The sequence below is a fragment of the Chelon labrosus genome (assembly GCF_963514085.1).
Source record: "Chelon labrosus genome assembly, chromosome: 16".
Lineage (NCBI taxonomy): Eukaryota > Metazoa > Chordata > Actinopteri > Mugiliformes > Mugilidae > Chelon > Chelon labrosus.
Window position 1 is genome coordinate 1,629,458 of NC_140349.1, and position 70,199 is coordinate 1,699,656.

General features: G+C 39.6%; 5 protein-coding genes across 6 annotated transcripts; all 5 read right to left on the reverse strand.

The window, feature by feature from the left end:
• Positions 1 to 1,158: 1,158 nt before the first annotated feature.
• Positions 1,159 to 17,821, reverse strand: LOC311501615 (uncharacterized protein). The gene is made up of 11 exons (XM_084563549.1): positions 17,144 to 17,821; positions 16,350 to 16,643; positions 8,247 to 8,300; positions 7,697 to 7,981; positions 7,026 to 7,148; positions 6,092 to 6,376; positions 4,560 to 4,595; positions 4,225 to 4,257; positions 3,829 to 3,861; positions 3,063 to 3,143; positions 1,159 to 2,912 (listed from the first exon to the last, which is right to left on the reverse strand). The coding sequence occupies exons 1-11, from the start codon at positions 17,196 to 17,198 to the stop codon at positions 2,854 to 2,856; spliced, it is 1,338 nt and encodes a 445-aa protein (XP_084419675.1). The 5' UTR covers positions 17,199 to 17,821; the 3' UTR covers positions 1,159 to 2,853.
• Positions 17,822 to 29,241: 11,420 nt separating this feature from the next.
• Positions 29,242 to 32,821, reverse strand: LOC311501952 (uncharacterized protein). The gene is made up of 3 exons (XM_084564025.1): positions 31,497 to 32,821; positions 30,895 to 30,948; positions 29,242 to 30,760 (listed from the first exon to the last, which is right to left on the reverse strand). The coding sequence occupies exons 1-3, from the start codon at positions 31,840 to 31,842 to the stop codon at positions 30,462 to 30,464; spliced, it is 699 nt and encodes a 232-aa protein (XP_084420151.1). The 5' UTR covers positions 31,843 to 32,821; the 3' UTR covers positions 29,242 to 30,461.
• Positions 32,822 to 35,692: 2,871 nt separating this feature from the next.
• LOC311501616 (uncharacterized protein) lies at positions 35,693 to 46,642 on the reverse strand. 2 transcript variants are annotated; one of them, XM_084563551.1, is made up of 11 exons: positions 46,250 to 46,642; positions 44,086 to 44,364; positions 41,891 to 41,944; positions 41,472 to 41,756; positions 40,613 to 40,897; positions 38,831 to 38,956; positions 38,551 to 38,586; positions 38,216 to 38,248; positions 37,776 to 37,808; positions 36,940 to 37,089; positions 35,693 to 36,763 (listed from the first exon to the last, which is right to left on the reverse strand). In XM_084563551.1, exons 1-11 carry the CDS (start codon positions 46,302 to 46,304, stop codon positions 36,720 to 36,722), a joined length of 1,380 nt encoding a protein of 459 aa, XP_084419677.1. In that variant the 5' UTR covers positions 46,305 to 46,642; the 3' UTR covers positions 35,693 to 36,719. The 2 variants fall into 2 exon arrangements, with proteins under 2 accessions (XP_084419677.1, XP_084419676.1); XM_084563550.1 differs by lacking the exon at positions 46,250 to 46,642 and adding an exon at positions 44,869 to 45,025.
• A 9,379-nt stretch (positions 46,643 to 56,021) lies between these two features.
• LOC311501677 (uncharacterized protein) lies at positions 56,022 to 59,616 on the reverse strand. Its single transcript, XM_084563638.1, has 7 exons — positions 58,890 to 59,616; positions 58,732 to 58,802; positions 58,368 to 58,541; positions 58,216 to 58,274; positions 58,079 to 58,144; positions 57,899 to 57,955; positions 56,022 to 57,811 (listed from the first exon to the last, which is right to left on the reverse strand). Exons 1-7 carry the CDS (start codon positions 59,054 to 59,056, stop codon positions 57,680 to 57,682), a joined length of 726 nt encoding a protein of 241 aa, XP_084419764.1. The 5' UTR covers positions 59,057 to 59,616; the 3' UTR covers positions 56,022 to 57,679.
• Positions 59,617 to 60,362: 746 nt separating this feature from the next.
• On the reverse strand, positions 60,363 to 64,285 carry LOC311501281 (uncharacterized protein). The gene is made up of 5 exons (XM_084563002.1): positions 64,273 to 64,285; positions 63,854 to 64,138; positions 62,999 to 63,283; positions 62,144 to 62,428; positions 60,363 to 60,961 (listed from the first exon to the last, which is right to left on the reverse strand). Exons 2-5 carry the CDS (start codon positions 64,119 to 64,121, stop codon positions 60,819 to 60,821), a joined length of 981 nt encoding a protein of 326 aa, XP_084419128.1. The 5' UTR covers positions 64,122 to 64,138; positions 64,273 to 64,285; the 3' UTR covers positions 60,363 to 60,818.
• Positions 64,286 to 70,199: the final 5,914 nt, after the last annotated feature.

Here is a 70,199-nt window from a genome sequence, read left to right on the forward strand (position 1 = left end):
TGGTTTCTATCTAGTTTAAAATCATCCAAGTCTTTTATTTCTGTTTTTAAATCCCGTATCTCCTTGCTGATAGTTTCTAGATCCAGGTGTGGTGTTTCATGGCTGACATCTCCTTCTTCATGTGACGGTTAACTAACGCTTCCTCCGTTTCGTCTGTCGTTGTGTTTTTAGTCTGAGTCGACTTTTCCTTCCCATTCCAACTTTGCTCCTTTCACGTTACAGACAACATGATTTCTAGCTCCAGTTATTTTACCTTAGACCATAGGGGTCCAACCAGATGACTACTAGAGCTGGTGTGCCGGTATTATACAGCGCATGTATCATTGACAAATCCCAGAATGCTCTGCTTGTGTTTTGGTGCATCAATCAGGACAGGACCTGTAAGTACCCTCTCCTCTGTTGACAGTAGTCACAGCGTCCTCATGCTACCCCTCCCAAAAAACAGAAAGGCAGAACCCAGGAGCTTTGTGGACAGGTGGGAGACAGAATATCTGTTTAAATCTATAAAAGACAGACCTGTTTGTCTTGTATGAGGAGCCAACGTGGCTCTAACCGAGGACAACATTAGACCACACTATGAAACCAAACACCACCACAAGTACAAGGAGCTGGACACGACTCAAAAACACCAGAAAGTAGAAGAGATGAAAAGAAGTTTGGTTTCACGACAGACTATGTTCAACAAATCCATCTGACAAAGTGAGGCAGCTGTAAAGGCTAGTTTTATGCTTGAATGGTTCAACGTTCATTGAAGGATATTATTAGTTCATTGGTTTATTTTTTTTATTTTAGTTTTCACTTCATTATTAACCTGTGGGAAAAAAGGTCACTGTCGAATTTTAAATCACACGGCTCAAATAAAAATAGAGGCATACGATTTTTATTTAAACTTTATTTAAGAAGTAAATGCCATTGATGTGTTTTTATTTGAAATTTGATTTTATATATGTGTTAAATATTAAATGATATATTGGATAGTATGAAGCTTTGCTTGTTCCATATTCAATGTTTCAGTAAAACTAGTTTAGGTCCATATGAAAAGGTTCATTGTTTTATCTGGAGGAAGAGTTTTTTCAGTAAATATCAACGTTGGCCCACGACTTTGTCCAGGTTTTAAATGTTGGCCCACTGTGTATTTGAGTTTGACCCCCTGCCTTAGACTATGCAGAGCTCTGACCCAGCCTACTGCTCCATGTCCAAACCAGAAGTCCCTCCTGATTGGTTTTTGTAGATTTCTGTGACAAGGAAACGTCCCATACGTGGATTCAATAAATAATGTCTTATGTCTGAGGAGACAGACTGTAAAAAGGACAACCGTCCACATCTATTAATTAATTTAATATTACTTCCCTCACTTAGTGACACAGTTATACACAGTATTATTTTATCTGTGTACATGTGATATATGAAACCAGAAGAAGAACAGACTCAGTTAAAACAGCTGTTTACTGCCAGAAGGTTCCCAACCTTACATCTGTGTTAGGAGATGAAGTGGACTGGACCAAGACCAGATTAGAACAGAAGGAAATACACTCTGGATCACTGATGGACATTTATTTTACAGCTTCATGTATATTTAAACACACACAAACACTTTAGACAGAACCCTCAAGTAGTTCATATATTTGTAACTTCTACCTCACAATCCATGTCATCACATAATATCTCACATAACGGGTACAAGACGTTTCTTTTTTGTTCCTTCATATGTCCTGAGAGAGACAGTTTAGTTTAACTGTAATAAAGTCACAGTCTGTGAACATAAGAATAACATTTAAATGAAAATAAAAATCCAGTGATCTGAAATTCAAGATTTCAACAATAAAGAAGGTCCCTTTCAACATGGAAAACAAAAGTTCACACCTTGGTTTCCAGATTTTCCATTAACTATATTTGATAGATTTCTGTAACAGTTTCAATGTTTCTGCTCCTGATTTGATCAGTTTGGTCAAAATTCATCAAGTCTTTATTTTTCATTGAGGCTAAATCTTTCTGAATATCATGGTGAGGACCAAAGAACATTGTCACATGACTTTGTGGATCAGATCTTTTCTGGACACTGGTTTGTTGAGGCTTTAAAGTTTCCCTGTGAAGTAGCACCAGTCGTCTGAACAACTGCTTCCAACTGATGAGCTAAAGGAACTTGACTTCAACACAGACTCTTATTGGATATTGGAGGTAGTGACCAGAACATGAAGCTCCTTTTGGCTAAAGCCATAGCTCAGTGTGTTCCAGACATAATGTGGCAGCAGTTGCAGTCAGTTCATTTAATAAATCTTAATAATAATCTTTGGCAGCGTAATGTTTTGTCTGAATCAGTGGAGCGCTACGAGGCTTCAACCCTGAGCTCCATAAATATTGATATTGCTTGTTGCTGGTCTCATAGTAATGCTGATTGTAGTTGCTCTTCTGATTCTATGACTGTAAACTCCTTAGTTTGTCAAAGACATGAGGCACAAGTCAACTCTTCCCACTGGAGCTGTGTGCATGGTGTAGATGTGCAGCTAACACACCACAGGCCGTCCTAGTACTAAGAGTTTAAATGGTTTCCTAGCAACACCACACATACTGTAGAAAGTCCTGAGTGCAGCTAAAAGCTTCTTTTAACATCAAACTGCTCAATAATCCACTTTAAACTCTTTCTGTTCACATTGTTCTTCTTTCAGTGCATCTACAATATTTCTCTAGATTTTAATTCAGTTAAAAGCTTCTGTGAAAATCCTTGATTACTGTTGATTCATCAGTTTTCTAAGCTACAAAGAGCTTTAGTTTTCATTTCCATTCCTCTTAGTTTCAGTCTCCTGCTCACTGATACATGGATCTGATGTTTCTGATGAAATATTTCTGTACACTTCAGACTTCAGACTCCACGAGATTCTCAGCCTCAGCGTTGTTGGTTGTGCCGTCATTGACTACAGGAATAAACATCAGAGTTATTTATATGTAGAGTTATAATAAAACATGGAGGTCAGATAGTTTTCTTGTGTCTTCTTCAGTAAATGTTCATTTATCTTTCATTAAAACAGATTCATTCAGATTATGAAACGAACACTGAGACTTACCAGAGACAGGGACATAAGACGAGGAGCGTCCTGAAGCAGAGGTGTTGTTTGTGATCAGAGACGACTGGGCCTCTGTTTTTCCTGTAAAGAAATTAAAATGAAGTTTGACTAAAATGTCTTTCCAGCTCATCTCTTCTTTCACTGAGGGTTCACCAGAAGCTAAAGACAACACAGGTCAGTCTGCCATGAGTCTGTCTGTCTGTCATGACACAGAAACTATCTATAGTTGAATGAAGTCACTTTCTACATTGATGTTTCACTGCACAGACTAAAACTGAAGCATGTAATAAAAACTACTGCATCACATGTGTAGACAGTAGATGACTTCATGTTGATTGGATCTCCAGTGTTATCATCTAAACACACACATCCAGGAACTATTAAGAACTAAATGCTACCATCTGTTTTCATCTCAATCTTCTGCCTCCAATCTTTTTCACTTCTTTTCATTTTTCTGACAGTTGGAACCAAAACAATGTCGTCAAACTCATGCAGATCTAGAGCTGGAAACTTGGAACAAGAAGGAGTCACGGCAGAGAAAGAACATGTCAGAAACTTGGCTTCATTTCATGAAGAAAGACGACAACAGCTCTGGTTGTAACGTCTGGAAAAAGCTGAAACATCTTCTCCAACATGAACGTAGAGTCCTGGACGACCATGAAAATGATCCTGGAGAAATATTCTCTCATTTCATCCATTTTAGATCAAGACACAATCAAATCAATCCTCCTCATCCTCATAGATCTTTACTGAGGAACACACTTACCATTCAGGAGAGGTGAGGTCAGGTTGTTACTGCCTACACACACACACACACACACACACACACACACACACACACACACACACACACACACACACACACACAAACTATTAGAGATTTCTATGTTTATTTTTTTCATTTATTTCATGTTTTGTAGTGATTACATAACAGAAATCAGATATTTTATTCAGTGCTTTACTGCCATTTTTATTCTTTATTTAATAAACTTAAAATCAATTCAGTCATTTTAAAGCAAAGATGGTAATTAGCTTGAAGCTAACTCTGGTTCTGAACATCACATGGTAACATTTACAGGACTGTAGATGGATTAATAAAATGTCAGTTATAAAATAATTCAGAACTTCAACAGAATATATAACAGGGAAATAAAACACTGACCTGGTGGACGAGCTGCCGTCTGCAGTGGTGCCCCTGTAAATAAAGATGAAGATGAAGCGTGTTATTTCCTCCAGTCTCATGTTTCTACAATAGTCTGTGAAGTTCATTGTAAAACGCTGCAGCCTGTGCAGGACTAACTTCAAGGATCAGGTCAGCATTCAGTATTTTATTGTCAGTAAATCTCAGAACACATTCAGTGTTGGATATCTGATGATAGAAACATCAACTTCAGAGCATTTCACTAAATGTCAATCCAGAATAACATCAGCCACATGTTTTAAATCAGTTATGAACAGACACCAACAGAAACACACTGAAGATAATAAAGGAGTTACCTGAGGCTTTGGTTGTTTTGTGTCTGTCAGCAGTTCCTGTAAATAAACACATAGTGAATGAAGTGATGATTGATGGTAGAAGTTATTGTATTAGAAGGACTTCTACTTGTCCACAGTCCAATAATAACAGAGCTCTGATAACAGACACACTCCATTGTTCTTCTGGCTGAACAGATACTGTGTAATCTTGGTGTAAATACACTACAGACAACTCTGGATTACAGGACCTACAATCATTGATGTTGTTGAACACACTGATGACACACAACACTCTACACTCTAAGAAGTGAAACATGGATGTTGTTCGCATTACATCATTTTTGTAAGGTGAAACTATTGAATAATTCCACTTTTGAAAAATAAATCAAGAGAGTTTCATTGCATTAATGTAATACAAAAAGGTTTTGGGATTACAAAATTGTGCTGAATTGAATCTACGTAATCAAGTTATTTAAAACACACTGCAGGCATTAAAATGTCCCAACGCGGTTTCCGTACTTTCTTGCACATGCGCAGTGTGGCTGAGGACGCCTTGGAAGACGCGCCCATACAGCGCCCATAGACATATATACGTAGTGATGGCCTCGACACGTGATTCAAAAAAAGGTTCATTACTCAAAGCTTCAGTGACGTAGTGCTCTGTTAGGACATAGTGGAGAATAAAATGCAGTATAATCGAGACGTGTCTTGGTTCATTCTTGTATGGGAGTTGATTTGCCATGCACATTCCTGTTCGACTACACCCCATGGATATGTGGTTTAAAGCTGATAATAAATAAATTATATACATATTACAATAAAAAACATAAAAAGCAATCACTGGGAATCGAACCCTTGCTTCACTAACGAAAGACTGTTGTTTTTCAATGTACCACTAACCCGCTCTACCTCCGGTAGTTTACACCATTGACTGTATATACTAGGTTTACACTTAATGTTTATGTTACAATCAACAAAACACTACAACATAAATACAACTCGTTTGTGTCGAGTAACTTCAACATAAGTGCGTTGAGTAAATTCAACATAACCGCGTTGAGTAGTATTTAATTAAGACGGTTTGGTGGGATTTGCTTAAAAGCATGTAGTAATAATTAGTTTTCTAGTATTCTTCCCATTTATTCAGCCTTGTTTCGTGGGACCGGTTGCCATAACTATATTAAGTAAATGTGATGTTTCACTTCTTTGAGTGTACCTACCAAGAATTCATCTTATCTACAAAAACACCACTAGCACCACAACCAGAACTAGAACCAGGACCAGGACTCCTACCACTACAGTTTCTTCACATTTCTTTAGATAACAACATAAATATTGTTCCACAGATAACACTGCTAGTAGCTCTAATACAAACTGACACTTAAATCCAACATTAGTCCAAACAACTAGAATGAACTAATGTTTCACATCTGAGGTTTGATAAGAAAACTAATAATGTAGAGATCTGAAGGACTAGCTGTAGACAAAGAACATTTAAAATGATTTTAAAGGAAAGACTGAGACAGATAATAAAAACTATTAAACTTTCTTACCCCAAACCTTCTCAACATGAAAATGTGATGCAGCATGACTGACTTCACAGCTGTAATCAGACATTTCTGACTTTAAAATCTCCACATAGTCTATTCTATGGAAGGTGTTGCCTCCATTTGGACGAACGCCTGAGGTCACCACCCCGTCCTCTCTGGTCAGAATAAGTCCGTTCCTCTTGATATTCACGATGATGTCTTTTGGGTAGAACCCTGAGGCCAGACACGTCAAAAAGACGTTGTTGTGATCTTTACAGTTCATTGTAAACGTCTCCACATCAGGTTTAGCTGTAAACAGAAAACATGAGGTGATGTTTGGAGGGAGGCTACGTAGCAGCATGATACAGACCAATGTCACCACACATATGATCAGTTTACAACACTGACATCCTCATGATAAACTGAATCAGTCTCAGACTCCTTGTTTTAGCTGAAGAGACATAATGAGGAGGTTTTCAGTTGATTGGTACAGAGAGAGTTGATCTGACTTAAAAAAAAAACAGTTTACACTTTCCTGTTTTTAGTGAAGTTTTTCTAGATGTAAATAAAATGAACACAGACAACATTTAATGGTGTCAGACACATTTCCTCCATATTCAGAATAACATCAGCCACATGTTTTAAATCAGTCCTGAACAGACACCAACAGAAACACACTGAAGAAAATAAAGGAGTTACCTGAGGTAATGATTGTTGTAAATAAACACATAGTGAATGAAGTGATGATTGATGGTAGAAGTTATTGTATTAGAAGGACTTCTACTTTTCCACAGTCCAATAATAACAGAGCTCTGATAACAGACACACTCCATTGTTCTTCTGGCTGAACAGATACTGTGTAATCTTGGTGTAAATACACTACAGACAACTCTGGATTACAGGACCTACAATCATTGATGTTGTTGAACACACTGAAGACACACAACACTCTACCTACCAGGAATGAATCTTCTGAACAAAACCATCAGCACCACAACCAGACCCAGGACTCCTACCACTGCACCAATGATGATGCCAGTGTTGTTTCCACTTTCATCAGAGTCAGGAGGAAGACGATGATCTAAAAGAAAGAAAACATTGACATCAGTTTGTGTGTGTTACTGAAATGTGGATGTAAAGTCTCAGCAAAGATTCAATTTAATGACTAAACAAAGTGAAATCAGTGGTTAGTGAAGGAGAGAAACATGTGATGTTAAAAACTAAACCAGTGTGTCAGAGTATTCTCAGATGAGACTATGTGAAGACAACTTCTACCTGTTCTCTTGGTTACAATCGTCTGACTGACTTCAATTCAACCACAACTATTTCAGATGAACTCAACTGAGTCTCAGAAACGTTTCAATCATTAGAGACCAGTCACTGCAGCCCTCTGAAATAATGTGGACATTTCAGCTCCAGTCTTCAGTCATTTTCTTCACATTTCTTTAGACAAACACTTGTAGAGACGACACTGTTAGCAGCTCTGATACAAATCAACTCTGAATCCAACCAGAGTCTAGAAAACTACACTAAATCATTTTGACATCTCTGTCATCAGAAAACTAAGAATGCAGAGATCTGTTGGACAAACATCAGAATAAAATGAATAAAACTATTAAACTTTCTTACCCCAAACCTTCTCAACACGTGAACCAGATGCATCATGAATGACTTCACAGCTGTAATCAGACTTGTCTGACTTTAAAATCTTCACATAGTCTCTTCTCTGGAAGGTGTCGCCTTCAATTGAACGAACACCTGAGGTCACCACTCCGTCCTCTCTGGTTAGAATACGTCCGTTCCTCCTGATATTCAGAGTGATGTTGTTTGGGTAGAAGCCTGAGGCCAGACACATCAAAATGACGTTGGTCTGAACTGTAGAGCTATCTGTAATCATCTCCACATCAGGAGGAGCTGGAAGCAGAAAACATGAGGTGATGTTTGGAGGGAGGCTACGTAGCAGCATGATACAGACCAATGTCACCACACATACAGTTGTCCCGCTATAACGCGGTTCACCTTTCGCGGCCTCGCAGTTTCGCAGATTTTTTTTAGTGCAATTTTGCATGCTTTTTTTTTTTTTTTTTTTTTTACAGCGCATTGTTTTCTGTGTCCTGATTGGCTAAGGGACTGTAGACCATTGTCAATCAATTCTATATATTATATTCTCATGTCTTACATGTGTCTATAAACTCAGATGAAATGATCCGTCCTCTTCCACCAGTTTTAGGATCTAAAACACAGAAAACATTCACATTAGTTTCATGTTCAGTCTTTCAACACAATCCCGATCTGTCACTGAAATAATGTGGATGGAAAGTCACAGAAAAGTCACTAAACAACATATTTAGTCATTTGTTCAGTGAGAAACATGTGACGTTAAAGAAAAAGTCTCATCTGAGAATAAACGATGTGAAACCTCAAAACAGATTCTGATTTTCTACCAGGTCAGAATCTGTAAATTCCTAAAACCAGTGTTTCCTTCTAACTAATGTTTCTCCTCGTTGAGTCTCTGAAGACACAGAGTTGTCACATGTAAATACCAACTATTCATCTTCAACAGAGTCACATGGTTTAGACGTAATCATCTCCTGGAGAGAAACTAAGTTCTTTAAACAATATGAAGCTGTAGAGAAGATTTACTGCAGCGCTCCATGAAACTAAAGCCTGATGTAGTCAGACTCAGTTTTAATCTGAATCAGAGTCTGGTGACATCTGGATTATCATCATGATGAGGTTTCAAAAAATCTCTCTGCATCACCTGGATAGTCCTCCAACCAATCAGAGACATTTAAACTAATTCATCTCCACCTCTATGACTACTGTTATTCTCATGTCCATCACCACATTAAGCCCCGCCCCCAAATGATCTGATTGGCCCAGCAGATCTTTGCAGGAATAGAATCAGTTCCCAACAGAGAGACTCCAGATAAACTTTACATTTTACAGCTTCCAGGTTAGCATGATCCAGAATATAAAGAATAATTTAAAATTCTGAATGAATTCTTGAATGAATGCGTTAAACTCCTCTTCCACAGATCAGCCCTGCTGTGTGGGTGGTCTTTTCCACATTTGGACTGAGACCAGATCAGTGTTCACACCTGAACCAGATGTTAATATGAGGTCTGAACTAGGGCTGCAACAACGAATCGATAAAATCGATAAAATCCGATTATTAAAAGAGTTGGCAACGAATTTCATTATCGATTCGTTGTGTCGCACGATTATTATGCCACGGAGATGTTTGTTGTATAAAAAAAAAAGAAAAGTTGAGTTGAGCGCGGAGCTGACGTAGAGGAAAGACCATCGGAGAGACCCTAACGTTGTTCTGAAACATGGCGGAGGTGGAGAAATCAGTACAACCAAGTCATCCAAGGTGCAGGACGCCGAAATTAAACTACAAATGAGACCTGGAAGTGGAATCAGCCCGGTTTGTTATAGGCGCGTTCGAATTCATGCAGATCTGTGCAGATCTGACTTGACGTGATGCATGCTGGGTAGAACAGCATGCATCACGTCAAGTCAGATCTGCACAGATGAAGTCAAACGCGCCTAATGTGTTGCTGCACCGGGTATGGTACGGTCGTACGGCGCAGGCCAAGCGGGGAGATTTTTTCGTCACGTAGCGTTTGTTAGCGATATGTATTTATGCCTTTTGGATTCCAGACTTCTCCTGTCACATGAACCTCGTTGTCAACTTGGGAAATGGACAAGATGTAAGTTTAATGATTGCTGGCTTTGTAAGGTGGAGTTGGAGAGAAGCTTAGCCACCCACTAAACATTAGACGTCTGATTGACGTGCAGATCAGGTCTATATTGCGTCCGTCGGTCCATGACCAATTCTGAACGTCTACACGACGTGCAAACTACGTCCGCTATTTGGACGTCTAACCATGACCCCATTTAGACGTCAATATGCCGTTCAACATTAGATCGTCAGACTAGATAACTTTTCTGGAGGTCATATGGACGTCTAAGACAGGTGCAGGAAATTGACAAATGTATTTTTTTTATTTAAGATAAATATCAAACTTGTTGTTATCAACATGATTAATCAATATAAATGATTAATAATTTATATTCATATTCATATTCATTGTTGATTGTTGATTTGAGATTAAAAATATTTATTATTTATTTATTGTACATGATAGCCTATTACATTTTCGTATTTTTCCTACTAGTTTGTTTAAGGGTCTCTGGACCGTAGTCTGGCTAAATTTAACTGAGTTCTGCGCCACAGTCATATCGGGCGAAATATGTGCGAATTCGCGACTCTAACTGGCTGAGGCATTGTGTCATCACATACACCGTAAGAGCCACTCTGATTGGCCCAGGTGTTCCTCTTCTGTGGAAGCAATGGCCGAGTCTGCACCGTAGGCTACGACCTCTACTACAGCTGATCATCGTTCACTAAATTGCAGGTAAGTTCGGTCAACCCATACTGCCTAGTTAACTTTATGTTCATTTATAGTGTTTGCAGTTTTAGCTTTGTCGTATTAATCTAAACAGTTGTTGCTACAGTTAGCATTGCATCTTTTCCCATCAGCTCGTTAGCTTTTGAACACAACCACCGTGCTAACGTTTACAGACGCTTTAACGTGAACAATTGTACACATTAAAGCGTTTATTAGACGTCGAAATGTTTGCAGGGAACACTGCAAACAACAGTTGTTCGGTCGCTATCATTATCAGAGCGATAGTAGTTATTCCTGTGTGAGACTTTGGCTGGCCGCCATTGTTGGGATAACTGTTCTTGTTGTTTTTTTTCCGGCAATATGCATTCTAAAAAAGCTGGCGGTGTTAACTGCCGTTTCGATCGCTAATCATTTGTCTTTTTCTACAAGATGGAGTCATCCTGTTTGATAATCGGGCAACTGAGGACTTCATAAGGGCACTTTTTTTTACTTTTATTTTTATTATTATACTGTATATATTGTTCTATTTGTATTATATTTGTATTGTTACATTTTTATTCACAGACCGAAGGCAATTTTATTTATTGTATTTTACCACTTTTTCACAAATTGTACTGCATTTTATGCTGCCTAAAACTGACGTTTGCAATAAAGATTGGGGAAAAAACTGTCGGGATTGGATTGTGATTTATTGTAGACCAGACTGTAGTCTAAAATGAGTTTAAGTTTAACGTAGAAATGACGTCTAGAAGACCACATTTGGACTACAACTGGCTCCTATACAGAGGTCCTGTGGACGTCAGTAACGGACGTTCACTCGATGTCGGGAAAAGACGTCGTCTGTTGTAACAGTCTGCACCTTCAGAGGACCAAACTTCGACGTGCAAAAACGACGTTGAAAAGACGTTATTTGAACGTGTCTTTGCGCAGTGGGCACGTCTGCTAGGAGTATGCTTCAACATGAAGTAGCAGGCAGGAGACGAAGTAGAGGGATTTCAGCTCAATACATTTATTAAATAGAACCATATAAAGCAGGTCTCACGGCTCATTACAGAACACTATAATAACAGATAATAAAACGTTGGTGGATTGGAGCCTTCACCAGCGTCCACATTACGGAGATGGAGGAAGTCAAAAAAAAAGAGACAGATGCAACAAGCGTGACACCTGCTGAACTAAGCGATGAAAACAAAGGAGGCGCCGCCGTGTGGCGTAAACTGGTACTGCTCCACGTAATACTCTGGCTGTTACAGTTTGAACGAAATGATTTTGTTGAATAGCTGAAACATGCTGAACAATACTTATCAGGCGAACTGCAGATTCTACCGATTCTGCTGCTTCATCATCATAAAGTCACGTGTGGGACCCCCCCACCGGCTGTTTCAATGCTCGAAAATAGGTGTGCTATAAATTTTTCCTCAGTTTTCCTGCCAATATGGCGGTGTCAACAAAAAAAAAAAACAGGTGACGCCTGGAGCTCTATAGTGGTCTACAGCGATGTGTTTCAAAGCCATTTAATTCCATTGAAATGCATTACAAGACTATACATGGCACATTGGATGGAGGAAGTTGGGGCATGTCTCAATGCATGTTAAAGGTTTCATTACCCAAACTTCACCAACGTGGACTTTCCAACCAGAGGAGTCAACACACTGGATCTAGTGTACACAATCTGCAAGGGGGCATACAAGGCATCCCCTCTCCCCCACCTAGGTCTCTCTGATCACATCTCCATCATGCTGAGACCAGCATACAGACCTAGAGTGAGAACCATCAGGCCTACACAAAAGGATGTACGGGTGTGGCCAGGGGAGGCCTCCTTCGCTCTCAGGGACTGCTTCAACACAACAGACTGGGATGTCTTCAAACAAGCAGCTTCCCACGATGACCACACAGACATAGAGGAGTACACAGAGACTGTCACAGCATACACTGGAAAATGTATAGATGATGTCACCCACAGAAAAACCATCACTGTTCATGCTAACCAGAAACCATGGCTGACAGGAGAGGTTCACAGGCTCCTGAGGGCTCGAGATGCAGCCTTTAGGGCTGGTGACACCACAGAGCTAGCAACAGCCAGAGCCAACCTGTCACGCGGAATCAGGGAAGCAAAACGACAGTACAGCAGTAAAATATCTGGACACTTCAGCGACACAAGAGACGCCCAGTCTCTCTGGCGTGGCATCCAAACCATCACAGACTATAAACCCCCACCACGGACCTGTGAGAGCGACATCACACTGCTGAACAGCCTCAATGACGTCTACGGCCGCTTTGACACACACAACAGGTCATGTGTCTGCCCCCAGCCACCGTGAAGAGGACTCTCTCCAGGATCAACCCACAGAAGGCAGCCGGACCAGACAACATTCCAGGCCGTGTCCTAAGGGACTGTCCCGAGGAGCTCAAAGATGTCCTCACTGACATCTTTAACATCTCCCTGAGCCAAGCTGTTGTCCCCAAGTGCTTCAAAGCCGCCACCATAATCCCAGTCCCAAAGACCCCTAACCCATCCAGCCACAGACTATCGGCCCATAGCCCTGACCTCCACCATCATGAAGTGCTTCGAGCGGCTGGTCATGCAGAACATCAAATCCATCCTCCCTCCCTCCCATGACCCGTACCAGTTCGCGTACAGGTCAAACAGGTCCACGGAGGACGCTATCTCCACTGCTCTCCACCCAGCACTCACCCACCTGGACTCAAAGAACTCACATGTAAGAATGCTGTTCTTAGACTTTAGTTCAGCATTTAACACAATCATTCCAGCAACTCATACCAAAACTGAGCCACCTCGGATTAAAAACCTCCGTCTGCAACTGGGTGCTGGACTTTCTCACAGAGAGGCCACAAACCATGCGGGTTGGCAGCAACACCTCAAAGACCATCACGCTGAGCACAGGAGCTCCACAAGGGTGTGTGCTCAGCGTGATGGTCTTCACTCTGCTAACCCACGACTGTGTTCCAACCTACAGCACCAACCACATCATCAAGTTTGCGGATGACACAACTGTGGTGGGTCTCATCACCAACAACGATGAAGCCAACTACAGAAGAGAGGTGAGCCTACTGGTGCAGTGGTGTAAGGACAACAATCTCATCCTCAATGTGGAGAAAACAAAAGAGATTGTTGTCGACTTCAGGAGAGGTCACCCCCAGCATCCCCCGCTGACCATCGAAGGTGCTGCTGTGGAGAGGGTGAGCAGCACCAAGTTCCTGGGGGTGCACATCTCAGAAGACCTTTCCTGGACCAATAACACAACATCACTGGCCAAGAGGGCTCAGAAACGCCTCTACTTTCTCCGGAATCTACGAAGAGCACAAGTTCCGCCCTCCAGCATGTGTTCTTTCTACCGGGGCACCATTGAGAGTGTCCTCACCGGCTGCATCACTGTGTGGTACGGAGGCTGCACTGCCTCCTGCCGAAACACCCTGCAACTCATAGTGAACACAGCCAGCAAGATCATCGGTGCCCCCCTGCCCTCCCTCACAGACATTTTCCACACCCGCCTCACTCGCAGAGCCACCAGCATTGCCAGCGACCCCTCCTACCCCCTACATCCCCTCTTCAGTCTCCTGCCTTCGGGGAAAAGGTACCGGAGCCTCCGGGCCCGCTCCACCAGTCTGCTGAACAGCTTCGTCCATCAGGCTGTCAGGGTGCTGAACTCTGCCCATCTCCCCCTCCCCCCCCCGCCTCATGCCCCCTGCCGGACCATAACCCACCCATCACACAGGGACTCTACCTCACCTGCCTTCTGACGGCAAACTGCACCATACTTACTTACTTACCGCACCTTTGCACATTTAAAAAAAAATTAAAAATTAAAATTAAAATCCAAGCTGTAACTATACATTGCACTGTTGTACATAGAAATTTCTATTTGCTATTTATTCATCATATTTATATTATATACAGATGTTTTACATAGCAACTGTTTCACTGCCAACCTCACCCACTCTAGGTCTATTTAGGTTTTTATTTAATTTTATTTATTATTATGTGAGAAAGAGAGAGAAACGTTTTTTCGATTTTTCTGTATGTTGCAAACGTATTGAGAAATTGACAATAAAGAAATATTGAATCTTGAATCTTAAATCACATCTGGAGGGTAGCTGATAGTTGAATGACCATACATACATGCTCACATCTTTTTGTGCACTTTATTTAAAGTGGAAATGAAGCAATGAGAACTGTGATCATTTTTTGGTTGCTTTTTCATTTTTGGAAATAGATGGATTTTCATTAAAGCTGAAATTCAAGTAGTTTCACTGGAAAATGACATGTAGATAACGACTTTCGCCACTAGGGCGCGGCCATGTTTTAAAAATTCAGGCGCTACGTCATCAGAATGGTTAGCGTTTGTTTTAGCCATTAGCTTCCTACTAGCTTTGTCGCTAACTGTCAAATAAACATGGCAGATCTTCGGGAAAAAAACAGGGGGGGTCATTTTGTATTGCCCCTGGCTGTTCAAACGAATTCTATCGGGTAAAAGAGAGCGGTAAATTAGTTCATTTTCACGTTATTCCAGTCAAAAAGCCTTAACTGCTCCAAAGATGGTTAGCTGCACTGAAACTGAAACGCCTCAGTTACGTTTATTTATATAGCACACTTAAACGCAATGTAATTGACCCAAGGTGTTCACAGAAATAAAATATATACAGTAATAAAAACAAAAATATAAATGACAAAAAATAAAATAAATAAAACATAAAAGGACAGAGAGTATGTAGCGACCACTTATAATAGAGTCTGATTACGTCGAAGAGGGAGCTTTTGATGAAGATGGGAGATTTGTTCACCGTCCCACCAATCGCCTGAAGCCAGATGCTGTGCCAACAATTTTTAATTTTAGTGGCTGTAGTGCTGGAGACACGGACAGACCTGTCAAATCGGACCCGTCAGGCGCTGCTATGCGCAGAGACAGAGCGCAGAAACGAGCTTGCTCGGCAGAGGAACGAGAGGCTCTGTGGGGGGCACTAAAACTCCCACTGCTCTAACAGGCTCAAAGGCATAGGCAATTGGATCCTGCCCTCATTGGTGGGTCTATCCCATTCGTCCATATCCATTTTGTTTTCCATTTGAGGCAGTAAGCTAACTGTGAGGCTACGACAGCCGCTATGTAAACAACATAGAACGTGGCACCAACCATTCTCGTGACGTCATCATTTTCGGAAAACAAAGATGGCGGCGCACAGGCTGAAAACATTAGAATTAATGCAACTTGTTTGTGCTTTTTTCTGAATAACGGGTCATATTTCTGACTTTATTTGTATTTATGGTATATTTAAATATTTAACTAGTGCTATAGACATCTGTTTTATTTGACTGCTTAATTTCCACTTTAATATATTTGGGAGATGTAAAGCATACATGTTCTTTGTGTTAGTCCATTTGCTTTTGTTTTTTAAATGATTACTTTAACAGCTCAGAGATGTTCAAGGAGCAACCTGTTTATGCACTTTCTGCTCTGTCAGCTCTGTTTTTGAATAAAGGGTTGGAAATTAATGCTTTTTTTGTCCGATTCATCGATTAATCGAAAAAATAATCGACAGATTAATCGATTATTAAAATAATTGTTAGTTGCAGCCCTAGTCTGAACCAACCACAGTCGGATTTACCTGGACTAAACAGCCCAGGTGTGACGGTCGTTTACTTCACATTCAGACAAGAACATGAACAACATCATTGCTCGCAGCTTTGACACGTTACTAACTCACTGTTCATTTAAAAATGAGTTTAACAACTAGAGAAAATACATCAGGACTAATAATGCAGAGATCTACTAACTACATGTAGAGAACTAGATTATAAAAGAAAGAAAAACTACAATAAATAATAAAAACTATTAAAACTTTCTTACCCCAAACCTTCTCAACACGAAAACTGGATGCAGCATGAATGACTTCACAGCTGTAATTAGACATGTCAGACTTAGAAATGATCACAAGGTCTCTTCTCCAGAAGATGTCTTCATGTGGTTTAACTCCTGAAGTCTTCACTCCGTCCTCTTTAGTCTGAACAAAGTGATTCTTCTTGATGTTCAGGATGATGTCTGTTGTGTTGAAGCCTTTAGCTGTGCATGTCACAATCATGTGTCTGTCAATCTCTGTACCAACATCAATGTCATCTGTAAACATCTCCACATCAGGTTGATCTGGAAGCAGAAAACATGAGGTGATGTTTGGAGGGAGGCTACGTAGCAGCATGATACAGACCAATGTCACCACACATATGATCAGTTTACAACACTGACATCCTGAATTAGTCCAGTTTACACATCACCACATGGATTAAACACACAACACATTTGATTTGATCAGACATGAATTAAAGATCAGTAAATGAATTAATATGACAATAAATGAAACAATAGTGATAGTAAACAATTGTAGGAATTAATTCATTTATAAAATATGGAATAAATTAGTTTAATAATCTAGTCTCTATTTCTTCTCCTTTATATTTAGTTTATTTACTGAATCATTTGTCTATTTCCATCACTAGTTTAATAAGTTTACATGACTAAAACTCTACAAAGGAATCACCTACAACAAGAAATTAAACTAAAATGACTTTAAAATCTTCAACAGTTCAAATGATTTAGTTTCGTTTTTACCTCGACTCTCATCAAAGGTTCATAAAACAGTGACTTACCGCTGTTTACCGTCACTACTGTCCCCAGAAGAAATAAAAAGACCAAGATGAACATTTTGAACACAAACTTGATTCTATTCTCATCTTAAACTTTGTTTTATCAAACTTTTTAACCGTGTTTATTTCTCTCCGTCTCAGTCTGATGAAGAACTGTTCACTTCCTGGTTTCATGTAACGTTTACGAACCCTCCGTTTCTTTTCAGCGTCTCCATGGTAACAACAAGAACCGACTCGTACTTTGTGAGAGACGTTATTTTTCTTTATCGTTGGGCCTGAATGTCACTGCAGTGTTTCTCACATGTTGAGAATTTACGACTGATCGATGTTCATGTAGAGACTCATGTAGTTTAGTGGACGACAGTAACCAGGTTATTTTAGTAATAAGATTTACATGGTCCCCTAAACGCCTCACACTGGAAAAGAAGAGCTTTGTCTCCCTCTGGTGGTGAAACGATGAACTGCATGATGTCAGTTTAATGGACACAGAGAAACTATGATGATCACTGCCCTCCAGTGGTCACTGTCAGTAACTACAACTGTCCACATCCCATAATACTCATGTTCACACTGAGACACATTGACTGCAGTATTTTAGCTCTGATGTTCATCAGGATCATGATGACGCTCTACATGTCAACACACATACACCCATCAGCCATAACATTATGACCACCTTCATAACATTGTGCTGACCCTTGGAGGCATGGACTCCTCTAGACCCTGAAGGTGTGCTGTGGTATCTGGTACCAAGACGTTAGCAGCAGATCCTGTGTGAAGGACATCTACCTGGAAATACACTGTAAAAAATGACCAAGGAGAAACTCCATTAAAACAACAACAACAGCTGACCTCAGCAGCTCCTTCAGCAGCAGACTGCTGCATCCACGCTGTAAGAAGGAACGCTACCACATGTCCTTCATCACAACTGACACCAGGCTGAGTCAACAACAACCCACATGTTAGACTTGGCCTGGTTTTATTGTTTTACACATATAAATGTGGTTTGTGCGCTGCCTCATGTTGCATGAACCACTACCTCAGCGTCTCATAGTATAGCTCCAAGGCTCACTAGTACTGCTCTCAGGCCCTGTCTGTGGATCTGCTCTATTATATGAAGGAGACGTCTAATGTGATCCTGAGTCTGTCTGCCTGTTATAAAACCTGACTGATCTTCATCTATCAGCTCAGACATAAAACTTTCAAATCTGTTAGAAATGATTGAAGTAAAGATCTTCTAGTCCACATTTAGAAGTGAATGGGTCTATAGGATTCACAGAGTTCCTGATTTCTCCTTCCTCTGGTATATCTGAAGTTCTAGCCTCTTTCCATGAGGGGGGCAGTTTGGCCTCAGTCAGAGTCAGACTGAAAGAATTCAGGAGTAGCGGGGTTAATTCCTCCCTAAATGTTTTCTACCACTGGCTGGGGAATCCGTCACTACCTGCTGTTTTGTTGGATTTTAATCTACTAATTGTGGCATCTAGTTCCTTTTTAGTGATGCTGGAAATTAGTTTTCTGTTGAGTTCCTCTCCTCTAGCCGCTAAGTCCACTGAGTCAAGGAAGTCCTTCATGTCTCCGTCTCCTTCTGCTGTGGGTTGGGTAGATAAGTTTTCATAGTCATCTTTAAAAAGCCTTTCTAGTTCTTCAGGTTCAATAGTAGTTGTTTGGTTAGGGGGTCTCTGATCTTATGTATTGTGTGAGAAGCTTGTTGGACCTTAAGTCTTCTCACCAAATAGATGCTTTAGAGGCTGATTCATAACAGGTCTGTTTAGTCAGTCTTAGTTTTCTCTCTACCTCTTGACTCAGGATGACATCTATCTGCCGTCTGACACTGATTATTTGTTGGAAAGCTGGTTCATCTTGATTATGTTTATGTTGCTCTTCCAGTCTTATTAATTGTTTAAGCAGCTTCTTCTAATCATCCTCTCTAGTCTTTTGTTGGTCAGCTGGCCTCACTATTAACCTCCCTCTCATCACAGCTTTAACCGTGTCCCATAGGACGCTAGAATCCACTGGGCTGTCCCTGTTCTGGTCTCATCCACTTATTCAGCATACCCACATTTAATCTCCACAGTGTGTTTTTGTTCCTCCTGTTTAGACGGATGCTCAGACAAATCAGTTAGTCCTATTTTACATTCCTCTGTTGTGTTGATAATCAAACAGTCTATTGTGGAGTACACTGAGTGTGGAGCAGAATAATGTGGAGTCCTCTCTAACGGATGGAGTTCTCTCCAAACATCAAACATCTCCAGTTCAGTCAGAGAGGTGCTGACTAGTTTCTACAGATGAGTCCTACTCCTCTTGGTCTTAGTTGTGTCTACGTCTCAGAATCATGTTGAAATCCCCTGCACACATTAGAGCTCCTTCATTCTCCAAGGCTATGATCTCAAACAGTCATTCCAAAAACGCTCCATCACAATTAGGTGGCACATAGACACTGACCAAAGTACAAACTACATATTTATCCAGTTTCCCTTTTACTATTACATATCTCCCTTCTTTGTCCTTTATTTCTTTAATGACATTAATATGGTGACTCCTATAAAAGGCATTTTTAAATCCAGATCTCCTCAGTTTATCGTCTTCTTGCTGAGGTAGATGTGTTTCCACTTGATTCTTTTCTTTTCTCATTTTTGCCTTCTCCTCTTTTCATTGGGTTCTTTAAGCCGTTCACATTTAAGGAGGCTGTTCTCACGTTGTTACGCTGCATCACTTATGAGAATAAAGACAAAAGAAAACATGGGTAGCCCCACTAACACTGCCAGAACAAACAGAGCAAATAAAACAGATGAACTTCCAAACAACTGAGGATCTTTGCGTCCTCCAACAGTCTGATCCCGTTGGTGGATCTAGAGGAAACCCTCTTCTATAAAGAGGGGCCTAACTTAGTAATGACACTAGGACCTACAGTGAGGGGCTTTGTCTTTCTAAATGAGTCCAACGTTAGAACTTTGAAGAAGAAAATGAAGTAACCCAGACCTCTGGTAGTCACTTTTCTTTTAGCGTAGGAACATCAGGTGAATCATTATTAACAGCTACAAACACAGGCCATAACAGGACGTTCCTACCAGTTCTTCTTCTTTTTATATTCTCTGTTCTTAAAGAACCTTCAGAACTCTTCCATCTTCTCCTTGGCTGGTGTCTCTGCTGATGTGTAGATCCTCAGGGATCCATCTCTGTGTGGAGCCGTGACTCCAGCCCGTCCACCGTCCAGGTCCTAGGTGACGGTGTCTTCTCTGTCAGTCCACGCCTCTCCACCTCCTCCTCCACCTCCGCCTCCTCCTCCTCCTCCTCCTCCACCTCCTCCTCCACCTCCTCTGTGGTGTTGGAGGTTCAGGTTCCCGTCTCCCAGTGGATCCTCTGAAACCGGACTCCGGTTGTACTCCTTTCTCTTCTGAACAACCTCTGTCACGTAGTCATGATCAACAGAGGCTCTTGTTCCTCAGGAAGCTGAAGAGGGCTGGACTCTCCTGACTCTACTGACAAACTTCTACAGGATAGAACACAATAGAACCCATCCTCTGTCTGGTGTGACAGTGTGGTATGAGAGCTGCACAGGACAGGACAGGACAGGAGGGACTTAACCTGAGTGATAAGAGCTGCACAGAGGATTGTAGGGGGGTCCTCTCCCAGATCTGGACTCAGTCCACCCAAACCGGGTCTGAAAGAGGTCCAGCTGGATCTCTGCAGATCCCACCCACCACAGAAACATCAGAACCACAACCAGCAGACTGAGAGACAGCTTCTTCTCCAGATCTGTGGAAGGTTTGCTGCTGACTACCCATATGTATATATCTGTACAGCTCTACTTTGATTTTACTCTGACACTGCTTATTCTACTGTTTATTTATTTGTTCTCACATGATGACAGTAAAGTCTTCTTGATTCTTGATGATCTAATGACAGGACTTTGTTCTCCATACCTCTCTCTGAACTCTCTCTCTCTCTCTAGGAGTAAATTCCTCTAAGTTCCTGATGATGGTCTCAGCTGGGCTCCGTTCACAGACTTTGAACCAGGAAGTTAAAATCCTCCGGTAGGTGAAGTTGAGGTCTGAGCAGGTCTTGAACAAACTTGTCCTCAGACTCACCCTCTTCTCCCTCATACGGACATTATTTCTCCAAATGGGTGAACTTGTCCTGCAGAGCTTTTTGTCCTCAGTCAGATCATCAGAGTCTTGTCAGCCTCCTGTGTCCAGTCTTCCAACTCTTCAATCCACTCAGCCTCATTGATCTTGCTGCTCTGTAGCTGCTGTTCACTGACTGTGACTTTAGCAGCTTGTTGGTTTCTATCTAGTTTAAAATCATCCAAGTCTTTTATTTCTGTTTTTAAATCCCGTATCTCCTTGCTGATAGTTTCTAGATCCAGGTGTGTTGTTTCATGGCTGACATCTCCTTCTTCATGTGACGGTTAACTAACGCTTCCTCCGTTTCGTCTGTCGTGGTGTTTTTAGTCTGAGTCGACTTTTCCTTCCCATTCCAACTTTGCTCCTTTCACGTTACAGACAACATGATTTCTAGCTCCAGTTATTTTACCTTAGACCATAGGGGTCCAACCAGATGACTACTAGAGCTGGTGTGCCGGTATTATACAGCACATGTATCCTTGATACTACAAATCCCAGAATGCTCTGCTTGTGTTTTGGTGCATCAATCAGGACAGGACCTGTAAGGACCCTCTCCTCTGTTGACAGTAGTCACAGCGTCCTCATGCTACCCCTCCCAAAAAACAGAAAGGCAGAACCCAGGAGCTTTGTGGACAGGTGGGAGACAGAATATCTGTTTAAATCTATGAAAGACAGACCTGATTTAGCATATGTGTTAAATATTAAATGATATATTGGATAGTATGAAGCTTTGCTTGTTCCATATTCAATGTTTAAGTAAAACTAGTTTAGGTCCATATGAAAAGGTTCATTGTTTTATCTGGAGGAAGAGTTTTTTCAGTAAATATCAACGTTGGCCCATGACTTTGTCCAGGTTTTAAATGTTGGCCCACTGTGTATTTGAGTTTGACCCCCCTGCCTTAGACTATGCAGAGCTCTGACCCAGCCTACTGCTCCATGTCCAAACCAGAAGTCCCTCCTGATTGGTTTTTGTAGATTTCTGTGACAAGGAAACGTCCCATACGTGGATTAAATAAATAATGTCTTATGTCTTAGGAGACAGACTGTAAAAAGGACAACCGTCCACATCTATTAATTCATTTAATATTCCTTCCCTCATTTAGTGACACAGTTATACACAGTATTATTTTATCTGTGTACATGTGATATATGAAACCAGAAGAAGAACAGACTCAGTTAAAACAGCTGTTTACTGCCAGAAGGTTCCCAACCTAACATCTGTGTTAGGAGATGAAGTGGACTGGACCAAGACCAGATTAGAACAGATGGAAATACACTCTGGATCACTGATGGACATTTATTTTACAGCTTCATGTATATTTAAACATATAAAAACACTTTAGACAGAACCCTCAAATATTTCATATATTTGTAACTTCTGCCTCACAATCCATGTCATCACATAATATCTCACAAAACGTGTACAAGACATTTCTTTATTGTCCCTTCATATGTCCTGAGAGACAGTTTAGTTTAACTGTAATAAAGTCACAGTCTGAATATAAGAATAACATTTAAATGGAAATAAAAAAAAGATTTCAACAATAAAGAAGGTCCCTTTCAACATGGAAAACAAAAGTTCACAGTTTGGTTTCCAGTAAAAAGGTTAAAAACAGATTTTCCATTAACTATATTTGATAGATTTCTGTAACAGTTTCAATGTTTCTGCTCCTGATTTGATCAGTTTGGTCAAAATTCATCAAGTCTTTATTTTTCATTGAGGCTAAATCTTTCTGAATATCATGGTGAGGACCAAAGAACATTGTCCCATGACTTTGTGGATCAGATCTTTTCTGGACACTGGTTTGTTGAGGCTTTAAAGTTTCCCTGTGAAGTAGCACCAGTCGTCTGAACAACTGCTTCCAACTGATGAGCTAAAGGAACTTGACTTCAACACAGACTCTTATTGGATATTGGAGGTAGTGACCAGAACATGAAGCTCCTTTTGGCTAAAACCATAGCTCAGTGTGTTCCAGACATAATGTGGCAGCAGTTGCAGTCAGTTCATTTAATAAATCTTAATAATAATCTTTGGCAGCGTAATGTTTTGTCTGAATCAGTGGAGCGCTACGAGGCTTCAACCCTGAGCTCCATAAATATTGATATTGCTTGTTGCTGGTCTCATAGTAATGCTGATTGTAGTTGCTCTTCTGATTCTATGACTGTAAACTCCTTAGTTTGTCAAAGACATGAGGCACAAGTCAACTCTTCCCACTGGAGCTGTGTGCATGGTGTAGATGTGCAGCTAACACACCACAGGCCGTCCTAGTACTAAGAGTTTAAATGGTTTCCTAGCAACACCACACATACTGTAGAAAGTCCTGAGTGCAGCTAAAAGCTTATTTTAACATCAAACTGCTCAATAATCCACTTTAAACTCTTTCTGTTCACATTGTTCTTCTTTCAGTGCATCTACAATATTTCTCTAGATTTTAATTCAGTTAAAAGCTTCTGTGAAAATCCTTGATTACTGTTGATTCATAAGTTTTCTAAGCTACAAAGAGCTTTAGTTTTCATTTCCATTCCTCTTAGTTTCAGTCTCCTGCTCACTGATACATGGATCTGATGTTTCTGATGAAATATTTCTGGACACTTCAGACTCATGGACGTTTCCTCTCAGGAGATTCTCAGCCTCAGTCGTCTTGATTTAATAGTCTCTGTCTGCAGGAATGAACATCAGAGTTATTTATATGTAGAGTTATAATAAAACATGGAGGTCAGATAGTTTTCTTGTGTCTTCTTTGGTAAATGTTCATCTATCTTTCATTAAAACACAGATTCATCCAGATTATTATTATTATTTTTTTTTTTATTGTTCTGAACCAGAAACCACAGAAGAAGAGACGTGTTTAAAGTAATCTCAAAGAAAATAAAGAAAATGTATGTTTTTAAATGATTTATTTATTTTAACCACTGAGAAATAAAACAAGAAAGAATGATAGAAATTAAATTTGTACAACACGGCCAAAACAAATGTGCAAACATTTCCATTTCAGTCAAAGAAAATTAAATCAACAAAATACAGCATTAAAAAAAAAAAAAAAAAAACACAACGTATTTGGATATGTTTGGAAAGCTTTATTTGGCTAGCCACATACTGTGGTGAGGTTGTGGAGTTGTCATTTTCCCAAATTCAATAAAGTTTGACAAAATAAATAAAAATAAGTTAATATATGATTCATACAGTAAATTTCCCACTGTGGGATAAATAAAGGTTTACATTTTCTCAAACATTTAAAAACAACAAATGTAGACCAAAGTGCTCATGACCACGTTACAGGCTTTGAGAAAAGTCAAAGCCTGTAACAATATATTAATAATTTTAATAATTATTAATTAATATAAAGCACGTCATACACGTGTAAAAAACAAATACACAGTCAACAGAAAAACAAAGACGTAAAAAAACAAAAATGCTCAAATAAAAATATCAGATTAAAACACAATACAAAGAAAAGCTCTTCAACTGAATTAAATGCCAAATAATAAAAATAAGTTTTAAGTAGGGATGCACCGAATATTCGGCCATCGAATATTTTCAAAAGACTTATCACCGAAACAACGAGGCTGAAACAGGATGTTGTGATGACACAAGCAACAACCGCAGCCAGCACGGGCATGTCTGCCGTGTGGACGTATCTCTCTATATAAAGAATTAGTGTTTTAAATGTTAGTCTGATCATTTATCTGCTCTACCTCCAAAACAAACAGCAAGACAAATGTTCATGTTTTTGTTTTGTTTTTTCACTTTTTATTGCGTCATGTCCGTTCAGCTTCACAGCTTCAGTTAACTCTACCGTCTGTCTCAAAGGGACAGCGCTATTTTTCTAAAGGTGTAGTGCACCAATTTTTCTTAATAAAAATAAAAACAAATATGCTCAGTCTAACATCACAGTGCAGTTAAAGTGAGCATATTCGTGCATCCCTATTTGTGAGAAGGGATTTTAAAACAGGCAGTGCAGAGGAAAAGCTGCAGCTGAGAAAGAACACTCTCGTCTGTGCTTCATCACATACTAAAACATCCTACAAACATGACTTCAAAAACATACCAAGAGAAAAAAAGGAAGAGAAAAACTTTGCAATTATACAAATTTCACATCTGAGGAATTCATATTATAGCAATATACAGTTATAACCTTTTAAATTGTCCCCCAGGGACAAATACAGTTTTCTGAATCTGAATCAGAGCATTACATTCATAGTTATCCCTGCAGAATACTCGACAAGTACACTGTCAAACCACTTCATGTAAGATTGTTTCTCCCAGTGTTAGAAGAGAGAACAATGTCTCTTCTAACACTGGGAGAAACAATAAAAACACTATAAAAGAGTTCTGCCTCTAACCTACAGACTACCAGCCTGTAGCATGTCGTCATGTTCAGAATTAGAATCATAAAAATATATCATCTTGTATATATATATCTCATTAATCATTAGTCTGCTACATAAAACAATGAAACATTCTATTTATTTGGCATTCAATATTTCATTTGGGATGAAATCAAATATAGACTTCATCACCACAACTCTAACACAGTTATCTGTAACAGCTCCATTAAAGCTCTACACACTGATGACATGTTTTTTCAACGGCTTGGTTAGTATAACTTATTTCCAGGTCACTCTAAGGAAACCTTCCTGATTCAAACAAAGCCCTCTAAATGTCACTTGAAATGTCACTTTGAGGTTCAGCTTGAAAACATACTTTTCAAATCCTCTCAACTCACTGATAGATGGATCTGATGAAATATTTCTGGACACTTCAGACTTGGACGTTTCCTTCCAGGAGACTCTCAGCCTCAGCGTTGTTGGTTCTGTTGACTACAGGAAAGAACATCAGAGTTATTTATATGTAGAGTTATTACCATTTTATTTTCCAGCTTTAGAGTTATCACAGAGTAAACCTGCTCAGCTCTCCATCAGTGGACAAAGACACTTACCAGAGTCAGAGCTGCATCTGTTTAGAGACAGATCAGTCTCTTCTGGTCCTGTGGAGAAAACAATGTGTTTACAGCTCATCTCTTCTTTCAAACCAGAAACTAAAGAGTCTGTCTGCAGGAATCACGTTTATCACAAAAATAAATGAATTAGCTTTAAGCTAACTCTGGTACTGACCACATGGTAACATTTGCAGGACTGCAGCAGAATAAATACCATCAGCTCATAAAATGTAAATATTTGCCACATTTAACAGACTCTATAAAAGAGAAATAAAACACTGACCTGGTGTAGAGTCTTCAGCCTCTGTTCCACCTGTAAATAAAGATGAAGATGAAGCGTGTTATTTCCTCCAGTCTCATGTTTCTACAATAGTCTGTGAAGTTCATTGTAAAACGCTGCAGCCTGTGCAGGACTAACTTCAAGGATCAGGTCAGCATTCAGTATTTTATTGTCAGTAAATCTCAGAACACATTCAGTGTTGGATATCTGATGATAGAAACATCAACTTCAGAGCATTTCACTAAATGTCAATCCAGAATAACATCAGCCACATGTTTTAAATCAGTCCTGAACAGACACCAACAGAAACACACTGAACATAATAAAGGAGTTACCTGAGGTAATGATTGTTCTGTGTCTGGTGGTCCATCCTGTAAATAAACACATAGTGAATGAAGTGATGATTGATGGTAGAAGTTATTGTATTAGAAGGACTTCTACTTGTCCACAGTCCAATAATAACAGAGCTCTGATAACAGACACACTCCATTGTTCTTCTGGCTGAACAGATACTGTGTAATCTTGGTGTAAATACACTACAGACAACTCTGGATTACAGGACCTACAATCATTGATGTTGTTGAACACACTGATGACACACAACACTCTACCTACCAAGAAAGCCTCGTTTCTTCAACACCACCAGAACCACAGCTAGAACCAGGACCAGGACCAGGACTCCTACCACTGCACCAATGATGACAGTGTTGTCTCCAGTGTTGTCTCCAGTGTTGTCTCCAGTGTTGTCTCCAGTGTTGTCTCCAGTGTTGTCTCCAGTGTTTCCACCTTCATGAGAGTCAGGAGGACGATGATGATCTAAAACACAGAAAACAAAAAGTCTCAGCAAAGATTCACAAACATTAAAAATATATATATTTTTTTTTCATTCTTGATTTACAAATCTTACAACAGCATAAACTATACCCTCTAGATGTGATTTAACATGTTCTCCATGATGGAGTTTTATTTCAATATTTTATTGAATCTTTCTTTATCTGTGGTTCTTAAGACTGTTTTTTTATGTGCAACTCTGCTACTGTGACCAAGCAATTTCCCTTGTTGGTGAATAAAGTTTATCTAAGTCTATTGAGACATGTCCCAACTTCCTCCATCCTATGTGCCATACATAGTGTTGTAATGTATTTCAGTGAAATTAAATGGCTTTGAAACACATTGATTTTCAATGGACAGCTGTTCATGGGGCTGAAACTAATAGTGCATCCCAAAATGATCATTGTTAACATTTCAATTCATATGGCCAGCATGACCAGAGCTTTTACTGAGAGGTGGTGGGAGGTGGGGCAGAGAGGGAGGGAGGAAAAAAAGATAGAGAAAGAAAGAAAGAGAGAGAGAGACGTAGAGAGGTTAGGAAAGGGTTGAATCGGTTTGGATCAGCAAACATAGCCTGAAAAAGTTCCCCAACACCGTCACTGCTTTTATACGAGTGATGTTTTGTTATAGTGTTTAAAACAAGACTTCAGTTTTCAGAGTTGACCAAAGATTTCCCGCACGTCACTTGATGACGATGAGGCAGCAGAATCAGTCGAGTCTCTGTTTTGAACCGTTGGCAGAGAGTTGACTGTAACACCGTCTCTGGATGTACTTGGACCTGGCTACGGTGAACAAAACTGGCTGATTGTTGGAGACTTTTAAGAGCAGTCTGGAGTTTCTCTGTGTTTAAGTGAGATAAATCCATACCCTTCTATTTCAAGATGGCGCTGCCCTGCCGGCGACATGGAGGAGGGCTCCTGCTGCAAAATGTTTGTTTACTCGTACTACTCGTTATGTCTCCGTTTATGTTCCCGTTTTACGTCGGTGTCCAGTGGGCACACTGTGCAAGACATACGCCGACAGTGACTCGAGCTCTAAACTGTTTACTTTATACATGCGCCATGAGACAGAGGGGAATGGAGCGGATAGCATTGGCGTGGCTAATCCTGTCTGGCCGGTTCATCCAGTGTTCTGCGGATGGGATCATCAACCAGCTAACGTACAGCGGAACCGAGCTGCTGGCACTGCGAGACGGCGGAGTTCTACCATTGGCAGGACTACTCAACGACGTGCCCAGGGAGCTATACCGGCATCACGGCGCAGGTCATCGTCGCGATGGGAAGGCGAGGAAGAGGGGCAAGAGAGGCGGCGTGAGACAGCGCACTCGGAGGGCTAGTAAGCTACCGCTGCCTCAAATGCTGCTTTGTAACTCCCGCTTCCTGAGAAACAAGCTGGATGAACTGCGTTTACTGGCCAGGGGTTGCTATGAATACCGTGAGTCAGGCCTAATGATTTTCACAGAGACTTGGTTTAGTAAAGATGTACCAGACAATTTTGTACAGGTAGACAGGTTTTCTCATGTACGCCTGGACAGAGACGCAAATTCGGGCAAAGTAGGGGGAGGAGGAGTATGTATTTATATCAAGGACAGTTGGTGCTCAAACTTTGCAATAAGAGACACTATATGCAACCCGGACTTGGAGCTACTGTGTGTTACTTTACGTCCACACTACCTGCCATGACAGTTCCCATGTTTTGTTCAGCGAATACTCGCAGATGCCCTCAGGGAGAAGATACAGGGTCTCCTTATGTAAACACAACCGGTTCAAACATTCCTTTGTCCCAGTGTCAGTTAAGCTCATTAATGAGCAAATGTAGGGAGGTTTTACCAGAACTGTAACATGTACCAGCATCTTTTTAATCCGTACCAGCATTTTTAATATGTACTAGCATTTGTAGTGTGTGTTCAAATATGTATCAGTACTGTATTGTGCACCGCACTTTAACATACACTGCACTTTAAATGTGTATTAGCAATGTACTTCAAGTACTAGGTAGGGCAGATTGCACAGCTCAGCTCAGATCCTCTTGCACTTTGGTCCCTATCTGGTTGCCAGTTATGTACCCTCTCCTTTGTTTGGATGTTTTATGTTTTATGTTTTATGTCTGTCTATGCAGCAGTACCCTGTCTCTAAACCAAATTTCTCCCAAGGGAGACGAATAAATGAACTTGACTTGACTTGACTTGATTCCAGTGCTTTCACACCCAGGCTGCAGAGTTTTTGAGTGTTTGATCATTTCTTTAAAGCCAGCGATCATTAAAACTTACATTTGCCATCAGACAGAGAAAAATATTCTAATTCAAATAAAATGACAAAATAATGAAATTAATCAAGAAGTGAATCTGATCTGATTCAACAATTCAGTGGTAACACCCAGCGCTATTGAAACTAGAAACACCACTGCTGTCATATTTTATTGGTTCAGGACATTTTCTAAATCAATTTATAACTGGACAAGAAGATCATGGTTGTTACATGATATGATTTGGTTCTAGCAGCCAGTTCTCTGTTTGGATCCAGTAAATTAAGTAGATGAACTACGTTTTGTTTTCTTTCCTCACTAAACAGATTTCAGATCAAGTGTCCGTCTCATCAACTGAAGCCAGGTCTGTTCAGTGTATATATTCATCTCATGTCTCATTGTAGAAATTGTGCAATTTAGTTTTTGTGACATGTAGGCACTTCTTTGGGTGAAGAGTCACTGTGAACCTCATCAGAGACTAAATCATTCTCTGGGAGCTCTTCCTAACTAAACCAGTGTGTCAGAGTATTCTCAGATGAGACTATGTGAAGACAACTTCTACCTGTTCTCTTGGTTACAATCGTCTGACTGACTTCAATTCAACCACAACTATTTCAGATGAACTCAGCTGAGTCTCAGAAACGTTTCAATCATTAGAGACCAGTCACTGCAGCCCTCTGAAATAATGTGGACATTTCAGCTCCAGTCTTCAGTCATTTTCTTCACATTTCTTTAGACAAACACTTGTAGAGACGACACTGTTAGCAGCTCTGATACAAATCAACTCTGAATCCAACCAGAGTCTAGAAAACTACACTAAATCATTTTGACATCTCTGTCATCAGAAAACTAAGAATGCAGAGATCTGTTGGACAAACATCAGAATAAAATGAATAAAACTATTAAACTTTCTTACCCCAAACCTTCTCAACACGTGAACCAGATGCAGCATAAATGACTTCACAGCTGTAATCAGACTTGTCTGACTTTTTAATCTCCACATAGTCACTTCTCTGGAAGGTGTCGTCTTCAATTGAACAAACTCCTGAACTCTTCACTCCGTCCTCTCTGGTCAGAAGACGTCCGTTCCTCCTGATATACAGAGTGATGTTGTTTGGGTAGAAGCCTGAGGCCAGACACATCAAAATGACGTTGGTCTGAACTTTAGAGATCGTTGTAAACCAGAACACATCAGGAGGAGCTGGAAGCAGAAAACATGAGGTGATGTTTGGAGGGAGGCTACGTAGCAGCATGATACAGACCAATGTCACCACACATATATCTGTAGTGAGACTTTACTTGATGTAAATAATAAAATATATTCTCATGTCTTACATGTGTCTATAAACTCAGATGAAATGATCCGTCCTCTTCCACCAGATTTAGGATCTAAAACACAGAAAACATTCACATTAGTTTCATGTTCAGTCTTTCAACACAATCCTGATCTGTTACTGAAATAATGTGGATGTTGAATCATTTTCATCTTCATCAGAGTCACATATTTTAATCATCTCCTGGAGAGAAACTAAGTTCTTTAAACAACATGAAGCTTTAGAGAAATGAAACACATCTGATCATTTAAACTTTCTACAACAGTGATCTCATTTTCATAGATCTGGAGATCAGCTACAATTTGTCTTTGTTCCCAAATAAATAAATCTATCTGAACCTAAATGCATCATGATCCAGTGTCTGAGAGAGAAACAATGATATGAAAATAATATGGAGCGTCATCAGAGTTGACATTTACTGATAACTGAGTTAATTATCTGAGCAGCTCACCAGGAAGACTATTCTTTGACTAGTCATTAATACTTTAGAAAAATAATCTTCCATTTCTCAGATCAGAATAATACCCTACAAGCTACATGTAGAGAAGTATATTCTAAAAGAAAGAAAAGTATGATAAATAAAAACTATAAAAACTTTCTTACCCCAAACCTTCTCAACACGAAAGCGAGATGCAGCATGAATGACTTCACAGCTGTAATGAGACATGTCAGACTTAGGAATGATCACTTCGTCTTCTCTCCAGAAGGTGCCGTCGTCATCTGGTCTAACTCCTGAAGTCTTCACTCCGTCCTCTTTAGTCAGAACACAGTGATTCTTCTTGATGTTCAGGATGATGTCTGCTGTGTTGAAGCCTTTAGCTCTGCACACTAAACTCAATGTGTGACTGTCAATCTCTGTACCAGTGGGACCTGAATACATCCCCACCTCAGGTTGATCTGGAAGCAGAAAACATGAGGTGATGTTTGGAGGGAGGCTACGTAGCAGCATGATACAGACCAATGTCACCACACATATGATCAGTTTACAACACTGACATCCTCATGATGAACTGAATCAGTTTTAGTTCAGTTTGTGTAAAACATTATTTTAGTTAACTTTTATTCTTTTCTCATAATAAACTGAATCACTCCATAGATGAACAATATAAACTCTTATTTGTGTCCTCACCTAAACCTTGTAGCTTTCCATCAATAATAATAATTAAAGTTATTCTGTGGTGCAGACATTTACACATTCAAACAGCACTGAACTTATTTAGTTTGTTGTCCTGGTCCATAACTCTTTCAAGTCATAAAGGTTTACTGTCACAGTTTGGTTAATGTTTATCTCAGCAGTCAGTTGTAGGAAAGGATTTGTTAGTCGCTATAAATCAAATCATTCCAACCAGTTTATAGGAACATTACATCCACCTACTGGACTGAAGCTGGACAGCTGATGGAAATAAACTCTAAATTTATTAAAAATCCAGGGATAAGTGTTATTTAGGTGGCTGATCGAAGTACTGAGGCCACTTACTCACACAGCTAGCATGGCTAGGCTAACAGCTAAAGCTAGTGCTAACATTGGTCAGAATCTGACATCATCTCACAAACATCACATCCATCACTAAGATATTAGAGGAATGATCTCGGTGCTAATGTTTTCCTTTCCTCGAAGAAGTTACACAAACTTTTCTTAAAGTTTTAACTCGACTATCAACAACGTGTTAGGAAGTTACTCACCACTGTTTACTGTCATTAGAAGAACTGGAAATAAAAAGAACAGAACTGACTCTGTTTTCATTCTAAACTTCATTCTTGTTGGTCTGTGTTGGTTCTCCTCGGTCTCTGGTTCTGTTCTCAAACTGGTTCTGGTAATAACAACCTCCTGCCTTCAGACAGGTGTTATTTTATATCCTGGATCCAGGTATCACTGGTTATAAGGAGTCTTGTTCCGGGTATGAAACAACGCTGAGCATTTCGCGCCAAAACCGCTAACGTCTTCACACCTGACAGCCGCCACACCTGCTGTTGCGTCACATCCTGGGGACTGTCCACTCCCTCCTTGCTCTTAAAGGCGTTTTACTCATTAACTGTATATAGCTACTAGTTTTACTACGGAGTGAAATTCATCTCAAAATGGTCACAATGTTCCATGATCCACGCGAGACACGAGATTCACAAATGTTTACAACGATTAGTGTGTGAATTGAAGGGGGAGGGGCACCGAGCAGGTTCTTTGCAAAGTCACAAATCTGCTCGTTGAACTTAACAAAATTCATCATTTTAGTTTTCATACTGAGCTTACTAGTGTCTAACAGTGTCTAACACTGACACAGATGGACAGGTACGGACCCATCAGGCTGCGCACGCACATGGAGTTTTCTCAGATCCGCAGATCCACAAATGCATGGTGCCTTTAAATATTACCAGGTAAATGGGAAATCTGAGCTTTGGGCCAAGTGAGCTGTATCTTTCCTGCAGGGAAAGTAATTCTTTACTGATGTAACTCGCTTCTCGTTTAGTTACAACACTGAACTCAACAGAGGACCGCGTAGATATTAATATATATTTTTCAAATAAGATGAGATTCTTTGGTCCAATAAGTCGTAGGGACAGGCTAAGAGCAGTTAGTGAGCAACTGCAGAACCCCCTGAGTAGTTTGTCAGAAGTGTCCGAAATAATACAAACGAACTCATATTTACATAGTGCCCTAAACGCCTCACCCCCAGCCCTCCCACCGACGTATTACTGGACTTTATTATTACTTCATTATAACATCCTCTTTAATACACTATTTATTTATCTTGTATAAATACATAAACTCATATATTTACATCTCTATATTTATATATGTAAATTCATCTACATATACACAGTTTACCTCATATATATTTTATACTCTTACATATATTAGTTTGTATTCACACCCTCTATGTCCAGTATTGTTCTATCATTATCATCTATATATTCTAGTATAATGTATTTATTCATATATCTTTGTATATATACTACATGTATGCTTGTTATACATTTCTACCTCACTATACTTTTACCTGACAGCTGGGATAGGCTCCAGCAGACCCCATGACCCTTTATAGGAATAAGCGGTCACAGAAGATGAATGAATGAATGAATATACTTTTACCTTTTACTGTCTTTGTGTAATGATCTATCTATCTGTCTGTCTATCTATCTATCTATCTATCTATCTATCTATCTATCTATCTATCTCATATTAAAAGTCTTAAAGAAGAAGCTGATTCAGTTTTTAAACGTCATCAGTTTTTTTATGACCGTTCATTAACATTTCTGTTAGATATGGTGAAACATATTGGATGGATGAACGGCTCCACTGGGTAACATGACACAACTACTCACATTTCAGTTTAGTCCTTCAACTAATCTCCAAGATTTAAGAATAAAATGGTCAGAAGATAAATGGATGCTCCGCTGAGTCAAAGGCTTTATAGAAATCTAAAAACAGAAGGAATCCATCATCCAAGAAAAGATAAAGAAAAAAAGAATAAAATATTAAAAAGAAAACACTTAAAAAACAAGAGATCAAACATGAGAATAAAGTAGATAAGTAGCAGTAGAGGAAGTTTAAGGGATGTTGCTGTCAGAAGATGATTTAATAAATATATGTGTTCTTCTGATAATTGACGAGTTATGAATGAATGAACTGTGAGTCCCTCAGTAAAAACTAAAGAAACATTCAAAACATGAGTAAGAACATATTGTCTTTTAACAAGGTTTGAAAAACAAATGTTTGACAGAATATTTCTAAGATTAATTTTGAAGCGTTTACTGCAACCAAACTGTAGTCCTGCTCTGCAGAGCTGCCTCAGTCTAGAGGTCACTTTAGAGTGAAGCATATCTTCTTTACAGATGTTACTGTGAATCACTGAAGATGTAATTTGTGCTGAAAATGTTCCATGACCCAAAGCCATTGTCGTTCTCCAGGCCTCTACACATAAAGATCTCCTTCTTAACAACATGTACCCACTGATCCACTCAGGTGTTCTATGTGCTTATGTTTGTAGATTCATTTCTAGTCCAGATGGATTTACTGATGGAATCAAACGGTTTGACCAGAAGTTAAAGTTACATTCAAAGATCACATCAGAGATAATAAACAGAGTCTATTATTGATAAAGGACTTTAACCATCTCAACCTCCAGACTCCTAACGTCACAATCAGTCACGTTCAAACCTTCATCTTCATCATTTTACTTTATATAGTGACATGTGTTGATCCATGTTGTTATGTTCTGATGGTGGTGAGGTGGGACACAAAGACAAGGAGCAGGAAACTAAATAATAAAAACTCACAACATCGACAAAGAACGAGGAAGAATGAGGAAGAGGAAGAGGAACGCTAGGAAACATGACCTGGGTTAATGCTACAGACGACAGGATGAAGAGAAAGAGGACTATAGAGACACATGGACTGATGGAATAACCAGAGACAGGTGAGACCAATGAGGAGGACGCGGACACAAAGACACAAGACAAGACAGGTGAGTGGAATCAGACAGAGACAGGAAGTAAAACTGAAAATGAAAATAAAACAGGAAACTGGAAAAAACAAGATCATGACACATGTGATGTTCAGGTTTACTCTGATAACAGCTTTGATTTAGAAACTAAATAAAATACGTCTAGATGAGAAGAAAAAGATAAAAGATAAAGACACAGAGGAGGCTTTATTTACTCTGATACATCTCTGATCCAGTAGCTTGATTCAGTTACTGATTAAAACATCTTTCCTTCTAACGGTTCACATTATTCTCAGGTAGTAGAAATGATTTTGAGTCGACTTGACCAGGACATGATTATAAAATACTCTCAGTCACTTGTGTCCAAACATCTTTATTATAACAATAATAATAATATGTAGAGGTTTCAGGTATAAAGATCATATATACATCAGTAGTGTTTTATAATCCATGTCATCACATAATAAACCACATTTATTCTGATCAAATAATAAAAACACACAAAATAAAAATATTACCATCCACACTTAAAACCTTAACACTGGTAAAATATTAAACTCTGAATATTAAAAGATCATCATCTGTTCATGATTTTAACAACAAAACAATATATTTACTAAACCCACATTTTCCCATAAAGAGTATTTTAAGTGAAGCAGCAGCTTCTGTTTCTACATATGATAATTCATTTGGTAAAAATCAAGAAAAGTAAAAGTGTTTTAGGACAGATTAATAAAGTAATAAAATAATTTCTGCTTAAATTCAGTTGAACCAAAAATCATCAAGTATTTCTTTTAAATTCAGGCGACTGTTTTCAGAGCTGTAGTTGAGCTCCATCATCTGGTTGTTAATGTTGATAAGATCGATAGACAGATAGACGACTTTATTGATCCCTTTGGGAGGTTCCCGCAGGGAAATTGGCATCTCCATCACACACAGCACTGTTGTACATACATGTACAAAATATACAAAATATAAACAAGAAGTACCCAAAACCCAACACCCAAATAAAGATAAAAAAGATATATATATATATTATGATTGTACATGGTTTTTGTTACTGCACATTATGAAGAAAGCTATAAAACAGCTGCTCTCATCATTTCACTCTGAGTCACACTGACTCTCTTTAAGGTCTCAACTTCTGGATTAGTTTCATTTCTTCCAGGTGGCTCTGAGGAAACCCTCCTGATTCAAACAAGATCATGTAAATGTCACTTTGAGAAGATTGGAAAATACTTTTTAACCCAGGAAATCAATACAATCATGTTTAGCTGTTGATTCATCAGTTTTCATTTCCATTCCTCTTAGTTTCAGTCTCCTGCTCACTGATACATGGATCTGATGTTTCTGATGAAATATTTCTGGACACTTCAGACTTGTGTCAGTATATTTCCTTTCTCTGCCTCAGAGATGTCTCTTCATTGCCTGCAGAAATGAACATCAGAGTTATTTTCTATTTTCTATTTACACTAATAATAAAACATAGAGATCGTCATCATCATGTGTTTTCTCTGGAAATAGTTTTTTCTTTCTGGTTCATCCAGATTATAAAAACAACATGCAGCATGTTCTCTATGTTGATGGAGAACACTGATACTTACCAGGGTCACTGCAAGTAGAGATCTTAGAACCAGTGTCAGTAGAACCAGAGCCAGTAGAACCAGAGCCAATAGAACCAGAGCGTTCAGACTTAGGGAAACCAGAGTCAGAGGTCTTGTCGCTGTCCAGAGACCACTTAGACTCTGTTTTTCCTGTGAAGAAAATAAAATGAAGTTTGACTAAAAATGTCTTTCCAGCTCATCTCTTCTTTCACTGAGGGTTCACCAGAAGCTAAAGACAACACAGGTCAGTCTGCCATGAGTCTGTCTGTCTGTCATGACACAGAAACTATCTATAGTTGAATGAAGTCACTTTCTACATTGATGTTTCACTGCACAGACTAAAACTGAAGCATGTAATAAAAACTACTGCATCACATGTGTAGACAGTAGATGACTTCATGTTGATTGGATCTCCAGTGTTATCATCTAAACACACACATCCAGGAACTATTAAGAACTAAATGCTACCATCTGTTTTCATCTCAATCTTCTGCCTCCAATCTTTTTCACTTCTTTTCATTTTTCTGACAGTTGGAACCAAAACAATGTGGTCAAACTCCTGCAGATCTAGAGCTGGAAACTTGGAACAAGAAGGAGTCACGGCAGAGAAAGAACATGTCAGAAACTTGGCTTCATTTCATGAAGAAAGACGACAACAGCTCTGGTTGTAACGTCTGGAAAAAGCTGAAACATCTTCTCCAACATGAACGTAGAGTCCTGGACGACCATGAAAATGATCCTGGAGAAATATTCTCTCATTTCATCCATTTTAGATCAAGACACAATCAAATCAATCCTCATCATCCTCATAGATCTTTACTGAGGAACACACTTACCAGTCTGGAGAGGTGTGTTCACGTTGTTACTGCCTACACACACACACACACACACACACACACACACACACACACACACAGAGGAACTATTAGAGTCTTATATGTTTATTTTTTTCATTTATTACATGTTTTGTAGTGAGTTCATGACAGAAATCAGATCTTCTATTCAGTGCTTTACTGCCTCAATCAGATCTTTTATTCTTTATTTAATAAACTTAAAATCAATTCATCAACCAATCACTTCAGTCATTTTAAAGCAAAGATGTCAAATACTGTTTCATTTTAAACATGATCATCTGTTTTAATAATGTTAATTAGCTTTAAGCTAACTCTGGTTCTGAACATCACATGGTAACATTTACAGGACTGTAGATGGAATAATAAAATGTCAGTTATACAATAATTCAATAGAATCAGTAACAGAGAAATAAAACACTGACCTGGTGTAGAAGTTACAGTCTGCAGTGGTGCCTCTGTAAATAAAGATGAAGATGAAGCGTGTTATTTCCTCCAGTCTCATGTTTCTACAATAGTCTGTGAAGTTCATTGTAAAACGCTGCAGCCTGTGCAGGACTAACTTCAAGGATCAGGTCAGCATTCAGTATTTTATTGTCAGTAAATCTCAGAACACATTCAGTGTTGGATATCTGATGATAGAAACATCAACTTCAGAGCATTTCACTAAATGTCAATCCAGAATAACATCAGCCACATGTTTTAAATCAGTCCTGAACAGACACCAACAGAAACACACTGAAGATAATAAAGGAGTTACCTGAGGTATAGAGTCTTCTGAGTCTGTTGACACATCCTGTAAATAAACACATAGTGAATGAAGTGATGATTGATGGTAGAAGTTATTGTATTAGAAGGACTTCTACTTGTCCACAGTCCAATAATAACAGAGCTCTGATAACAGACACACTCCATTGTTCTTCTGGCTGAACAGATACTGTGTAATCTTGGTGTAAATACACTACAGACAACTCTGGATTACAGGACCTACAATCATTGATGTTGTTGAACACACTGATGACACACAACACTCTACCTACCTAGAATGCGTCTTCTGAACACAAACGCCAGCACCAGCACCACAGCTAGAACCAGAAGGGCTCCTACCACTGCAACAATGATGATGACAGTGTTGTCTCCACCTTCATCAGTAGGAAGATGATGATCTAAAAGACAGAAAACATTGACATCAGTTTGTGTCTGTGACTGAAATGTAGATGTAAAGTCTCAGCAAAGATTCACCAGACAACTTCATACAAGTTGATGGATATACACACATACAGGAGGTGTTTGTAAATGTAAATGTCAAAGATAGGTGGTGTAGAAACGTGTCATGCCACAGAAATGTTCCGTGGCATGACAAACACGTTCTGTATTATTTCAAAAACAATAAAACAAAACAAAAGAACATAGAACATCATGGCTGCTGGTTCCTCCTTTGCACTGGTAAAAAAACAAAACAAAAAAACAAAACATAGGCCCACCCAGGTGCATGCTGGTCCTCAAGGTGCCTACCTCCTTAAATAACTTCAGGTGCCCACAGTTACCCAAATAGCAAACAATAAACCTAAATTTTAACAAATAACTAACAAAGAGTATCATCAAAAAATCTAATCTAAACAAAACAAACACTGAAGTTAATCAAAGTTACTCATAATTAGCAAATTAAATTTACAACTAAGACTAACTTTACAAACAGCTCCTATGCTACCAAAGCAACAGAGCCAGATACTATGTCTGCTTTTCTTTCAAAAACATTTCCAGAGGAGCTCAGTCCAGCTTGGCATCAACTCTTACAGCTCTTCATTGACACTCATTCGCCACCTGAGCTCTGGAAAAGATCAGTTATTATTCCAGTCCCTAAGAAAGCATGTCCAAGTGAATAATGACTTTAGGCCAGTGGCTCTAACCTCTAATGCAATGAAAGCTTTGGAGAAACTGTTAATTCAGGAGCTTCATACGACTGATGCCATTGTAAAGATAATGAACCTAGTCTTAAAACATCTTGAGAGTCCCTGTGTATGTGCCATGTTAGTCTTTATTGATTTAAGCTCTGCTTTTAACTGAATTCATTCTTCAAAAACTGACTCAGCTGGACGTGAACCCCTTCTAATTAAGTGGTATCACTCGTTCCTGTCCAACAGGCCACAGCAGGGGAAACTTAACTCTGTTCTTTCTGATACTGCATTAAGCAGCACTGAGGACCCTGTTATTTACAGTGTATACAGCTCCTAGCCAAACCAGTATGTGGTGAAATCTTCAGATGACACTGTAATTCTTAGTCTGCTAAAAACTAATAGCAACTTAAGCAGCCACTGATCTGGAGTGGACAGTTTGTGAACTGGTGTGACGCTCAAACAGTGGAGATGCTGGTGGACCCCAGGACAGTTGGAGACCACAGCTCGGTAGCCGTACATGGACGTAACATTGAGCAGGTCAATTCATACAAATATCTGAGGGTTCATGTTGATAACAGTTTAAGCTGGCACACTTAAGTGGAAAGTGTCTGTGCCCGTATCCACCAGCACATCCATTTTCTCTGTCGACTCAGATACAAACACATGTTCATCCCACTGTCAGTGAAGCAGTAGTTTTATTTATTATGTTATTATTTGTTGTTATTATGTTATTATTATATCATTTCTTTTTACTAATTCTGGATGCATGAGTGGAATGTGTTGAATGTGTTGAATGTGTTGAATGTGTTGAATGTGTTGTCTGTGCAGCAGACCTGCTCAAGACAAACTTCTCCCATCAGAGACAAATACAGACACCTTGACATTGGTCAGAATAAAATGAATAAAACTATTAAACTTTCTTACCCCAAACCTTCTCAACACGTGAACCAGATGCAGCATGAATGACTACACAGGTGTACACAGACTTGTCTGACTTTAAAATCTCCACTTGGTCTCTTCTCTGGAAGGTCTTGTCTCCATTTGGACGAACGTCTAAGGTCTCCACTCCGTCCTCTCTGGTCAGAATACGTCCGTTCCTCTTGATATTCAGAGTGATGTCTTCTGGGTAGAAGCCTGAGGCCAGACACGTCAAAATGACGTTGGTCTGAACTTTAGAGTTCGTTGCAAACATCTTCACATCAGGTTGACCTGGAAGCAGAAAACATGAGGTGATGTTTGGAGGGAGGCTACGTAGCAGCATGATACAGACCAATGTCACCACACATATGATCAGTTTACAACACTGACATCCTCATGATAAACTGAATCTACTAGAAAATCAATCAGACACAGAGACACATATTGATTTGTCTTTGTTTTTTTGTCATCTTTTCTTGTTGCTTGGTTGCTAGCAACCCACCATTAAAAGAGAAGTACTTTTGTTGCTACAGGGTCATGGTTTTGGTTTATAGCAGACCTAAAATATATAACTACAAAAGATCAGGCTTGACAGAAGACTGATACCGTTTGGATCTCTTTGTCTGGATCTTCAACGATACTGATCTGGACATCTCTCACTTGTAGTGTCTTTAAGAGGAAGCTCCATCTATTCAGTAACGTGTTAATACAACAATCACATCAGTTTGTGTCTGTTACTGAAAAGATGATGTAAAGTCTCAGCAAAGATTCAATTTAATGACTAAACAAACCAGAAAACTAAGAATGCAGAGATCTGTTGAACAAACATCAGAATAAAATAAATAAAACTATTAAACTTTCTTACCCCAAACCTTCTCAACACATGAACCAGATGCAGCATGAATGACTTCACAGCTGTAATCAGACTTGTCTGACTTTAAAATCCCCACTTGGCCTCTTCTCTGGAAGGTGTTGTCTCCATGTGGACGAACGTCTAAGATCAACACTCCGTCCTCTCTGGTTAGAAGACGTCCGTTCCTCCTGATATTCAGAGTGATGTCTTTTGGGTAGAAGCCTGAGGCCAGACACGTCAAAAAGACGTTGTCGTGATCTTTAGAGTTCACTGTAAACGTCTTCACATCAGGAGGAGCTGTAAGCAGAAAACATGAGGTGATGTTTGGAGGGAGGCTACGTAGCAGCATGATACAGACCAATGTCACCACACATATATCTGTAGTGAGACTTTACTTGATGTAAATAATAAAATATATTCTCATGTCTTACATGTGTCTATAAACTCAGATGAAATGATCCGTCCTCTTCCACCAGAGTCAGGATCTAAAACACAGAAAACATTCACATTAGTTTCATGTTCAGTCTTTCAACACAATCCTGATCTGTTACTGAAATAATGTGGATGGAAAGTCACAGAAAAGTCACTAAACAACATATTTAATCATTAGTTCAGTGAGAAACATGTGACGTTAAAGAAAAAGTCTCATCTGAGAATAAACGATGTGAAACCTCAAAACAGATTCTGATTTTCTACCAGGTCAGAATCTGTAAATTCCTAAAACCAGTGTTTCCTTCTAACTAATGTTTCTCCTTGTTGAGTCTCTGAAGACACAGAGTTGTCACATGTAAATACCAACTATTCATCTTCAACAGAGTCACATGGTTTAGACGTAATCATCTCCTGGAGAGAAACTAAGTTCTTTAAACAATATGAAGCTGTAGAGAAGATTTACTGCAGCGCTCCATGAAACTAAAGCCTGATGTAGTAAGACTCAGTTTTAATCTGAATCAGAGTCTGGTGACATCTGGATTATCATCATGATGAGGTTTCAAAAACTCTCTCTGCATCATCTGGATAGTCCTCCAACCAATCAGAGACATTTAAACTAATTCATCTCCACCTCTATCACCACATTAAGCCCCGCCCCCAAATGATCTGATTGGCCCAGCAGATCTCTGCAGGAGTAGAATCAGTTCCCAACAGAGAGACTCCAGATCAACTTTACATTTTGTAGCTTCCAGGTTAGCATGATCCAGAATATAAAGAATAGTTTAATGAAACACATGTGATCACGTAAAGGATCATTTCTACTTTTTAAGACATTGATCTAATTTTCATAGATTTGGAGATCAGCTCCTACAATCTGTCTAATGCTGAGATATGATTTGTTCTGAAGTTGTGACTAAAGATGTTTTCACATCTATAGTTTGTTGCTTTGGTCTGAACCAGTTGATGAGTTTCTGGTTTGGTTTCTATTCAGAAAACTCCAAGAGAACCTAAGTGCATCATGATCCAGTATCTCTTCCTCTTCAAGGGTCTGGTAGTTTAGGTTCACACCTGTCCTAACACCAAGGAGGAGAACCAACCACAGACTTAGTTCAGACTTTACATCAACACCTGGTCTCACCTGATCTCACCTGTCCATCTCCAAGTCCCTGTGTCTCCACCTGGTCTTAATATAAATGTGTCTCCACATGCGTCCCCAGCCAGCACTTGAGATCTGATCTCAGTTTGTGTGTCTGTAAATCAGCAGCGCCATCATGTGGTCAGTAGAATATTGTAGCAGCTGATGGAGGGTATCACCAACAGGCCGGTCATTTTGTGAGCGCGGAACTGTTAGCCTCGTACAAAGTTGCAAGGTGCAAAAAACTCGCACGATATCCCAGTGAATCATTTGCACTTTTCCTCTGTTTAGAGATTCACACAGACTGACCTTGGAAATCGGTTTAAGTTGTTGTAGATGTTATCTCAGCTCATTTTATTAATCTACTTTGATAATCAGGTGATTGTATGCAGCAACTCAGGGGGCTCAGTGACCAGATCAGTGTTCACACCTGGACCCGTTTAACCTGGACACCAGAGACCAGATCAGTGTTCACACCTGGACCTGTTTAACCTGGACTCTAGAGACCAGATCAGTGTTCACACCTGGACCTGTTTAACCTGGACTCTAGAGACCAGATCAGTGTTCACACCTGGACCTGTTTAACCTGGACTCTAGAGACCAGATCAGTGTTCACACCTGGACCTGTTTAACCTGGACTCTAGAGACCAGATCAGTGTTCACACCTGGACCAGATGTTAATATGAGGTCTGAACCAACCACAGTCTGATGTACCTGGACTAAACAGCCCAGGTGTGAATGAACCTTCAGATCCTTTGTTAGTGAAGTCATTTCAATCATTGGACAGAAACCACTGTCAGCTTTCTGCAGTAATGTTGATCACATCCCAGATATACAAGACATGACGTTTACTTCACATTCAGACAAGAACATGAACAACATCACTGCTAGCAGCTCTGATACGTTACTAACTCACTGTTCATTTAAAAATGAGGTTAACAACTAGAGAAAATACATCAGGACTAATAATGTAGAGATCTACTAACTACATGTAGAGAACTAGATTATAGAATAAATAAAAACTACGACAAATAATAAAAACTATAAAAACTTTCTTACCCCAAACCTTCTCAACACGAAAACGAGATGCAGCATGAATGACTTCACAGCTGTAATTAGACGTGTCAGACTTTAAAATGATCACATGGTCTCTTCTCCAGAAGGTGTCTTCATGTGGTTTAACTCCTGAAGTCTCCACTTTATCCTCTTTAGTCAGAACAAAGTGATTCTTCTTGATGTTCAGGATGATGTCTGATGTGTTGAAGTATTTAGCTCTGCATGTCAAAATCCTGTGTTTACCATTGTAGTTCTCTGAATGCATCTCCACCTCAGGTTGATCTGGAAGCAGAAAACATGAGGTGATGTTTGGAGGGAGGCTACGTAGCAGCATGATACAGACCAATGTCACCACACATATGATCAGTTTACAACACTGACATCCTGAATTAGTCCAGTTTACACATCACCACATGGATTAAACACACAACACATTTGATTTGATCAGACATGAATTAAAGATCAGTAAATAAATTAATATGACAATAAATGAAACAATAGTGATAGTAAACAATTGTAGGAATTAATTCATTTATAAAATATGGAATAAATTAGTTTAATAATCTAGTCTCTATTTCTTCTCCTTTATATTTAGTTTATTTACTGAATCATTTAATTGTATATTTCCATCATTAGTTTAATAAGTTTACATGACTAAAACTCTACAAAGGAATCACCTACAACAAGAAATTAAACTAAAATGACTTTAAAATCTTCAACAGTTCAAATGATTTAGTTTCGTTTTTACCTCGACTCTCATCAAAGGTTCATAAAACAGTGACTTACCGCTGTTTACCGTCACTACTGTCCCCAGAAGAAATAAAAAGACCAAGATGAACATTTTGAACACAAACTTGATTCTATTCTCATCTTAAACTTTGTTTTATCAAACTTTTTAACCGTGTTTATTTCTCTCCGTCTCAGTCTGATGAAGAACTGTTCACTTCCTGTTTTCATGCAACGTTTACGGACCCTCCGTTTCTTTTCAGCGTCTCCATGGTAACAACAAGAACCGACTCGTACTTTGTGAGAGACGTTATTTTTCTTTATCGTTGGGCCTGAATGTCACTGCAGTGTTTCTCACATGTTGAGAATTTACGACTGATCGATGTTCATGTAGAGACTCATGTAGTTTAGTGGACGACAGTAACCAGGTTATTTTCAGTTGTAGAAATTCCTTGGTTTCCTAAACGCCTCAAACTGGTAGACATCCCACCCACGTTATAACATTAAAATATTTCAAGTAAAAAACAAACAAACAAACAAACAAAAAAAAGGTTTAAACGAGAAAATTGGTGTGGTTTCATGGTTTTAAAGGCAAAAATCTATAATGAAAATAGAAAACTGCTCCGAAGACACGAACCTGCTGGTTTACATCACAGCAGCCAATCAGATCTTTAGTTTGCTGTTGCTAGGCAGATTACATGAGCGGAGGTTTGTCACCATGAGAGATAAGTTAGAACTGAACTGAAAGAGACAAAGAATCTTCACTGACTACAGGTCACTGAGGATAATTATTAACTTAGATTACTATTTAGTCACATTAACAATGAATTAATATTGTTTGTATAACATCCACACTCAGTGTTTTACCTTGAGTTTTAGTCTTTAATCAGGCCAAAATGATTCCACTGTGCAAGGGTTAAACAATTGTTGCATGAAATGTGGAATTTGTTCATTTAGTTTGCTTTTACTTCATTGTCTATTTATTATCCTTTGTGTTTATTCTGGTTATTTACATTTAAGTTTACTGTTGTGTGTTTAAATATATTTGTGTCCATTCATTGCATTATTTTAATTTCTGTATTATTTCGTTTTGTTTGCACAAACTTTTCTATTTCACTTTTAATTTATATTAATAAGTAAAGTGATGGAACCAGGACTTTTACTTTTAACTTTGTAATTGTTTAATTATTGTTTTAATTAATGTAGTTTTTTTTTTTTTTAAGCACTAAATCCAGAAACACGTTCATCAACTTCTATCACAGTAAACCACACTAAACATCAACCAGACATCTGGAATAAGTTTACATGACTAAAACTCTACAAAGGAATCACCTACAACAAGAAATTAAACTAAAATGACTTTAAAATCTTCAACAGTTCAAATGATTTAGTTTCGTTTTTACCTCGACTCTCATCAAAGGTTCATAAAACAGTGACTTACCGCTGTTTACCGTCACTACTGTCCCCAGAAGAAATGAAAAGACCAAGATGAACATTTTGAACACAAACTTGATTCTGTTCTCATTCTAAACTTTGTTTTATCAAACTTTTTAACCGTGTTTATTTCTCTCCGTCTCAGTCTGATGAAGAACTGTTCACTTCCTGGTTTCATGTAACGTTTACGAACCCTCCGTTTCTTTTCAGCGTCTCCATGGTAACAACAAGAACAGACTCGTACTTTGTGAGAGACGTTATTTTTCTTTATCGTTGGGCCTGAATGTCACTGCAGTGTTTCTCACATGTTGAGAATTTACGACTGATCGATGTTCATGTAGAGACTCATGTAGTTTAGTGGACGACAGTAACCAGGTTATTTTAGTACTAAGATTTACATGGTTCCCTAAACGCCTCACACTGGAATAGGAAGGAAAACGAGCAGGAGGAGGAGGAGGAGCATGTAGAAACTTCTTCTTCTGTAGCCGCAGCAGCCAATCAGATTCTTAGTTTTCTGTTGCTAGGCAGATTACATGAGCGGAGGTTTGTCACCATGAGAGCAGAAGTTAAAAGTGAACTGAAAGAGACAAAGAATCTTCACTGAGGATAATTATTAGATTGAATTACTATTTAGTCACATTAATTAATGAATCAATTAATGAATGAATTATTTTTTTGTTTAACATCCACACTCAGTGATTTACCTTTAGTTTTAGTCTTTAATCCGGCCAAAATAGAACAGAATAGAGTAGAATAGAATAGAATGTCTTTATTTGTCATTGTGGTACAACGGAATTAACGCGGCCAGAGTTCCCCTTTTAGGTGCAGTAAAAAATAATTGCACTATAGAGTTAAACAATTGTATTCGTTAATTAAATGCATAAAATGCGGAATTAATTTAGTTTGCTTTACTTCATTGTCTATTTGTTATCCTTTGTATTTATTCTGGTTATTTACATTTAAGTTTATTGTTGTGTGTTTAAATATTTATGTATTTATTCTATACATTATTTAAATTTCTGTATTATTTCGTTGTTTGCACAAACGTTTTTATTTCACATATTATTTAAATTGATAAGTACAGTGATAAAACAGGACTTTTACTTTTAACTAAGTAATTTTTTAATTATTATTTTTAATGATGTTAAAGTTCTGACTATTTCTTCTAGTGTTTATTTAACATTGTACTTTAATAATGACATCCATGTGAAACCATGCAGAGGTTTAGTATTTTAATTTCCATCAACGTATGTGTGACTGGAATAAAGGCCTCCAGCACTAAATCCAGAAACACGTTCATCAACTTCTATCACAGTAAACCACACTAAACATCAACCAGACATCTGGAATAAGTTTACATGACTAAAACTCTACAAAGGAATCACCTACAACAAGAAATTAAACTAAAATGACTTTAAAATCTTCAACAGTTCAAATGATTTAGTTTCGTTTTTACCTCGACTCTCATCAAAGGTTCATAAAACAGTGACTTACCGCTGTTTACCGTCACTACTGTCCCCAGAAGAAATAAAAAGACCAAGATGAACATTTTGAACACAAACTTGATTCTGTTCTCAATCTAAACTTTGTTTTATCAAACTTTTTAACCGTGTTTATTTCTCTCCGTCTCAGTCTGATGGAGAACTGTTCACTTCCTGGTTTCATGTAACGTTTACGAACCCTCCGTTTCTTTTCAGCGTCTCCATGGTAACAACAAGAACCGAGTCGTACTTTGTGAGAGACGTTATTTTTCTTTATCGTCGTTGGGCCTGAATGTCACTGCAGTGTTTCTCACATGTTGAGAATTTACGACTGATCGATGTTCATGCAGAGACTCATGTAGTTTAGTGGACGACAGTAACCAGGTTATTTTAGTACTAAGAGTTACATGGTTCCCTAAACGCCTCACACTGGAATAGGAAGGAAAAGGAGCAGGAGGAGGAGCATGTGGAAACTTCTTCTTCTTCTGTAGCCGCAGCAGCCAATCAGATTACTAGTTTGCTGTTGCTAGGCAGATTACATGAGCGGAGGTTTGTCACCATGAGAGCAGAAGTTAAAAGTGAACTGGAAGAGACAAAGAATCTTCACTGAGGATAATTATTAGATTGAATTACTATTTAGATTGATTTACCATTTAGATTGAAATATAAAGTCCTTGATCAGTAGTTTCTCTTCTTTCTCCTGAACTCTAACACTGTCTGGTTGTAACAGCTCCATTAAACATCCACACACTGACTCTCTTTAAGGTCTCAACTTCTGGATTAGTTTCATTTCTTCCAGGTGGCTCTGAGGAAACCCTCCTGATTCAAACAAGATCATCTAAATGTCACTTTGAGGTTTGAAGAAGATGGAAAAATATTTTAGTTTTCATTTAAATTCTCTTAGTTTCAGTCTCCTGCTCACTGATACATGGATCTGATGTTTCTGATGAAATATTTCTGGACACTTCAGTTTTGGACGTTTCCTTCCAGGAGACTCTCAGCCTCAGCGTTGTTGGTTCTGTTGCCATCGACTACAGGAATAAACATCAGAGTTATTTATATGTAATAGTTATAATAAAACATCATCATCTTTTTCTTTCTTTAAAACTCTGGTTCATCCAGATTATTTAAAGAACCAGACATCTGGAATAAGTTTATATGACTTACCTCCATCATCTACTTCTTCTTCTTCCTTTGAGACTGAAGCACCAACCTGGAAACAAGCAGAGGAAGAGGAGGAGTAATGAAGATGAAATAAATGAAGAGTCTAATAATAAAATGATGAGTTATGAATGAATGAACTGTGAGTCCCTCAGTAAAAACTAAAGAAACATTCAAAACATGAGTCAATGTTGAAGTGAGCTGTGATGGAGCTTTGTCTCCCTCTGGTGGTGAAACGATGAACTGCATGATGTCAGTTTAATGGACACAGAGAAACTATGATGATCACTGCCCTCCAGTGGTCACTGTCAGTAACTACAACTGTCCACATCCCATAATACTCATGTTCACGCTGAGACACATTGACTGCAGTATTTTAGCTCTGATGTTCATCAGGATCATGATGACGCTCTACATGTCAACACACATACACCCATCAGCCATAACATTATGACCACCTTCATAACATTGTGCTGACCCTTGGAGGCATGGACTCCTCTAGACCCTGAAGGTGTGCTGTGGTATCTGGCACCAAGACGTTAGCAGCAGATCCTGTGTGAAGGATATCTACCTGGAAATACACTGTAAAAAATGACCAAGGAGAAACTCCATTAAAAACAACAACAACAGCTGACCTCAGCAGCTCCTTCAGCAGCAGACTGCTGCATCCACGCTGTAAGAAGGAACGCTACCACAGGTCCTTCATCACAACTGACACCAGGCTGAGTCAACAACAACCCACATGTTAGACTTGGCCTGGTTTTATTGTTTTACACATATAAATGTGGTTTGTGCACTGCCTCATGTTGCATGAACCACTACCTCAGCGTCTCATAGTATAGCTCCAAGGCTCACTAGTACTGCTCTCAGGCCCTGTCTGTGGATCTGCTCTATTATATGAAGGAGACGTCTAATGTGATCCTGAGTCTGTCTGCCTGTTATAAAACCTGACTGATCTCCATCTATCAGCTCAGACATAAAACTTTCAAATCTTTTAGAAATGATTGAAGTAAAGGTCTTCTAGTCCACATTTAGAAGTGAATGGGTCTATAGGATTCACAGAGTTCCTGATTTCTCCTTCCTCTGGTATAACTGAAGTTCTAGCCTCTTTCCATGAGGGGGGCAGTTTGGCCTCAGTCAGAGTCAGACTGAAAGAATTCAGGAGTAGCGGGGTTAATTCCTCCCTAAATGTTTTCTACCACTGGCTGGGGAATCCGTCACTACCTGCTGTTTTGTTGGATTTTAATCTACTAATTGTGGCATCTAGTTCCTTTTTAGTGATGCTGGAAATTAGTTTTCTGTTGAGTTCCTCTCCTCTAGCCGCTAAGTCCACTGAGTCAAGGAAGTCCTTCATGTCTCCGTCTCCTTCTGCTGTGGGTTGGGTAGATAAGTTTTCATAGTCATCTTTAAAAAGCCTTTCTAGTTCTTCAGGTTCAATAGTAGTTGTTTGGTTAGGGGGTCTCTGATCTTATGTATTGTGTGAGAAGCTTGTTGGACCTTAAGTCTTCTCACCAAATACTTAGATGCTTTAGAGGCTGATTCATAACAGGTCTGTTTAGTCAGTCTTAGTTTTCTCTCTACCTCTTGACTCAGGATGACATCTATCTGCCGTCTGACACTGATTATTTGTTAAAGCTGGTTCATCTTGATTATGTTTATGTTGCTCTTCCAGTCTTATTAATTGTTTAAGCAGCTTCTGCTAATCATCCTCTCTAGTCTTTTGTTGGTCAGCTGGCCTCACTATTAACCTCCCTCTCATCACAGCTTTAACCGTGTCCCATAGGACGCTAGAATCCACTGGGCTGTCCCTGTTCTGGTCTCATCCACTTATTCAGCATACCCACATTTAATCTCCACAGTGTGTTTTTGTTCCTCCTGTTTAGACGGATGCTCAGACAAATCAGTTAGTCCTATTTTACATTCCTCTGTTGTGTTGATAATCAAACAGTCTATTGTGGAGTACACTGAGTGTGGAGCAGAATAATGTGGAGTCCTCTCTAACGGATGGAGTTCTCTCCAAACATCAAACATCTCCAGTTCAGTCAGAGAGGTGCTGACTAGTTTCTACAGATGAGTCCTGCTCCTCTTGGTCTTAGTTGTGTCCACGTCTCAGAATCATGTTGAAATCCCCTGCACATATTAGAGCTCCTTCATTTTCCAAGGCTATGATCTCAAACAGTCATTTCAAAAACGCTCCATCACAATTAGGTGGCACACAGACACTGACCAAAGTACAAACTACATATTTATCCAGTTTCCCTTTTACTATTACATATCTCCCTTCTTTGTCCTTTATTTCTTTAATGACATTAATATGGTGACTCCTATAAAAGGCATTTTTAAATCCAGATCTCCTCAGTTTATCGTCTTCTTGCTGAGGTAGATGTGTTTCCACTTGATTCTTTTCTTTTCTCATTTTTGCCTTCTCCTCTTTTCTTCTTTAAGCCGTTCACATTTAAGGAGGCTGTTCTCACGTTGTTACGCTGCATCACTTATGAGAATAAAGACAAAAGAAAACATGGGTAGCCCCACTAACACTGCCAGAACAAACAGAGCAAATAAAACAGATGAACTTCCAAACAACTGAGGATCTTTGCGTCCTCCAACAGTCTGATCCCGTTGGTGGATCTAGAGGAAACCCTCTTCTATAAAGAGGGGCCTAACTTAGTAATGACACTAGGACCTACAGTGAGGGGCTTTGTCTTTCTAAACGAGTCCAACATTAGAACTTTGAAGAAGAAAATGAAGTAACCCAGACCTCTGGTAGTCACTTTTCTTTTAGCGTAGGAACATCAGGTGAATCATTATTAACAGCTACAAACACAGGCCATAACAGGACGTTCCTACCAGTTCTTCTTCTTTTTATATTCTCTGTTCTTAAAGAACCTTCAGAACTCTTCCATCTTCTCCTTGGCTGGTGTCTCTGCTGATGTGTAGATCCTCAGGGATCCATCTCTGTGTGGAGCCGTGACTCCAGCCCGTCCACCGTCCAGGTCCTAGGTGACGGTGTCTTCTCTGTGAGTCCACGCCTCTCCACCTCCTCCTCCTCCTCCTCCTCCACCTCCTCCTCCTCCTCCTCCACCTCCTCTGTGGTGTTGAGGTTCAGGTTCCCGTCTCCCAGTGGATCCTCTGAAACCGGACTCTGGTTGTACTCCTTTCTCTTCTGAACAACCTCTGTCACGTAGTCATGATCAACAGAGGCTCTTGTTCCTCAGGAAGCTGAAGAGGGCTGGACTCTCCTGACTCTACTGACAAACTTCTACAGGATAGAACACAATAGAACCCATCCTCTGTCTGGTGTGACAGTGTGGTATGAGAGCTGCACAGGACAGGACAGGAGGGACTTCACCTGAGTGATAAGAGCTGCACAGAGGACTGTAGGGGGGTCCTCTCCCAGATCTGGACTCAGTCCACGCAAACCGGGTCTGAAAGAGGTCCAGCTGGATCTCTGCAGATCCCACCCACCACAGAAACATCAGAACCACAACCAGCAGACTGAGAGACAGCTTCTTCTCCAGATCTGTGGAAGGTTTGCTGCTGACTACCCATATGTATATATCTGTACAGCTCTACTTTGATTTGATTTTACTCTGACACTGCTTATTCTACTGTTTATTTATTTGTTCTCACATGATGACAGTAAAGTCTTCTTGATTCTTGATGATCTAATGACAGGACTTTGTTCTCCATACCTCTCTCTGAACTCTCTCTCTCTCTTGGAGTAAATTCCTCTAAGTTCCTGATGATGGTCTCAGCTGGGCTCCGTTCACAGACTTTGAACCAGGAAGTTAAAATCCTCCGGTAGGTGAAGTTGAGGTCTGAGCAGGTCTTGAACAAACTTGTCCTCAGACTCACCCTCTTCTCCCTCATACGGACATTATTTCTCCAAATGGGTGAACTTGTCCTGCTGAGCTTTTTGTTCTCAGTCAGATCATCAGAGTCTTGTCAGCCTCCTGTGTCCAGTCTTCCAACTCTTCAATCCACTCAGCCTCATTGATCTTGCTGCTCTGTAGCTGCTGTTCACTGACTGTGACTTTAGCAGCTTGTTGGTTTCTATCTAGTTTAAAATCATCCAAGTCTTTTATTTCTGTTTTTAAATCCCGTATCTCCTTGCTGATAGTTTCTAGATCCAGGTGTGGTGTTTCATGGCTGACATCTCCTTCTTCATGTGACGGTTAACTAACGCTTCCTCCGTTTCGTCTGTCGTGGTGTTTTTAGTCTGAGTCGACTTTTCCTTCCCATTCCAACTTTGCTCCTTTCACGTTACAGACAACATGATTTCTAGCTCCAGTTATTTTACCTTAGACCATAGGTGTCCAACCAAATGACTACTAGAGCTGGTGTGCCGGTATTATACAGCACACGTATCGTTGACAAATCCCAGAATGCTCTGCTTGTGTTTTGGTGCATCAATCAGGACAGGACCTGTAAGGACCCTCTCCTCTGTTGACAGTAGTCACAGCGTCCTCATGCTACCCCTCCCAAAAAACAGAAAGGCAGAACCCAGGAGCTTTGTGGACAGGTGGGAGACAGAATATCTGTTTAAATCTATAAAAGACAGACCTGTTTGTCTTGTATGAGGAGCCAACGTGGCTCTAACCAAGGTGGACAACATTAGACCACACTATGAAACCAAACACCACCACAAGTACAAGGAGCTGGACACGACTCAAAAACACCAGAAAGTAGAAGAGATGAAAAGAAGTTTGGTTTCACGACAGACTATGTTCAACAAATCCATCTGACAAAGTGAGGCAGCTGTAAAGGCTAGTTTTATGCTTGAATGGTTGAACGTTCATTGAAGGATATTATTATTAGTTCATTGGTTTATTCTTCTTATTTTAGTTTTCACTTTATTATTAACCTGTGGGAAAAAAGTTCACTGTTGAATTTTAAATCACACGGCTGCAAATAAAAATAGAGGCATACGATTTTTATTTAAACTTTATTTAAGAAGTAAATGCCATTGATGTGTTTTTATTTAAAATTTGATCTAGCAGCTCTTCAGACTCATGGACGTTTCCTCTCAGGAGATTCTCAGCCTCAACGTTGTTGGTTCTGTTGACATTGACTACAGGAATAAACATCAGAGTCAGAGTTAGAGTCTTCTACTAGAACCAGGGGTCTGTTTCACAAAGCAGGTTTAGTGAAAACTCTGAGTCTGTTAACCCTGAAATGAGGGAAACTCTGAGTTTTCCGTTTCACAAAGGGAGGTAACTCAAACCAGAGAAAGAGGGGTAACTCTAGCCTGTTTCACAGAGAGAGTTAACTTAAGCTCTCGGTCAGTTACCATGGTAACATACTCTATGAACCTAACCTGGTCGGGACCAGGGGGGTATTCCAGAAAGCAGGTTTAACAAACACTGAGATAAAACTTAACCTCTGGGTTGTCTGAACCTGAGGCGACTAAACCCGAGCTGTCGGTTCCAAAACACCGGTTTGCAATCAGTTCAATCAACCCCGGATTGTTTAACCCAGAGTTATGCGCGATCACGGCGAAGTTATAAAGGCATCATCTATTGAGAGTCGAAACCATGAGTAAAAATGGCAAAGCGCAGAGCAGCCTATTTTTCTGAGCGGAGCAGCAAGTTCTGCTCGAGGCGTACGAGGAGGAAAGAGCGATAATCACGAAAAAAGCAATACTTGCGCGTCTGCCAAGGAACGAGATCTTGCTTGGCAGAGAATTGCCGACCGCGTAAATGCGTAAGTTTAGTAGGATATAGCACACTAATGTGTCAGAAGCACAATAATTCAGTAGATATTAGGCTACATATTAACTGCTTTGTATGAGACTTTCTTATACTATTGACTACCTTGTCATATATTGTATTATTTTTAATTAGATGTAACCCGACCGCCCTCAAGAGAACGTGGCCGCAGGTCAAAACAAAATATAAAAACATTGTCCAAGTTGGTAAGATATATCTGGGTGCATCATCTTAGACATCACTTATCCAGTATTATATTCTTGAATTGCCATATTGCAACAAGTTACATTAATAATTTCAAAGCCAATAGGAAGAAAGCAGAGGAGAGGAAGACCGGTTCTGGGCCAGCGGTGTCCCCCCTCACCCCTGTGGAGGAGTTGGCGATCAGTATCAATCGAGGGCGTCCGATGATGGAGGGGATTCCTGGGGGCACGTCATCGGAGTCCTCAACCTCCCAGGAGGAGCAAAATGAACAAGTGCAATGTATTTACCCTAATAGGCCCACGCCTAAATCACAATGTCTAATTTGTGTAGCCTTGCATGTTCGAAAATGACCAATTTATAGCCAATATTACCGTTCATATAAATAATAGGAGGATGAATAGACATTATCAGCAGTCACGGAGGAATCGAGGTAAAGAAATGCTGTGCAGAGACTAGAGCATAGTTTCTTCATGTTTTCTGTCAGTGCATGAGAACACTGGATCAGAACATTTGCTCTATAATGAAGTGTTTTCTCTTTTCAGGCCATGAAACACGCAATGGGCAAATAAATGTGTCAAACAGTTTTACGTGCATTTATTTTATTTTTTTTGGTTGAAGTGATTGTGACAGATTTCATCACGCATTCTTTGACCATCTCTGATGTCAAGTTGCTGAATGTGTTCCTATCTGCTCCTCAATAGCAGGAACTAATTCATTGCGCAACGTTGCAATGTTGTGCAATAGGCTATCGCACGCGCAACAATTACGATGAGCGAATCCACGATGCGTAACGTTCGAAATGTGGGGATGGAGAATGTTGTTTAAATATATTAAAGATTCCGCAGAAAAACAGTAGCGCTCTGGCAAAAACTCATCAGGAAAAGAAAGGATATTAAGTCGTGGTCTTATCACCCTCTCACGGTGAATAGCCCGAATGATTTGTGCTTCAATGTCAACTGGATCTTCCTCAAAAGGAAACGTCATTGTGTGACAAGTGTGGAAACAGCGGTCTGGCTGAACGTGCACTTAAATACCCGAACATAACCTATACAAAACCTACCCCTACCAGGTTAAGTTCAGAGCCTATGTTACCATAGTTACTGACATAGCCTGATCATATTTGAGCGTTCTGGAACCGAAATCCCAGGTTTACCGCTAACTCTGGGTTAACATACCCAGAGTTAGCGGTAAACCTGCTTTCTGGAATACCCCCCAGGTTTTTCTCAACAAACCTCGAGTTTCTCTCTGTCTCCGCCCTCTTTCAGCCACACACGGTATTTGATTTCCTCATTCATTCAGTCAGCGGGCAAGTTTGGGCGTAATATAGTTCTGCCGTCTGTATTTTGAGAAAATCATTGCAAAAGTCAGTCAGTAGGCCTACATTATAAGTTACATTAGGTGGCGACTATTTTCACTAGGCTACCATGGCATGTCCTTTCGACAATGATCCCGTGGATGAAGGTGCAGCATTACTGCGCAGAGAATTGAATATTCGTCGGGAGATGATTATCAGACCGCGCATAGATGTTCTTGCATTTCCAGACAATTATCTTTTTGAGCGGTACCGTTTCACGTCACAGTCCATCATTTACATACACAACCTAATCCGTCCTTACATTTCCAACATTACCAACCGAAGTCATGCTCTCACATCCCAGCAGATATTGTGTGTTGCGCTGCGTTTTTTTGCAAATGGGAGTTTTTTATACAACGTCGGAGATGCAGATCACTTGAGCAAGGCAACTGTATGCAGAGCAGTCAGAAAAGTGTGCCTCGCCCTGAAACGGCTACTACCGATCTTTATTATTTTCCCTGGACATAAACCTGTCAGAGCCATCAAGGAGGAGTTCCACAGGATTGCAGGTGAATGATTTAGAGATCCATTCAATGAATATTAAATAATATTCTATTAATGACATTGTGCTGCAACCTCAGACTGGGATTATTAATTTTAATTTCTTTCAGGATTTCCCAGTGTGATTGGCTGCATAGATGGCACACACATCCCCATCACGGCTCCATCACATAATGAAGCAGATTATGTGAATAGGAAGTCCATTCACAGCATAAATGTGCAGGTACATGTGGATTGACTACTGTTTCAAAATGTTAAAGACTGCATCATAGTTCAACATCTGTCATTCTCTGCACTGTCAAGATCGTATGTGATGCTGCACACATCATTTCCAATGTGGAGGCCAAGTGGCCTGGGTCCGTTCATGACTCGAGGATTTATCGGGAGTCTAACCTGAGCAACAGACTGCAACGTGGTAAGCAGCCTAAAGATTTGCACAATACTGTATAATTCACTTGTCTCCCTCCTTTTAATATACTCTAATGTATCCACTTTACATTACAGGAGAGTTTGATGGCCATCTGCTGGGTGACAGGGGTTACCCATGCCAACCTAGGCTGCTGACCCCTTACCCTGACCCTGAACCAGGCCCCCAACAGAACTTCAACCGGGCTCACTGCAGGACGAGAGCCCGGGTTGAGATGACCATAGGCCTGCTGAAAGCCCGTTTCCAGTGCCTACGTCATCTCAGGGTGACCCCTGAGAGGGCCTGTGATATTATTGTGGCATGTGTTGTTCTTCATAATATTGCCACTATTAGAGGAGAGCAACACCCTGCCCTACAAATTGAAGACCCTGATGATGACCCCATCCACCTGTCAGCTATGCAGGACGGCAGAGCAGTCAGAGACACCATATGCCATTATCACTTCAGTGATTGAGTCACCATCATCACCACCACCACCACAGCAGTCAAATAAAGACATAATACACATTTCATTTGGTCTTCTTTATTTCCTGCAAATACAAGAGCTAGTTTAGTTAATGTTCCAATAGTTAACATAATTCACCTTTGACTATGCACCTACCTATAACTTGTGCTCCAGTATTTCAATTTCAAGGTCTGCCTTCCTAATCTGGCGGTCCAAGTACTGCATTTCTTTGTCCGTTTTTTTAATATTTTTCAGCAGGTGAATTTTGTAAATCTCTTTGACTGTTAACTGGGAATACATACAAGGAGGACATTATACAGTTGCACATGAATTCCACAGAATGAATCTCTGGTGTTTACTGAACATCCATCTCACTGTGTCAATCTGTGCAGTGGAAGTTGAGGGACCCTCCTGCTGCTGCCCAGCCATGCACTGTTAAAAAAGGATGAGAATGTGTTAATACTTCAGTGTAGGCTAAATGTCACTCTATATTCCACCAGAATGTTAAGAAATGTAAATGGGAAGAGAACTATCAGTAACATATCAAGATGTTACCTCTATAGGCCTTTCTGGATCCCTCTCTGTAAAGGCAGCAGATAAAGTTTCCTCGTACTCTTCATCCTAGATGAGTGATACGTTTCAGTATGTTTAAACTACCATTTGACAAAATCTTTGGAGTATTGCCTACTTACAGTTACAAGGTCTGTTGTGGCGTGAGGGGGCTCCACCAGGCAGATAGCACCATCAGAATCTGTTGGGACAAAAGTAAAAAAAAAGTCATGAAAGGGAAATAAATATTTTTATGAATAGGCTTAAAAAATATATATAGGTCTAGGCATATTACATTTTATGAAAGCACTTGTGTCTTGGGGGGTGAGCTCAGAGGATGAGCTCCCTCCAGGGATTCCCTCAGCCACTGGCCTTCCTAGATTCTGGCTTAGGGCCAGCTCCTCTGCCTCTGTTAGAGGTGGCGGTGCTGGGCCTGCATCTGCTTTCTTTCTGTTCGCTGAGTAGAAGTCTGTGTTAGTTTAAATAGGCTTAATTATTTAAAAGAACATGATATAGATGAGAAGACATTTATGTGTGTGAAAACAGCATTATGTTGGGGATAAAACAACTGTACAGTCAAACAGCCACTTAATATTTACTTTACAATGTAAAACATGATCAAAATGAGGTACCCCCATGACATTATGCCGAGGTCTTACCTGTTTGAACAATGTTTTTATGTTTCATCTTAAGCTGCTGCCAAGTGCGCTTCTCCCCCGTGGGATTGCATCTAAATGAAATAAATTAATAGGCTACCACTCAAGCAGTTTCCCCCTGTAATATTATTGTTATTGCAAAGGACTACATTTAAACTTACGCATTGACCCGAGCAGCAATGTTCTCCCACGCCGTCTCCCTCTCTTTTGCTGCTGCAGCGGTGTTACACTTTCGTCTAAAAACGTGCTCAAACTCACCGTATGAGCGCATTAATATTTCCAGTTCGAGTTGGGTGAAAAAGGTAGCCCTCCTCTTCCCCGTTGCCATGGTGACTCGTCGAATCGGGGCTCCATTGATGCTGTCTTTTTATATTTGTGGTGCTCGTGCTTAACTCCAGGTGAAACTACTCCGAGTTGATCTAACTAACTCAAATCAGCTGTTCTGGAACCGAAAACTCAGAGTTTCCTATCTCAGAGTAGATCAACTCAGAGTGCAAGGTTAGACTCAGAGTTTGTTGAACCTGCTTTGTGAAACGGACCTCAGGACTCCTACCACTACAGTTCCTTCACATTTCTTTAGATAACAACATAAACATTGTTCCACAGATAACACTGCTAGTAGCTCTAATACAAACTGACACTTAAATCCAACATTAGTCCAAACAACTAAAATGAACTAATGTTTCACATCTGAGGTGTGATAAGAAAACTAATAATGTAGAGATCTGAAGGACTAGCTGTAGACAAAGAACAACATTTAAAATGATTTTAAAAGAAAGACTGAGACAGATGATAAAACTATTAAACTTTCTTACCCCAAACCTTCTCAACATGAAAACCAGATGCAGCATGAATGACTTCACAGCTGTAATCAGACATCTCTGACTTTAAAATCTCCACATAGTCTATTCTCTGGAAGGTGCCGTCTCCATTTGAACGAACTCCTGAACTCTCCACTCCGTTGGTTAGAATTTGTCCGTTCCTCCTGATATTCAGAGTGATGTTGTTTTGGTAGAAGTCTGAGGCCAGGCACTTCAAAATGATCTTGGTCTGATCATTTGAGAGATTTGTAGACAACTCCACATAAGGTTGATCTGTAAACAGAAAACATGAGGTGATGTTTGGAGGGAGGCTACGTAGCAGCATGATACAGACCAATGTCACCACACATGTGATCAGTTTACAACACTGACATCCTCATGATAAACTCAATCAGTCTCAGACTCCTTTTTTTAGCTGAAGAGACATAATGAGGAGGTTTTTAGTTGTTTGGTACAGAGAGAGTTGATCTGACTTAAAAAAAAAAAAAAAAACAGTTTACACTCTCCTCTTTCTAGTGAAGTTTTTCTGGATGTAAATAAAATGAACACAGACAACATTTCATGGTGTCAGACACATTTCCTCAATATTCAGAATAACATCAGCCACATGTTTTAAATCAGAACAGACACCAACAGAGAAATAAAACACTGACCTGGTGGAGAAGCTACAGTCTGCACTGGTCTCTCTGTAAATAAAGATGAAGATGAAGCGTGTTATTTCCTCCAGTCTCATGTTTCTACAATAGTCTGTGAAGTTCATTGTAAAACGCTGCAGCCTGTGCAGGACTAACTTCAGGGATCAGGTCAGCATTCAGTATTTTATTGTCAGTAAATCTCAGAACACATTCAGTGTTGGATATCTGATGATAGAAACATCAACTTCAGAGCATTTCACTAAATGTCAATCCAGAATAACATCAGCCACATGTTTTAAATCAGTCCTGAACAGACACCAACAGAAACACACTGAACATAATAAAGGAGTTACCTGAGGTATGTTTTACATAGATCTCCTGAACTTTGGCAGCAGCTTCTGTAAATAAACACAGAGTGAATGAAGTGATGATTGATGGTAGAAGTTATTGTATTAGAAGGACTTCTACTTGTCCACAGTCCAATAATAACAGAGCTCTGATAACAGACACACTCCATTGTTCTTCTGGCTGAACAGATACTGTGTAATCTTGGTGTAAATACACTACAGACAACTCTGGATTACAGGACCTACAATCATTGATGTTGTTGAACACACTGATGACACACAACACTCTACCTACCTAGAATGCGTCTTCTGAACACAAACGCCAGCACCAGCACCACAGCTAGAACCAAGACCAGGACCAGGACTCCTACCACTGCAACAATGATGATGACAGTGTAGTCTACTTCAGAGTCAGCAGGAAGATGATGATCTAAAAGACAGAAAACATTGACATCAGTTTGTGTCTGTTACTGAAATGTGGATGTAAAGTCTCAGCAAAGATTCACCAGACAACTTCATACAAGTTGATGGATTTACACACATACAGGAGGTGTTTGTTTACATGTCAAAGATAGGTGGTGTAGAAACGTGACATGCCACAGAAATGTTCCTTGGCATGACAAACACGTTCTGTATTATTTCAAAAATAATAAAACAAAACAAAAGAACAAAGAAAATCATGGCTGCTGGTTCCTCCTTTGCACTGGTAAAAAACAAACAAACAAACAAACAAAAAAAAACATAGGCCCACCCAGGTGCATGCTGGTCCTCAAGGTGCCTACCTCCTTAAATAACTTCAGGTGCCCACAGTTACACAAATACCAAAAAATAAACCTAAATTTTAACTATGCAAAACTAAACAAATAACTAACAAAGAGTATCATCAAAAAATCTAATCTAAACAAAACAAACTGCACAATATGCTCACAAGCACCCTGTTCTTGCTCCTCTGGAAATGTTTTTGAAAGAAAAGCAGACATATTATCTGGCTCTGTTGCTTTGGTAGTGTAGGAGCTGTTTGTAAAGTTAGTAGTGTCTGTGCACGTATCCACCAGCACATCCATTTTCTCTGTCCACTCAGAGTGTTTGGTGTGTGTAGGAGTATTGAGTCTGTGTTACGGTACGGCATTAACAGTCTGTTCAGCAACTTAACCATTAAATCAAAAACTCAAATACTACATCTGATAAAAACGTCAGGAAAAATGATTGGAATGGCAGCACCTGTAACCTGTTTGAACACACAACCGTCAGACGTGCAGACAATATTCTATCTGATACGTCTCATGTACTCCACTCTGAATGTTTTACTCCACTCAAGAAGGAGGTGCAGAGTTCCTCTATGTAAACACAACAGATACAAACACATGTTCATCCCACTGTCAGTGAAGCAGTAGTTTTATTTATTATGTTATTATTTGTTGTTATTATGTTATTATTATATCATTTCTTTTTACTAATTCTGGATGCATGAGTGGAATGTGTTGAATGTGTTGAATGTGTTGAATGTGTTGTCTGTGCAGCAGACCCCACTGCTCAAGACAAACTTCTCCCATCGGAGACAAATAAAGACATTGGTCAAAATAAAATGAATAAAACTATTAAACTTTCTTACCCCAAACCTTCTTAACACGTGAACCAGATGCATCATGAATGACTACACAGGTGAACATAGACTTGTCTGACTTTAAAATCTCCACATAGTCTCTTCTCTGGAAGGTCTTGTCTCCATTTGGACGAACCCCTGAGGTCTTCACTCCGTCCTCTCTGGTCAGAATACGTCCGTTCCTCTTGATATTCAGAATGATGTTGTTTGGGTAGAAGCCTGAGGCCAGACACGTCAAAAAGACGTTGTTGTGATCTTTAGAGTTCGTTGCAAACATCTTCACCTCAGGAGGAGCTGGAAGCAGAAAACATGAGGTGATGTTTGGAGGGAGGCTACGTAGCAGCATGATACAGACCAATGTCACCACACATATGATCAGTTTACAACACTGACATCCTCATGATAAACTGAATCTACTAGAAAATCAATCAGACACAGAGACATATAGTGATTTGTCTTTGTTTTTTTGTCACCTTTTCTTGTTGCTTGGTTACTAGCAACCCACCATTAAAAGAGAAGAAGTAGTTTTGCCGCTACAGGGTCGTGGTTTTGGTTTATAGCAGACCAAAAATATATAACTACAAAAGATCAGGCTTGACTGAAGACTGATACCGTTTGGTTCTCTTTGTCTGGATCTGCAATGATACTGATCTGGACACCTCTCATTAGTACTGTCTTTAAGAAGAAGCTTCATCTATTCAGTAACATGTTAAATCACATCAGTTTGTGTCTGTTACTGAAATGTAGATGTAAAGTCTCAGCAAAGATTCAGTTTAATGACTAAACAAACCAGAAAACTAAGAATGCAGAGATCTGTTGAACTAACATCAGAATAAAATGAATAAAACTATTAAACTTTCTTACCACCAAACTTCTCAACACGTGAACCAGATGCAGCATGAATGGCTTCACAGCTGTAATCAGACTTGTCTGACTTTAAAATCTCCACATAGTCTCTTCTCTGGAAGGTGTCGTCTTCATTTGGACGAACGTCTAAGGTCACCACTCCGTCCTCTCTGGTTAGAATTCGTCCGTTCCTCTTGATATTCAGAGTGATGTTGTTTGGACAGAAGCCTGAGGCCAGACACGTCAAAATGATGTTGGTCTGAACTTTAGAGTTCTTTACAAACATCTCCACCTCAGGTTGACCTGGAAGCAGAAAACATGAGGTGATGTTTGGAGGGAGGCTACGTAGCAGCATGATACAGACCAATGTCACCACACATATGATCAGTTTACAACACTGACATCCTCAAGATAAACTGAATCTACTAGAAAATCAATCAGACACAGAGACACACAGTGATTTGTCTTTGTTTTTTTGTCACCTTTTCTTGTTGCTTGGTTGCTAACAACCCACCATTAAAAGAGAAGAAGTAGTTTTGTCGCTACAGGGTCGTGGTTTTGGTTTATAGCAGACCTAAAATATATAACTACAAAAGATCAGGCTTGACTGAATACTGATACCGTTTGGATCTCTTTGTCTGGATCTGCAATGATACTGATCTGGACACCTCTCATTAGTACTGTCTTTAAGAAGAAGCTTCATCTATTCAGTAACATGTTAAATCACATCAGTTTGTGTCTGTTACTGAAATGTAGATGTAAAGTCTCAGCAAAGATTCAGTTTAATGACTAAACAAACCAGAAAACTAAGAATGCAGAGATCTGTTGGACAAACATCAGAATAAAATCAATAAAACTATTAAACTTTCTTACCCCAAACCTTCTCAACACGTGAACCAGATGCAGCATGAATGACTTCACAGCTGTAATTAGACTTGTCTGATTTTAAAATCTCCACATAGTCTCTTCTCTGGAAGGTGTCGTCTCCATGTGGACGAACGTCTAAGATCACCACTCTGTCCTCTCTGGTTAGAAGACGTCCGTTCCTCTTGATATTCAGAGTGATGTTGTTTGGACAGAAGCCTGAGGCCAGACACGTCAAAAAGACGTTGTTGTGATCTTTAGAGTTCGTTGTAAACATCTTCACATCAGGTTGACCTGGAAGCAGAAAACATGAGGTGATGTTTGGAGGGAGGCTACGTAGCAGCATGATACAGACCAATGTCACCACACATATATCTGTAGTGAGACTTTACTTGATGTAAATAATAAAATATATTCTCATGTCTTACATGGGTCTATAAACTCAGATGAAATGATCCATCCTCTTCCACCAGATTTAGGATCTAAAACACAGAAAACATTCACATTAGTTTCATGTTCAGTCTTTCAACACAATCCTGATCTGTTACTGAAATAATGTGGATGGAAAGTCACAGAAAAGTCACTAAACAACATATTTAATCATTTGTTCAGTGAGAAACATGTGACGTTAAAGAAAAAGTCTCATCTGAGAATAAACGATGTGAAACCTCAAAACAGATTCTGATTTTCTACCAGGTCAGAATCTGTAGATTCCTAAAACCAGTGTTTCCTTCTAACTAATGTTTCTCCTTGTTGAGTCTCTGAAGACACAGAGTTGTCACATGTAAATACCAACTATTCATCTTCAACAGAGTCACATGGTTTAGACGTAATCATCTCCTGGAGAGAAACTAAGAAGATTTACTGCATCTGTCCCAGTAAATCACACCAAGCTGGAGAACCAATCACAGTCTGATGTACCTGGACTAAACAGCCCAGGTGTGAATGAACCTTCAGATCCTTTGTTAGTGAAGTCATTTCAATCATTGGACAGAAACCACTGTCAGCTTTCTGCAGTAATGTTGATCACATCCCAGATATACAAGACATGACGTTTACTTCACATTCAGACAAGAACATGAACAACATCACTGCTAGCAGCTCTGATACGTTACTAACTCACTGTTCATTTAAAAATGAGTTTAACAACTAGAGAAAATACATCAGGACTAATAATGCAGAGATCTACTAACTACATGTAGAGAACTAGATTATAGAATAAATAAAAACTACAACAAATAATTAAAACTATAAAACTTTCTTACCCCAAACCTTCTCAACACGAAAACGAGATGCAGCATGAATGACTTCACAGCTGTAATTAGACGTGTCAGACTTTAAAATGACCACATGGTCTCTTCTCCAGAAGGTGTCTTCATCTGGTTTAACTCCTGAAGTCTCCACTTTATCCTCTTTAGTCAGAACAAAGTGATTCTTCTTGATGTTCAGGATGATGTCTGCTGTGTTGAAGTATTTAGCTCTGCATGTCAAAATCCTGTGTTTACCATTGTAGTTCTCTGAATGCATCTCCACCTCAGGTTGATCTGGAAGCAGAAAACATGAGGTGATGTTTGGAGGGAGGCTACGTAGCAGCATGATACAGACCAATGTCACCACACATATGATCAGTTTACAACACTGACATCCTGAATTAGTCCAGTTTACACATCACCACATGGATTAAACACACAACACATTTGATTTGATCAGACATGAATTAAAGATCAGTAAATAAATTAATATGACAATAAATGAAACAATAGTGATAGTAAACAATTGTAGGAATTAATTCATTTATAAAATATGGAATAAATTAGTTTAATAATCTAGTCTCTATTTCTTCTCCTTTATATTTAGTTTATTTACTGAATCATTTAATTGTCTATTTCCATTACTAGTTTCACTTTTAAATGTATTTAATTGTGTATTTGTTCAATGTATTTATTTAATTTCTATTTTATTTAATTTGTTTAAGTTGGTCAGACGTGTAACACTGTGGAATAAATAAAGGATTATTTTATTTTAATTAGAAAATTTAGGATTTCAGATTTTTTACTTTTAAATAGTTGCTTTAATTGAAGTTGTTTCTTCTAGTGTGTATTTAACATTGTACTTTAATAATGACATCCATGTGAAACCATGCAGAGGTTTAGTATTTTAATTTCCATCAACGTATGTGTGACTGGAATAAAGGCCTCCAGCACTAAATCCAGAAAGACGTTCATCAACTTCTATCACAGTAAACCACACTAAACATCAACCAGACATCTGGAATAAGTTTACATGACTAAAACTCTACAAAGGAATCACCTACAACAAGAAATTAAACTAAAATGACTTTAAAATCTTCAACAGTTCAAATGATTTAGTTTCGTTTTTACCTCGACTCTCATCAAAGGTTCATAAAACAGTGACTTACCGCTGTTTACCGTCACTACTGTCCCCAGAAGAAATAAAAAGACCAAGATGAACATTTTGAACACAAACTTCATTCTGTTCTCAATAGGGCTGGGCGATATGTCGATATAAAAATATACTGATATATTTTTTAATGTGATATGGAATTAGACCATATCGCATATATCGCATATAGCTCTAATTAGCTGTGATCTTTGCTCCAAGCTGATGACCTGGAGCTCTCTGCACTGCTCCCTGCCCTTCCTCTTTCATGCAGGAGGAGGAGCAACAATCTGCAGAGGAGAAACTGGTTAGTAACAGATATTTGTAATCTGGAGATGGTTCAGATTCAAAGTATGAGATGAGCAACAAAATCACGTGATATGCAGGTTGCGCTAGATTTTTTTTCGTTGTCTCTCATTTTGACTGACAGGGTCATAAAAATCCCGTCATAATCTATTTTTTACACTTTTTTTAAATGATAATAATGCAATTCAATAGTATTTCATTTTCATTATTAATAGTATTTTTCAGTATTGACAGTAGCCTATTGACTTTAAATGGTAAGTGGGAAAAAAAGAGGGAGAGGAAGAAGCTGGATAAGATCATCAGGAAGTCCAGCTCTGTCCTGGGCTGCCCCTTGGACTCAGTGGGGGAGGTGGTGACAGGAGAGTCCTGGCTAAACTGTCCTCCATGCTGGACAATGAGTCCCACCCCCTGCATGGAGACCTGACAGGACTGAGGAGCAGCTTCAGTGACAGACTGCTTCACCCTCCATGTGTGAAGATCCAGAAGGTCTTTCCTGCCTGCTGCTCCACAACCACCACTCTTGATATATGTGCAGTATTACTACACCACAGTGTGTAAAAACTCCAAAACAGCAGTTTGACACCAGTCTATGTAATAATTTACAATTCAATCCGTGCAATATTTGTATCCTATTCCATTTCATTATTTATCTTTTATATGCTACTCTTTTTGCTCTTGTTATTTTTTATTCTGCCTTTTCTGTAAGCTGTTGTAAACTGCAATTTCCCCATTGCAGGACTAATAAAGGTTTTTCTTATTCGTATATACATATTTATTGTATATGTCTATGGTTAGCTGAGCTCTGACGTGTGCATCAGTATAATCGGTGGACCAGGAAATCGTGACCTGATAAAAGTTCCACGATGTTTGGAACGAAAACTGATCAGAGACAAGAGACAATTAATAAGGTCACTCGCCACCAAGTGGTCAGAGGTGTGAACTGCAATCTGTCAAAATGACGGATGGCCTTCAGATTTTTCCGTCACAGTTTTAAAAAAACGGAAAATATTCGGTTAACGTGACCCCTGGTTATATGTAGATAGTGCTATTAACAAGATACAGCCAAGGGTGGAAGCACTACAAATCTCTTTCACCAACTTAAACAGTGGAACAAACTGCAGTACGAAGAGTGTGTGAAACTGAGCACTGCAGAAGCTCAGTCACGAGCCATCCACAACCTGGAAAAGCTCCATGTCGGGATATAAACATATCGTATATCGATATTCAGCCTAAATATATCGGGATATGACTTTTGGTCCATATCGCCCAGACCTAGTTCTCATTCTAAACTTTGTTTTATCAAACTTTTTAACCGTGTTTATTTCTCTCCGTCTCAGTCTGATGAAGAACCGTTCACTTCCTGGTTTCATGTAACGTTTACGGACCCTCCGTTTCTTTTCAGCGTCTCCATGGTAACAACAAGAACAGACTCGTACTTTGTGAGAGACGTTATTTTTCTTTATCGTTGGGCCTGAATGTCACTGCAGTGTTTCTCACATGTTGAGAATTTACGACTGATCGATGTTCATGTAGAGACTCATGTAGTTTAGTGGACGACAGTAACCAGGTTATTTTAGTACTAAGATTTACATGGTCCCCTAAACGCCTCACACTGTAAAAGGAAGAACTTTGTCTCCCTCTGGTGGTGAAACGATGAACTGCATGATGTCAGTTTATTATATATTTTCACTTACACAATATCTCCCGTCTCCCTCCATCCCTCTCACCTGAAAATACTGCCACTCTTGTCCATAGCCTGGTCACGTCCCGTCTGGACTACTGCACCTCCCTTTTATTTGGTTTACCTGACAAATCCATCCATAAGCTGCAACTGGTTCAAAACTACGCCACACGTATCATCACTAGAACCCCCTCCATAAGTCACATAACACCGGTCCTGCAGCAGCTCCACTGGCTTCCTGTCAAATTCCGTATCAACTACAAAGTCCTACTTCTCACCTTCAAGGCATTAAACAACCTCGCCCCTCACTACCTCACTAACCTGCTCCACATAAACATTCCTGCCCGCACTCTTAGGTCATCCTCATCACAACAACTCACCATCCCACCTGCTCACTTGACCACCATGGGGTCCAGAGCCTTCTCCCATTCAGCCCCCTGCCTCTGGAACGCCCTCCAGGAACACTTACAATATTCAGACTCAGTCACCACCTTCAAACTTATTTATTCAGACAGGCCTACTCCATTCCATAGTCTCTCTTCTGTCTGTCATTCGTTTGTAACATATGTTCTATATTATGCTTGTGTGTACTTGAATTGTGTTTTATTTTGACTATTTCGTGTATTTGAATTGTGTTCTATTTTAAACAATTTTGTACGGTGACCTTGAGTGTCGTGAAAGGTGCCGATAAATAAAATGTATTATTATTATTATTATTATTATTACTAACCCAGACCTCTGGTAGTCACTTTTCTTTTAGCATAGGAACATCAGGTGAATCATTATTAACAGCTACAAACACAGGCCATAACAGGACGTTCCTACCAGTTCTTCTTCTTTTTATATTCTCTGTTCTTAAAGAACCTTCAGAACTCTTCCATCTTCTCCTTGGCTGGTGTCTCTGCTGATGTGTAGATCCTCAGGGATCCATCTCTGTGTGGAGCCGTGACTCCAGCCCGTCCACCGTCCAGGTCCTAGGTGACGGTGTCTTCTCTGTCAGTCCACGCCAAACTTGTCCTCAGACTCACCCTCTTCTCCCTCATACGGACATTATTTCTCCAAATGGGTGAACTTGTCCTGCAGAGCTTTTTGTTCTCAGTCAGATCATCAGAGTCTTGTCAGCCTCCTGTGTCCAGTCTTCCAACTCTTCAATCCACTCAGCCTCATTGATCTCGCTGCTCTGTAGCTGCTGTTCACTGACTGTGACTTTAGCAGCTTGTTGGTTTCTATCTAGTTTAAAATCATCCAAGTCTTTTATTTCAGTTTTTAAATCCTGTATCTCCTTGCTGATAGTTTCTAGATCCAGGTGTGTTGTTTCATGGCTGACATCTCCTTCTTCATGTGACGGTTAACTAACGCTTCCTCCGTTTCGTCTGTCGTGGTGTTTTTAGTCTGAGTCGACTTTTCCTTCCCATTCCAACTTTGCTCCTTTCACGTTACAGACAACGTGATTTCTAGCTCCAGTTATTTTACCTTAGACCATAGGTGTCCAACCAGATGACTACTAGAGCTGGTGTGCCGGTATTATACAGCACATGTATCCTTGATACTACAAATCCCAGAATGCTCTGCTTGTGTTTTGGTGCGTCAATCAGGACAGGACCTGTAAGGACCCTCTCCTCTGTTGACAGTAGTCACAGCGTCCTCATGCTACCCCTCCCAAAAAACAGAAAGGCAGAACCCAGGAGCTTTGTGGACAGGTGGGAGACAGAATATCTGTTTAAATCTATAAAAGACAGACCTGTTTGTCTTGTATGAGGAGCCAACGTGGCTCTAACCAAGGTGGACAACATTAGACCACACTATGAAACCAAACACCACCACAAGTACAAGGAGCTGGACACGACTCAAAAACACCAGAAAGTAGAAGAGATGAAAAGAAGTTTGGTTTCACGACAGACTATGTTCAACAAATCCATCTGACAAAGTGAGGCAGCTGTAAAGGCTAGTTTTATGCTTGAATGGTTG

Coding starts and splice junctions, on each gene's coding strand:
- LOC311501677 (XM_084563638.1), bottom strand. CDS start 59,056: ATGGCAACGGGGAAGAGGAGGGCTACCTTTTTCACCCAACTCGAACTG. Junction 58,803..58,889: donor ATTGCTGCTCGGGTCAATGC/GTAAGTTTAAAT, acceptor TATTTCATTTAG/ATGCAATCCCACGGGGGAGA. Junction 58,275..58,367: donor CACAAGTGCTTTCATAAAAT/GTAATATGCCTA, acceptor TTGTCCCAACAG/ATTCTGATGGTGCTATCTGC.
- LOC311501952 (XM_084564025.1), bottom strand. CDS start 31,842: ATGCTGCTACGTAGCCTCCCTCCAAACATCACCTCATGTTTTCTGCTT. Junction 30,949..31,496: donor TCGTGTTGAGAAGGTTTGGG/GTAAGAAAGTTT, acceptor TCTGTGTTTTAG/ATCCTAAATCTGGTGGAAGA. Junction 30,761..30,894: donor ATCTGAGTTTATAGACACAT/GTAAGACATGAG, acceptor TTCTGCTTCCAG/CTCCTCCTGATGTGTTCTGG.
- LOC311501616 (XM_084563551.1), bottom strand. CDS start 46,304: ATGTTCATCTTGGTCTTTTCATTTCTTCTGGGGACAGTAGTGACGGTA. Junction 41,757..41,890: donor ATCTGAGTTTATAGACACAT/GTAAGACATGAG, acceptor TTCTGCTTACAG/CTCCTCCTGATGTGAAGACG. Junction 37,809..38,215: donor GACTGTAACTTCTACACCAG/GTCAGTGTTTTA, acceptor GTGTGTGTGTAG/GCAGTAACAACGTGAACACA.
- LOC311501281 (XM_084563002.1), bottom strand. CDS start 64,121: ATGTTTACAACGAACTCTAAAGATCACAACAACGTCTTTTTGACGTGT. Junction 63,284..63,853: donor ACGTGTTGAGAAGGTTTGGG/GTAAGAAAGTTT, acceptor TTCTGCTTCCAG/GTCAACCTGAGGTGGAGATG. Junction 60,962..62,143: donor ACGTGTTAAGAAGGTTTGGG/GTAAGAAAGTTT, acceptor TCTGTCTTTTAG/ATCATCATCTTCCTGCTGAC.
- LOC311501615 (XM_084563549.1), bottom strand. CDS start 17,198: ATGTTCATCTTGGTCTTTTTATTTCTTCTGGGGACAGTAGTGACGGTA. Junction 6,377..7,025: donor GTTCAGAAGATTCATTCCTG/GTAGGTAGAGTG, acceptor TTCTGTTTACAG/CTAAACCTGATGTGGAGACG. Junction 4,596..6,091: donor TCATGTTGAGAAGGTTTGGG/GTAAGAAAGTTT, acceptor GTTTATTTACAG/GAACTGCTGACAGACACAAA.